General features: G+C 33.5%; 1 protein-coding gene across 2 annotated transcripts; it reads right to left on the bottom strand.

The window, feature by feature from the left end:
• Positions 1-23,732: 23,732 nt before the first annotated feature.
• Positions 23,733-43,247, bottom strand: LRRTM4 (leucine rich repeat transmembrane neuronal 4). 2 transcript variants are annotated; one of them, XM_043468838.1, is made up of 3 exons: positions 42,563-43,234; positions 39,212-40,758; positions 23,733-24,807 (listed from the first exon to the last, which is right to left on the bottom strand). In XM_043468838.1, the coding sequence occupies exons 1-3, from the start codon at positions 42,564-42,566 to the stop codon at positions 24,778-24,780; spliced, it is 1,581 nt and encodes a 526-aa protein (XP_043324773.1). In that variant the 5' UTR covers positions 42,567-43,234; the 3' UTR covers positions 23,733-24,777. The 2 variants fall into 2 exon arrangements, with proteins under 2 accessions (XP_043324773.1, XP_043324774.1); XM_043468839.1 differs by lacking the exon at positions 23,733-24,807 and having other exon boundaries at positions 38,118-40,758; positions 42,563-42,712; positions 42,980-43,247.
• Positions 43,248-72,089: the final 28,842 nt, after the last annotated feature.

Raw genomic sequence — 72,089 nt, 5'->3', positions numbered from 1 at the left:
CAAGGCATTGGATTTTAAATCAAATACCCTACATGAGGTTTTTGAGACTTCATGAAGTAAATGAAAAGGCAAAAAAAGAAAAAAAAATGAAATATGAATTACTGGAAAACAATGTAGTTTTTGAATATAAAAATCCTATAGAAATATTTCTGAAAGACAAAATAGGACGTATCATTAACTTTTCATTCTATTTGAAAATATTAGAGAATAAAACTTGACAAAGATTCCAGAGAGGTATTGCTCCACAGGAGAAAATAATAATTATATGACAAATTCAAAAGAAATTTAAAATCATTTTATAATATGTTGCCTGGTGTATTTTTAGATGTAAGATGACATGGGAAAATATCTTTCATCCTTCTATAATTTCATGCTAGTAACTATATGTATCACTTTCAAAATCAGGTTTTATTTATTTTTTTTAATTTAAAATTTTTTTTTTTGTTGTTAGTTGGAGGCTAATTACTTTACAACATTTCAGTGGGTTTTGTCATACATTGATATGAATCAGCCATAGAGTTACACGTATTCCTCATTTACTACTCATTTATTTATTTGGAATGTATTTCATTTAATAGAATGAATTAGTATTAACTCATGAACAATAAATCTGTTTGTTCCACCTCTCAAGATATGTTTTATCTAATCTAAATTTTCAAGTTATGGGTTAAATGCCATGAGATTCTAAGTTATAATGCATATCTGTACATTTGTCTATCATCTAATCATTTGTATTTGATAAGTGAATTCTGTGTCTTGGGTGAAGCCTGGAAGACTCCATAAGGACATTTTTTTAATTCAAATGGGTGATAGATGAGTAGATAACAAAGGATGTCAAAGTCTGAGAAAGACTTGAGTGAAATTTCCTCTTTGGTGAGAAGCTCTATGTAGCTAGAGAACAAAAATTACCTTGAGTGTGAATTGAAATCTAAATGAGTGAACTGCAAAAAACTTAGGGGTAGATTTCTGGGACAGCTCTTCTCATGAAAGTTATTGGTGTGAAAAAAAATTTGTCTACCAAAAAATTTTAGTAACATTATTTTTGGTTGATGAAGCAAGCTGACCATCTGTATAGATGAGATGGTATCTTTAACAATAGCTTGAATGTATTGATTGTTATAAGTCAGAGATTTTATCTATTTTATGTAGACTTTTTAAAAATACTTCTAAGTAAGGTTCTCCTTTGTTTTTACATCATTGTAAGGCAGTCTTAGGAGGCTTGTCTAATACTAATAGAAACAATATGTGTTGTTGTGTTACCGTTAAACCACAGCATAGTGAAATACAGTTGGGTTGCATTTATTTGACTGGTTTGAGTGTAACTGAAAAGCGCCTAGGCACAAACATTTTAAGAAGCAAGTAGTAGCATCCATAAGTAGGCAGTAGGCAATGTCTCAGACACCAAGTTAGGTGTTTTGGCTACTGGGTAACTGAGCACTTCAGTTAGCAGCAGGAGATTCCTTGGGCAGAAAGATTGAGTTATTTTTTTACAGCCCAATGACAATTTTTTCTGGTATTTTCAATATATATTATTTTCTCTAGCACATTTAAGTGACCTGTCCCTTTGTGATATCTTGTACTGTATTAGATCATGAATCATTCACATATTTTGGCTAGGTTAGTTTTCTGTGTCTGAAGGGATGTCTCTGTTCTCAAGTCTGACATGAAATGGCAAAGGGGCCATGGATTCAAGATTGGTCTAGAATATGAGGACTTTTTCTTAAATTTACAGTTGTCTTTTAAGAATCTTTCTCAAGGTCAAGAACACTACACAGAGACTTAAGAATTTTAATAAAGTTTTCTTAAACATATATTTTAATAGTTTAAGTAGAAACACATCTTAGACATCCTCAAAATAATCTTGATGCTAGAAAGTATAACTGTAATTTTAAAATTAGTTTATTTGATTAAATGCAAATGCTAAAAAGTTAAATGGTGGGCCTTCCTAGTGGCTCAGATGGTAAAGAAACTGCCTTCAGTACAGAAGCCGCAGGTTTGATCCCTGGGTTGGGAAGATCCCCTGGAGAAGGGAATGGCAACCCACTCCAGTATTCTTGCCTGGAGAATTCCATGGATAGAGGAGCCTGGCTAGCTATAGTCCATGGGGCTGCAGTGAGTTGGACACACACAGGTAAAAAACATATTCTCAGGGTTTTTTCTTTGTATTAGTAAACTCACTCTTCCTTTTATGTTTTAAGTTAATTAAGATCAATCTTGAAATTACTGGTTTAAATTATTATAACTTGAATTTACCTAAGAACAAATGGAAATCAATGACATGTTTATCAATAGAGAACACTGAGGAACATCTAGGCATAGAATTGTTACAGAAAGATGAGGAAAACTCAGGTTAAAAACAAAATTTCTCAATGAATCAGAATCTCAAGTAGGATTATAATAAGTTACACAATTGGTTTCTGCTCATTCAGTTATTTACGATATTTAATGTGTTCTTCAGACTATGCTTACTTTTAAAATTTATTTTTGAGAATATTTTATGTGTCAGACAATTTACAAGACTCCTAGATAGTAAAGATAAATACAATATAGAAGCTCAAATTCATCAGTGGAGTATGATATGTAAACAAGGAGTTTTGCTTTGTTTTTCTTAAAGTGGGTCACATAATCTAAATTTGGGAGAAAGAGAGAGTATGCAAAGCTTGAGAGTGTACCATTAAGCCACTTGGAGAACTGAAGAGAAAATTTGAACTGGATCTTAAATAAGGGTGATTTTCCAAGTACATAAAATAGTGCAAATAACAATTGACATCAAGAGAAAAAATGTGGTGCTTCTTTATAGAACCAAAGGGTTCCTGCTGGGGGACAAAAAATGAAAACAAAAACAACAACTGTATTATGGGAATTAACAGTTTTAATTCAAATAGAAGGTTTGAAATCAGGTCATAAAGATTATAAAGAGGTTAAGAGTTTGGATGTTATCAGGAAGAGGAAAGAAGTCAAGGAGATTTTCATATCAGGAGTGTGACCCAAGATTTGTTGAGAAGACAGCCCTTGGAGGCACTCAACAAAAACAGGATTGTCAACTTCATCCTTGTACTTCCTCAAAGAAAAGGCTGAATTTTTAAAATAAATTTTAAACTTCTATTACACTTTATCAAAGCACAATCAATATTCTGAGATTGTTACAAAGTTACCACTTCCAAAATTAAGTCATGAAGACTGTTTTAATTAGCTATTGCTTCACAATATATACATTTCCTTACAACTCAGAACAGGTTCATCAGAAAAAATAGTAATGGCAGTTATTCTCATAGAAATTAAAAATACATTAACTAATGGATGTTGGAAACAAGTGAAAAATTGATTATTGTGTCCTTCTTTTCTCTTCCTGTTTAGAGAACGAGAGGTGAACAGGAGGGGGATGGGGGGATATTTTTTGTCTTAAAAAAAAAAAATCTTCTCTCAATAAAATTACCCTTTAGAGATATTTGTGTAAGAAACTATATTTATTTTGTGTTTAACCTTAAAAAAGGACATGGTATAATACTTTGGATTCTAGGTTACAAGGACAAAATCACTATAATCAAATTTAATTGCATACTTCTTATGAAAAAAGATATTATTTAGCAAGTTAAAAAAATATTTTAAAGTTTACATATATGGCATGATTACTCACTAACCTATGTATACTTTTAAATTAGTCCACTGAGATGAAGAAATAAATAACACCAAAGAGATGATAATGCCCGTTTCCAACTCTTGTGATAAACATCTAAAAATGACATATTTATATTCTGAAAGTTCTGATCTCATTTGAATGGAAAGAGACATCAGAAATAACATAGCATGCAGTAAGAATGCAAAATTAAATAGCTAAATATTTCTGTTCTCACAAATAATTTACAACACATCGAAGAACTGTGTGAATACCATTTAAATACTGAAAATTTAAAAATTAGGTGGAAAGAGCAGAATGTTGAAAATTTAAAGGAATCTTAAAATGACATTTTCAGATCTATCAAGGAAAATAACAAGTTGCTCTTTAATACAAGTACAAAGCAAATATGAATCAATTTATGGAATTGATAAACTTATTTGCAACCTCTCTTTTTATCCATCACTTATTGTCTTTGCCATGTTTGAACCTGGTACTAGAACAAGTTTTACACAATACACTTATATGATTGATACATGTACAAAGGGCTTTAATAATCCATACCTATTTGTGACTCCAATAAATGTTACAAAATATTACCCAAAGTATACTAGTATATCTAACAGGTATACATATTAGTAATATTAATACATGTGAAGTGAAGTGAAAAATCACTCAGCTGTGTTCAACTCTTTACGAGTCCCTATGGACTATAGCCCACCAAGTTCCTCTGTCCATGGAATTCTCCAGGCAAGAATATTGGAGTGGGTTGCCATTTCCTTCTCCAGCAGGTATTCCCAACCCAAGGACTGAACGTGAGTCTCCTGCATCACAGGCAGATTCATTACCCTTTGAGCCTCCAGGGAATGTAACGATGGTCAAATGGTCTCTATATATCTTGATTTTTCAATACTGCTATATGATGTTTACTTCTGATCTCTTCAAATTGCCTCTAGTGCAGAAGACTATAATCTGTCTGAACCTGTGCAAATATCACCCTTTGCAGAGAACACGTGAGTTATATCCACAGGTGATCCCTCAAGTTTACATTTACACAGAACTGCGATTTATCTACAATTTACCAGTCTTTCTTATAAGTCTGCTTTTACTGTGATTTGGAGAACTAGGGAATGGTACTCAAAATATTTAAGCAACTATCTATAACATAAGCTCTGATTTATGATTGCACAAATCAACAAGCCAAAGAACCAAGAATAGCTAGTTCACAGAAATAAACTATTTTAAATAATCCTGTTATTGGAAACATTCAACATTTAGAACAGCATGCATCTTTACAAGTTTTCATTATTTCAAAATCATGACCTACAGATTCTGAAGAGTAATTTTCATAGTCTTGGAAGATATTAAACAATTTAGTATTAAAACAAAACAAAACAAAAACAATAATTACCACTTATAGCATGCAGAGTTGTAGCTGTACTACACTAGATGTCAAAACCTATACTAGATTTCTAACTGCTAAAGACTCTCATGTATGCTTCTCATCATTTACCTTCCTTAGTATTATCAGTATAATACTCCAAGCAGATTTAAAGTATGATAGGAGATAGACATTTGTATAGTGGAAGTAACAAGCCTCTTGCAAGAGGACATACTACCTTGACTGTTAAATGTGTTCATATTTTGAGAAATGCTATTGAAATTATTCAACTGCTATATAAAGATATATTATATTTTGTCTCTATTATAATTAGTCCTTCAGTCATGTCCAATTCTCTGGGACCCCATGGACTGTAGCCCACTAGGCTCCTCTGTCCTTGGAATTCTCCAAGCAAGAATACTGGAGTGGGTAGTCATTCCCTTCTCCAGAGGATCTTCCCAACCAAGGGGTTGAACCTGCATCTCCTATGTCTCCTGCACTGCAGGTAGATTCTTTACCATCTGAGCCACCAGGAAACCCGTATTAGAATAGATGTATTTAATCAATTTCTTTTAAAATTTGGTCAGTTAAGCCTACACAGTTTAAGAGAACTAATAATAATTAACTATTATATTTTCAGATATGAAAATCACATACTTTTTTTTCTTAAATATAAAATGACATACAGGCAGTAGATTCTAATTCATATTTTCTGACCTCAACATTATGGTCCCAGTATGCTCCCATGGTGCCACTCTGTCTCCCAACTCATCATTACTTTGTATACAGATAAAACATGAGGACTATTAAAATAGGACTGAAAACTAAGACAGAAAGCTAATCATTTTGCAGCTACTGAATGACCCTTCCAAATAACTAGAAAAATAGATTCCAACTGAGACATTGCTATAAGGAACAGATACACACACTATGGTGAAATAATGGTCCCTGAAAACAGGCAAAAGTTTAATCCCTTTCTTGTTGTCCACCATTATTTTCAAAGATATAGAAACCGCATGCACCACAGAGAATTGACCACCCAAATTTCATTTATAATTCTCAAACATATTTCTTATATTCAATCCTAAATGTCAGAAATATAGCAGCATGTGCTCCATAATAACTTAAGGCTCAGTCTAGCTAGATTATAAGTATGGAGAAAACAGAGAGACACATCCATATATGGAAAGACCCAGAATATATACCACTTTTACCTGCTTATCCTATAAGCAATTGTTTGAAGACTGAGTCTATTTGATGAGACATAAAGCAAAATAGGGCTTCCCAGGTGGCGCTAGTGGTAAAGAACCCAACTACCATTGCAGGAGACATAAGAGATGGGGTTTCGATCCCTGGGTGAGGAAGATCCCCTGGAGGAGGGCTTGACAACCCTCTCCAGTATTCTTGCCTGGAGAATCCAATAGACAGTGGAGCCTGGTGGGCTACAGCCTGTAGGGTGGCAGAATCGGACATGACTGAAGTGACTTAGCACACATGCACAGCAAAGCAAAATAAACTGAAAACAAAAGAGAAATTATCTTATAAAGATGTCTGGGAATATTGACAATACAGTACATATTTTACTAAAGTCTATTTTTTCATAAATTTGGAATAAAGTTGAAACTCAGTGTAAAAAAGTAATATGGGAAAATACAATATCTCCACAGAGATTCATATTCCTCTATTATAAGGGTATATCTAGTAGTAAGAAAAGCAGAAGTACATTATGGGAGGTGTAGTCCCCAGAAGAAAAGTCCTTACAAGAAGAGGCTATTTTTGTCAGTATAACTTTTTCTTTTACTATCCTGTCTTGCTGCAAAGTATTAATACAAGCATACCTAGATGATATTGGGGATTCAGTCCCAGATCACTCTAATAAAAGTGAATATAGTAAAAAAGTGAGTCACACAAATTCTTTGGTTTTCCAGCACATATAAAGGATATGTTTACACTATACTGTAGCCTATTGTGTGCAATAGCATTACATCTAAAGAAAAACTAGGTACAACTATAATTTAAAAAAAAAAACAACTTTCTTGCTAAACAAAGCTAACCATCAGCTGAACCTTCAGCAATTGTTTTTTTCTTATTTTTTAAAATTTATTTATTTTCAGTTGGAGGATGATTGTTTTACAAATCCTTTTGCTAGTGCAGATCTTCCCCTGATGTTGATAGCTGCTGACTGAACAGAGTGGGTAAACGACTACCCATTAAAGACTGCATGACTGCGGTAATTTCTTAAAATAAGAAATGAGTTTGCTACATGATGGCAATTTCTTAAAATAAGGAATAAGTTTGCTACATGACTGACCATTCTTTCCACTAATGATTTTTCTGAGCATGCAATGCCCTCAGGTAGCATTTTTTACCTAAAATTTTTTCTTTTCAAAGTAAAAGATAATTGTTGTTGTTTTACTGACTATGCTATTATTATATTCTAAGTCCTTTCTTGCCATTTAACTAATCCTTAAAGCATTTTCACCAGGAATAGATTCTGTCTTAAGAGTCTACTTTCTTTACTCATCTATAAGAAACAAATTCTCATCCTTTCATGTTTTATCACAAGACTGCATCAATTCAGTTATGTTTTTAGGTTCTATTTCTAGTTTTAGTTCTCTTACTATTTCTATCACATCCGCAGTTACTTTCTCCACTGAAAATTTGAACACTTCAACGTCATTCATGAGGGTTGGAATCAACTAATTTCAAACTCCACTTAATGTTGATATATTAGCCTCTATCCATGAATCAGAAATGGTCTCCATGGCATCTAGAATACTGAATCCTTTCAAAAAGCTTGTAGACTGACTTTGCACAGATGTAAGCCAAGCTCCTGGGAGGTGGTGATGGACAGGGAAGCCTGGTGTGCTGTGGTCCATGGGGTCGCAAAGAGTCAGACGCGACTAAGTGACTGAACTGAACTGAAGTCAAGCTCAGTTTATCTATGGCAGCTAATAAATGTATAATTATTTAACAACAAGACTTGAAAGTCAAAATTACTCCTTGATCCATGAACTACATAATGAATGTTATGTTAGCAGACATAAAAACAGCATCATTCTCATTGCACATAGCCATCAGAGGTCTTAGGTGACCAGATGTTTGATAAATCATTGATCACATTTTGACAGGAGGGATCTTTTTCTAAGTAGCAGGTCTCAAGAGTGGGTTTAAAATATTTGTATACTTGTAAATAAATGTGCTATCATCCAGAGTTTGTTGTTTAACTTACAGAGTACAGGCTGAGTAAATTTAGCGTATTTTGTAAAGGCTCTATAATTTTTGAAATAAGTGAATACTGGATTCAATTTAAAGTCACCAGCTGCATTAGACCCTGACAAGAGAATCAACCTATACTTTGAAGCTTTCAAGTCAAGCAATAACTTCTGCTCTAGCTTTGAAAGACCTAGATGGAATGCTCTTTCAATATAAGTTGTCTAATCATTGCTGGAAAATCTATTGTCTAGAGTAGGAAATTTTGTTATTTCATTTTGGCTGGATCTTCTGTATAAACTTGCTGCAGTTTCTGCATCAGTCTTTACTGCTTCCCCTTGCACTTTCATGTTATAGAGATGGCTTTTTTCCTTAAACTTCGTGACTCAACCTCTGCTAACTTCAGACTTTTCACTGTAGCTTCCTTACCTCCCTCAGCCTCCATAGAATGGAATAGAATCAAGGCCTTTCTCTGGAACAGATAGGCTTTAGCTTAAAGGGTAATTGTTGCTAATTTGATCTTCTCTGCAGACTACTTTCTCCATATAAGCAGTAAGGCTGTTTCACGTTCTTTTCTTATCATTTGTGTGTTTATAGGAGTAGCACTTTTAATTCCTTCAAGAACTTTTTCTTTGTATTTAAAGAGGCCTATGTTTTGTCCCAACTTGGCCTTCAAGATGCTTTCCTCACTAACCTTTGATTTAAAGGTAGAGACATGGAAATTTTTTTTTTTTTTAATTTGGGTAATTAGAGCCCCTTGAGAGGTTACTAATTGTCCTAAATTTCAGCATTATTGTGTGCTAGGGCACAGGAAGAGAGATAGGGAAACAGTCAGTGAAGGAGTCAGAACACATTGCATTTATTAAGTATGCCTTCTTATATGAATATATTTCCATACAAGTAAAAGATATAACATTTTCTAAAATATATGCAACTAATATAGTAGCAATTAAATATATAAAGCAAATGTTAGCATACATAAAGGGAAAAATAGACAATAACACAATAATAGCAGGGGACTTTAACAACCTGCTTACATCAAAGAAAAATCATCCAGACAGAAAATCAGTGAGAGATATATCCTTATATGACAGGTTAGATCAGTTGGATTTAACAGATGTGATAGTTTGGGCTTCCCTGGTGCCTCAGATTGTAAAGAATATGCCTGGAATGTGGGAGACCTGAGTTTGTCCTTGGGTTGGGAAGATCCCTTGGAGGAGGGCATGGCAATCCACTCCAGTATTCTTGCCTGGAGAATTCCCATGAACAGAGGAGCCTAGCAGGTTACAATCCATAGGGTTGCAAAGAGTCAGACATGACTGTGTGACTTAAAAAAAAAAAAAAGTGGTATATCGCTGATTTTGGAAGCACAGCACAGTTCATCCAAAACCAGTGATATACCTTTTTTTTTTTTTTCCAAGTGCACATGAAATGTTCTCCACGCTAGGCCACAAAACAAGTTCCAAAAATTTAGAAGGATAAAAATTCTATCAAGCAAATTTTGCAATCACAACAGCATGAAACTAGAATTCAACTATCAGAAGAAAGATGGGACAAATGCAAACACTTATAGACCAAACAGCATGCCACTGAAACACAAAAGATCATGAAGAAACCAAAAAGAAAATCATAAATTACCTTGAGGCAAATGAAAACAAAAACACAGTTTTCCAAAAATCTATGGGATGCCGCAATTGCACCAAAAGGAAAGCGTCCAAGAGGGAATACAGGCAATACAAGGCTACCCTAAGAAGCAAGAAAAATATCAACTGAACAACTTAAACTCATATCTAAAGAAATTTGAAAAGAAGAATAAACAAAGTCCAAAGTCACCAGAAGAAAGAAAATCATAAGTATCAGAAAATGAATAAAAGAGACAGAAAAAAAGAAAAAACACACAAAATAATAGATCAATAAAACCAAGAACTGGTGTTTTGAAAGGATACACAAAATTAATAAACCTTTAACCAGGATTATTAAGAAAAAGAGAGAGAGCATAAATAAACAAAATGAAAGAGGAGCATCTGATATCAGAGATAGAAAAAATCATAAAAGAATATTATGAAGTTAAATGCCAACGTATTGGACAACCTACAGAAAATTTCTAGATTCATCCAATCTTCCAAGACTGAATTACAAGGGAATAGGAATGTGAACAGGCCTATCACTACTAGGGAAATAAAAGGAAACAAAAGGAAGAATAAAGATCACATGATCATCTCAATAGATGCAGAAAAATCACTTGACAAAATTCAACATTCATTCATGTTAAAAACCCTCATCGAAGTGAGTATAGAGGGAACACATCTTCTTATTAAAAACGTCATTTATGACAAACCCATAGCCTACGTTATACTCAACAATGGAAAGCTGAAAGCTTTTTCTCTAAAATCAGGAATATGACAAGAATCCCTACTCTTGCCAATTCTATACCATAGTATTGGAAGTCCTAGACACATGAGTCAGACCTGAAAAAAATAAAAAGCATCCAAATTGGAAGGAAAGAATGAAAACATGCCATGATACTATATTAAGGAAACCCTAGTCACCACAAAAAAAATCTATGAAAACTAATAAATGAATTCAGTAAGTAGAAAGATATAAGATTAATATGCAGAAATCAATTGCTTTTATATAAACTAATATTGAACTATCAAAAAGAGAAAATAATTCTGTTTAAAATCACATCAGAAAGAATAAAATATCTTGGAATAAACAACCAAGGAAGTGAATGGTCTATACACTGAAAAATATAAAACTGTAATGAAGGAAATTGAAGATAGTACAAAGAAATAATAAATATAATTTAAAGATAGCTAGCATTCATTGACTGGATAAATTAACATTGTTAAAATGCCCACAATACACAAAGCAATATGCAGATTTAATTCCATCCCTATCAAAATGCCTATTTTTTCACTGAACTAGAACAAACAATCCTAAAATATATATTGAAACACAAAATATCTCAAATATCCAAAGTGATCTTGGAAAAAAACAAAAAACAAAAACTGGAGGTATCACACTCCCTGACTTTAAACTGCACTAGAAAGCTACAGTCATCAAAATAGTATTGTACAAAAACAGAAACATAGATCAATGGAAGAGAATAGAGAGCCCAGAAATAAGCTCACACACTTATGGCTTATTATTCTATGACAAAGAAGACAAGAATATACAATGGAGAAAAGACAGTCTCTTTAATAAGTGGTACTGGGAAAACTGGACTGCTATATGCAAGAGAATGAAGGTAGAATATATTCTCATATCACACAGAAAAATAAACTCAAAGTGGGTTAAAGACCTAAATATAAGACCATAAGCCATAAGACTCCTACAAGAAAACATAGAGATAATACTTTGACATATAGTGCAGTAATATTTTTCTTTGTTACTGTCTCCTAATGTAAAGGAAATGAAAGCAAGAATAAATGCATGGTACCTAGTTAAACTTATAAACTTTTACATAGCAAATGAGACAACTAGTAAAATAAAAAGACCACTCACTGAATGGGAGAAAATATCTGCAAATAATATGACACAAACAGGTTAAGATCCAAAATATATAAATAGTGCATACAAATCAATATCAAAAAACAAACAACTTGACTAAAATATATAGAAGATGTGGGTAGACATTTTGCAAAGAAGACATACAGATGGCCAACAGGCACATGAAAGGATTTTCAACATTGCTAACCATCAGATAATTGCAAATCAAAATCACAATGACATGTCACCTTACACCTATCAAAATTAAAATCCTTAAAAAGACCACAAACAACAAATTTTGCTGAGTATGTGGAGAAAAGGGAATATTTTGGGTAGGAATGCACATTGGTGCAGTCACTGCACTGGAAGACACTGTGGAGATTCCTTGGAAAACAAACGATAGAACTATGATATTATCCAGCAATTCCACCCCCGAGTATGTAATCAAAGAAAATGAAAATTCTAGTTTGAAAAGATACACTCACCCCAATGTTCATAGCAACATTATTTACAATAGCCAATACATGGAAGCAACTTAAGTGTTCATCGACAGACTAATGGATAAAGAAGCAGCAGTATATATTTAATGGGATGTTACTTAGCCACAAAAAGAGTGAAATATTGCCATTTGCATCAATATCATAGATGAACCTGGAGGGTATTATTTCTAGTAAAATAAGTCAGACGGGAAAGACAAATACTGTATGCTATCACTTGTTTGTGGAATCTATAAACATTAAGACAAACGAATATGACAAAACATAAATAGACTCACAGATATAGAGAAAAAACTAGTGATTACTAGGGGTGACAGCATGAGAGAAGGGGCAAGATATGAGTAGGTGATTAAGAGGTATAGCGTGCTGTATAAAATAAGTATGCTGCAAGTATATACTGCACTGCACAAGGAATATAAAGAATATTTTATAATAACTTTAAATGGAGCCTAATTTATAAAAATATTGATGTATTATGCTGTACACTCAAAACTAAAATGATAGTAAATCAACTATACTTCAATTTAAACACACACACACACACACAATCTGTAAAGCTCAATAAAACATTCTGTACCTACATATTAAAGTCAGGCAGCCTAGAGAAAGATAGTAACTCATTACAGTAAAAAATTGGGTAAAAACTTGCTAGACTTTGAAATTAAGCTTTTAAGCATCTCAGGTTGACTTCCAGTGTTGCTGTATATTTGAGAAGGACTTTCCACAACCTCAGCTTTGGACACTATAGTCAGCCCTGCCCCATTGTGTCTTTGCAATACTGTATCTGAACCAATATTTCTTTCATTCATGACGAAAATATGAGACTGGTAACAATATATGACAGAACAAAAGGAAATGAAAGAAAAATCAATATCATTAAAAACTTTGAAAAAGATTAGAGAAACAGTTCACAAAATGGTTCTTTTTCTTTGACATGATAAGTTACAGTGATATCTGACAGTCATCAAAGAGGATAGAGTATCAAAACTGGAAAGAAAGTTGGTATGAAAAAGTAACAGAATGAGAAAACAGAAGAGAGAATGTAAGAAAGGGAGAAAAAAATTAAAAAAAAAAAAAAAAAAAGCGGATGAGCAAATTTCAAAGGAAGTGCAAATTTCAGAGAAAAACTCTGGATTACAGGACATAAAGATCTAAATAGCTTGATGAAAATTAAAGGTACAGAAGAAATATTTGAAAATAATACTCTGAATGTGAAAGTAAATTAAAAAGCTAGGAGATACTGAGAGATTACAGAATAGATGAAGAGGAAAGTGAAACAGAAGCAAATTATTGACAAATACAGAAGTAAACAAGAGATAAAGCAAGTAAAACAGAAAAATGATTGGATGGAAATTAGCAATGTTGCTGAGATGAAAAATGCCATATACATATTTAAATGGCTTATCATATCTCAAACAATATCATTCCAACAGCTTAGCACATTCTAGATAAATGCAAGAATCATTGCATTCTTATTGCAATTGTTGCTTTAATTATTGCAAGGTGCAGCAACGTTCCACTTTGCCAAGCAGGTTTTAATGGTGCAACATAAGGATTCAATGATATAAAACAGAAGTCGAAAAAACCTAAAATACCATTGTTCAATCCATACAAACTAAATAAACTTTAAAACATTAAGTATTTATGTAAATATATATGTGTAAATTATATAATGGATTATAATTGTGTAATATCTAATTATATATTATACAATAGTAATAAAGTTAGGTCTAAAATAATGATAAGAATATATTGTTAAAAAAAAAGAATATATTGTTGAAGAAAAGGGAAAGAGAAAAAGAATGCTAAATTCTTTGTCTCAGAGAGTGTGCATAAAATTGTATACATTTCTTCATTTTTCAGATAGTGGAACCAGAAATGTAAAAATTTTAAAGAATGAAAAAATGAAGACATCTATTTGAATTATGAAGAAAGGTACATAACTTTTGAAGATAAGAAAGATAAGAAAGTATAAAGTTAGAAGGCGTTCAATCACATTGCAAAATGTGAAGAATGTATCAATTACACATAAGAATTATTTCAAGTGGACCTAAGAAAACTTTAAATTGAAAAAAAAATTCATACTTAAAAATAACATATGACATGTATAGAACCTATACATTAATATGTAGAAAAGTATATCTGAAAAACTTTTTAAATCCAAGATTACAAAATTAATACAAAATTTTAGAGAACTTAGGTGAAAATAATTTTTCTGAACAAAAACATTGGTATATATTTCTAATTGTACTATTCCTAAAGGATATAAAACTCCTGAAACATTCTATGTGGAAATAGTACAGAATAACAATATATAAACACCAACCTATTTATACTAAAAAATAAAATAATCAGGATTTAAGGAGCCACTATAAAACTAAGCTCTCAGTTCTGAGAGATTAATAGATAGGCAAGAAATTAAACATTAAGATAGTTTATATATTTACTGTTATGCCACAGAAAGAAACAATGTATTTTCAAACCCAAGTACTAAAATACTTAAAATATTGTGTGCACTGGTCAACATAGAAACATCTCAATTTGTTTTACAAAGAAAAAGTAATGCAATAAAATTTAAAAAAAAATAGAATTATTTCAAATGTCTCAAAAAAAAAAAAAAAAGCAATTCAGAAACCAACATGTAGCATTCTTTTTAACTAAACTAGGCTGAAAATAGACAACAAAACAGTAATTAACATCTGTTTAAAAATTATGTACAATCAGAACCATACCCATCAGGGCTCTTGGAAGGAAGCCAAAACTCTACTCTGATCAAATGTCATGGGTTGAATTCTTTCATTATGAAATAAAAAACAAAATTTAAAAAACTAAACCACACTTAGTAATACAAATGATAAAAATATATTTAAGGAAAGGTATAAATTAGTAACAATTGAACAGAAAAATGTCCAATGTATCAATAATAAAAATCAGAGGACCATTTTTAAGAATAATAAATAATATATATGCAAACATCTTGAAATCAAGATCAGAGATATATGCATTCAATATGTGTATTTAAGAAAGGGGTGAAGCCCAAAACAATAAGTCACTTATAAAACTACAAATTAAGAGACTTTTTAAATTTAATATTTGAAGTATCTATTTCTACTACTTTGCAAACAAACTTGAGTATCTCTTAGAAATTACTTTCTAAAAAGTATAAATTTTTGAAACTATTTCATGAACACTTTAAATAAATTCTTAAAAATAAAGATATACAAAAATGAGTTAAGAAATATATGTTCTGTAAAAGACCCAGAATCCAGGATCCCAATAATTTAAAATATAACATAAATGAAATACACATCCATTTTTATGTACTTTAAACTACTGCAGAATGATGAAACTACAGAAAGCGTCGCAATTTTTTAACAAACTGAGTCTAATTCTGCTAAAAAAAGGCAAATTTAAAAAGTACTAATTAATTTTTATAGGTATAGATACCTAATCCTTAATATTTTATAATGAATTTATTTCAGCCATCTATTACCATGCTATTCTATGATAAAATAGAGTTTCAAGTAGTAAAGTGATGATGGTTGAAAATTAGGAAGTCTCACAAAATAAGTCAACTTTAGTAATAAGTTAATAGCAATTATTTCCATAGACATGGCTTACTTCTATATTAAACTTCGACATGCATTTCCTAGAAACCCATTATAAACTGAAAGCACAACATTTTATTAACATGTTAAAGAATTTCGAACTAAAAGTAAGTGTCACTACAAAAGACCTGCCAAGTTTTGTCTGTAAGTGTAGAGAATCTATAAAAGGAAAAATAAACAACAAATCCGGGGACAGATTTTCATTTAACAAATGCATTTGTTTGGATTTGGTTTGGTTTTGATTTTTTGGTCACCAGGCAATCCCTCCCTAAATCTCTGTTACCGAATCTTTCTCGATCTTTCTCACGGCTCTCAGCTGTTCTTCACACAGTGGGAGGTGACGGACAGTGACTTGTGCCAGTGTTCCTAGAGCCGCAGTTTCCCAACATTTAGATATAGTTATGCTCTTGGCCGAGTTCTGGGATACATCAGGGAAGGAGATCGGCAGATAACTAAAAGTGAAGCTTCCTTTTCCCGTTACTGCTTCTCTACTCTTAAGAATTTTTCACAGAAAAATCCCCAGATCTGTGTACTGTTTTTTCCCACTTCTTCTTATTTTGCATGGTCCAGGCTATTCTCCTTCAAGACAGGGTTTGCATTGTTTTTTTAACAGCTTTACAGAGTAAAATTAACTTGTGAGATATATATATATATAATATATAGAATGCACAATTTAATGAGTTTTGGAATTTGTATGCATTGCTGAGACCATCAGCACAATCAAGACCATGAGCGTATCCACCACTTCCAGAAATTTCTGTGTGCCCTTTTTTAGCCTTCCTACCAATAATTCTCACCATCTCCAGGAAACCACTGATCTTTTCTTTATCACTATTCATTAGTTTGTGTTCTCTGGAGAGCTACACAAATGGAATCATGTATAACATTCTCTCTTTTGCTTGGCTTGTAGCACTCAGCATAAATACTGAGATTCTTCTATGGTGCATATCATTGCTGTGTCCATTTTTATTTCTGGGTAGTGTCCCTTTTTATGGATAAAACACAATCTGCTCACCTGTTAATCTGTTGATGAGCATTAGGGTGATTTCTAGTTATTGGATATTACAAATATAGCTGCTATGTTCATTCATGTACAAGTCTTTGAATAAGCATGAGCCTTCATATCTCTGATTAAATATGCAGAAATTTTGTAGTAGAAGTATTAGGTCACATGGCTATGATCATGTTTAACATTTTAAAAATCTGCTAAAATGATTTTCCAAAATGATTTTACCACTTTACATTCTCACCAGAATTGAATGAATGTTCTAGTTCTTCCCAGTCTTTGTCACCATTTGGTGTGACCTATCATTTGCATTTTAGTCATTTCTCTCAGTCTGTGGCTCATATTTTCATCCCTTTAACCGTGTTTTTCCAAGAGCAAATTTTTAAAGTCTATTTTGTTCTTTTATGGATCATAGTTTTGTTACCATATCATAAAAAAACATAAAAATTTTATCTTACATATTACTCTAGGAATTTTATAGTTTTAGGTTTCATATGTAGCTCTATGATCCATATTGTTAAATTGATATGAGGTATGAGGCGTTTTGTTATTTTATTTTCTGCATAGGGATATTAAACACCATTTGTTGAAAAGACAATGCTTTCTCCCTTGTACTGCTTTTCCATCTACCAAAACTCAGTTGTCCATATAAGTATGGGTTTACCTTCTGAACTTTATCCTGTTGCATTGACTATCTGTCTTCATGTCAGTTCTACACTGTATTGAATGCTAATGCTTTATAAGTCCTAAAATAAAGTAATTTTCCCTCCAACTTGCTCTTCCTTTACAAATTTGATTTGATTATTCTAGGTCTATCACATTTTAGCATGAAATTTAGTTAGTTGCTCAGTCATATCTGGCTCTGAAACTCCATGGACTATGGCCCACCAGTCTCTTCTGTCCATGGGATTCTCCAGGCTTCAATGTTAAAGTGGCATTTTCCACAAAAATAAGTCTGCTGTGACATTGTTTGTAATTATATTGAATCTTTAGATCAATCTGGGGGCAACTGACATTATAGTATTATATAGTCTTCTGACTCATGAAGAAGATCTCCCTCACTGATTATTTATGTATTCTTTAATTTCTGTCAGCAATATTTTGTAGTTTACAGAGTACAGATTAAATCTTGGGTGTTTTATTTCAGATTTATTTTCTAAGTAATTCATACATTGATATTATCATGAATAGCATTGTTTTTATTTAAATATTTATTAATTATTAATATGGAAGCAAACTGATCTCCTATAATAATATGGCGCACTGTAATTCATGATAAATTTACTTATTCTGGGAGTGGTGTGTTGCTGTTTCATAGATCCCCTTTGACTTTCTATATAGATGATCTGTTTTCTGAATATAGTTTTATATCTTTCTCTCCCATCTGGATGGATTTAGTCTCTAATTTCTGCCTATTGGCTAAAATTTTCACATCATGAACATAGAAGGTGAAAGCAAACACTTTTGTCTTGTTCCTGATATTATGGTGAAAGCCATATTATTATTTTCTACTGATCCTTATCTAGTTGAGGAAGTTCCCTTCTATTCTTAGTTTGCTGAGTTTTTACTAGAAACGTTATGTTGCATATTGTCAAATGCTTTATCCATATGTACTTAGACAATTATATGCTAATTATACCGTATCATAAATTATATTGACTGACATTAGAATACTATGCCAGGTGGCACAGTGGTAAATATCCACCTGCAATGCAGGAGACATAGGAGGCCTGTGTTCGATCTCTGAGTCAGGAAGATCCCCTGGAGAAGGAAATGTTCACCCACTGTAGCATTCTTGCCTGAAAAATTCCATGGACAGAGGAGCCTAGAAGGCTAGAGTTCATGGGATCACAAAGAATCAGACATGATTGAGCAACTGAGCATGCATGCAATATACCAAAAGTGTTCCTGAATTTCTGGGCTAGGCTCTGCTTGGTCACGATTATAAATTTTGAGGTATGTGTAGAACTTTTACACATATATTTATTAAGTGTATTTGCCTGTAGTTTTCTTTTCTTGTAATTTGCCTGCTTCTGGTACTAGTGTAGTGATAATTTTACTGAATGAGTTGGAATGTTTTCTCCTCTTTAATTTTCTCTTCAATCCTCTTCAGTTTGTATATTTCTTTTTTCAACGAATGATACAATTTATCAGTAATGCCACTGACACCTGGAGTTTCATTTGCGGTGCTTATTTTATTTAGTTAATAGACATAAGGATATTCAGGTTATCTTCTTCAGTAAACCTTGGTATCTTTTGTCTTTTGATGAATTTTTTAGTTATGTCTAAGATGTCAAGCTAATTTACAAAAAGAAGTTTTTAATATTTTCTTACTTTGCTTTTAATATATTTGGAAACTGGTATGATCCAATCTCTCCCATTCCTGATACTGATACTCATGTTTGTTGTTGTTGTTGTTGTTGTTTTTTGCAGATCAGTTGGAGTTTAATCAACTGTATTGTTTTTCTTAAAGAATAATTTCCCTTATTATTTTATACTTTTTTATTTGATAGATTTCAACTTCTACCTTCACTAATTATTACTTCTGCTTACTTTATGTTTGATTTGCTCTTTTTTCTAGTTTATTAAAGTAGAAGCTGAGGACATTCACATGAGACCTTCCTTCTTCTATAATATAGGCATTTATCACAGCAGATTTCCCGTAAGTAATGACAGAAGTTTTGAAAAATTTTTTCAGAACCCATAGTCAGGATCTTCCTCCAAATATCCCTTATGTCACACTTTCATACAGCTTTAAAAAGTCAGGAAGACAAAATATTTTAATCCCAGAACTATATCCACATTCATATACTCTCACACACACACACACACACACACACACACAGACACACTCTAATCCTCTCTCTGTCTGTTTCTCTCCCTGTGTATACATATGTATATATTTATATGTGTGTGTGTGTGTGTGTGTGTGTATGTATATATGCATGCATATGTGTGTATAAATATGGATTTATATGGAATTATATATATGAATATAGAGAAATGGTATATATATATAATCATTTTGTTTTATGTAATGGCTTATTCCAAAGTGCTGTTACATATTCCTTAATATGCTTAAATAGTTTATAACAGTAATAAATATAACCAAAAATTAATGCCATCTTAATAAAGAGGGAGGATATTGCATGCATAATATTAATATCACAACAATAGCTACCATTTGTTAAGGACACTCACTTTGTATCAGAGACTATGTTATGTCTTACTATATGACATCTTTATATAAGCTTATAAGGTACAAATGGCATCAGCATTTTATAGATAAGAAAACAGGTTGACATGGGCTTCAAAGTCTGCCCATGATTCCAGAGCTAAAAACATGGCTGGGTTAGTGTTAGATCCTAGGTACTTTTGACTCCAAAGTGCTCCTATGGGAGAAAAAAACAGTCTTTTTAATTCCAGCCTCTCCATGGTACCAATAAGTCTGTGACATGTGTTCAGATTTCATAACCTGTGATCCTCAAACTCAATTGGAAGAAATCTTTCATCAAGAGTTTAACCATACCCCTCCCATTTAATAGGGGGAAATTCTACCATCTGTGAAAATTGCTTCCTCTAATAGAGCAAGTCTTCTGAAAAACTATCTTCTTAGAGATTTTAGAAAATTACAGAAATGCCTCTGCCAGCCCCAGGTTTTTCCTGAGGCTAGTTTCTTCTACACATTTTCATTTGGTGTGTTCAAAACCTTTTATTTGCTTTTCAGTTCCCCCCTTGATTCTTGCTTTGCAGGTCTTCCAACTTTGAAGTGAGAATAGAAAGCCTTTTATTATGGTAGTTCCCCTTTCCATATATATAATAGTCAAAGTCATAGTTTTAAATTCACTGATTCATGCATTAAATATTGTTAGGCCTGATTGGTGCTATTCATGTTTCCCAAACCCAATTACTCAGGAGCTTTGTGGAAAGACGTATTTGAGCTACCACATACATGATTTTGCCAGCATGGCCTCTCTTCATGCAAAATTCTCTAGACCTATACTACTACCACGGGGGCAGCAAAATCATTCATTTCTTCTTATTCTTCCCTGGAACAGGACTGACCATTTTATCTGTAGGCACTTGTTAGTCCTTTAACTTTGGATAACAGTTATAGTAAAGCATCTCATTCCTGTCATCAACAATAACCTGATGTTAGTTAAAAGCTTGACATATAAGTCTCTAAATTTTGATGTGAGTCTGAGTTTAGAGTTACCTATCCATCTCTGCTTCAAAAACCCCTTGTTCCATACATATGACATCAAGATTTTGAAGACTGAGAATCACTAGTGACCTTTTCTTGGCTATAGAAATGTATTCTTATCTCTCCAATATCAAATTCTATGTGCTACTTCAGTGGTTTTCAATCACAGTCAATATTACTTCCATTTTCCCAGGGGGTCATTTAGCAATATCTTGAAACACAGTCAGTTGTCACATGGAAGGGTGGGTGTTGCTGCTGGTTTCTAACAGATCAGGTCAGGCATATTTTCCATGATGCTCAAGTCAGATCGGCCACATCCCCCACCACCAAATATGTGACCCCAAATGTCAATGGTGCTGAGGTTGGAAAACCTTCTACTAGATCATTTCCTACTTTAGGAGTTTTTTACAAGTTGGAGTATGAAAAATCCATACTTCAGCAAGTACAAGGCCTTGAGGAAAGCTTTTCTATTCCTAGTTCTCTACACACTTACCTGAACTTGCCCAGTTGTTAACTGTGTCTCATTATTTTATAGATAAGAAAACAAGTTGACATATGCTGCGTGGTCTGCTCATGTCACTGTAAGTTTCCAAAGTTGCACCAATTCTTAATTCTTATATTTATACTATTGCTTCATATAATCTCTCTTGCTGTGGAAGACATTGGAGTTTGCCTAGGTTTCATTAAATGCAACTCATTTAATGAAAATTTAAACAAAGAAGATTCCTAATATTTTGGCCTAAACTTATAGGCTTATTTTGGCTCCCATGGCAGCTACAATCAAATCAAAAGACTACAAGTGCTAGAAGAAGCCTAATAGAAGATACTAAGGAAGAAGGTGGTATCACTCAGCAACCTGTCTAAGTCTACTTCATCCAAGGGGAAACATTCTCATTTAAGAATTGCTTTCAGGTCACCTAGTGCATCCTTTTCATGCAGAAGAGTTTTAATATCCACTGTAAACACTGCTCTGTCACTTTGAACAATGTAGGTTTTGGCCCAAATCATACACAGTAATGATTTTCCTCCTCAGAACTATTGTGAAAATGAGAGAGAGGGAAGTTGTTGACCAACCTAATTGGTCAATATCATTTCGGACATTTAACTAAAATAAATGATGCAAATTTTAACAGTTGGGAGAGCTAAGAGATAATGGATACATGAAGAATGTCCTATTTATTAAATCAAAGAAAATGTACTGAAACACAATTAGAATTAACATTTCAAATAGTGTTGCTTTTAGTTGCAATAAGCACATAAAAAATAAAACTTCCCCACTCCCATATACACACACAAATAAAGATTAGGTGGATGATAGCAAAAAAACAGGTAGAAAATACCAAAAAAAGAAAAATTCATCATGTACATATTAGGAACAAAGGTAAAATACAGTTGACTTTGAACAATGCAGAGATTAATCTGTTTATAATTTAGTTGGCTTTAGGTATTTGCAGTTCCTCAGCATCCTTAGATTCAACCAAAGATGGACCATGTAATACTGTATTATTTACTATTGAAAAACATCCATGTATAAGTGGACCCAAGCAGTTCAAATTTGCCTTCAGAGGTCAACTGTAATTGTAACATATGTAATATAAATTTTTCTCACATGAAGAATATTTTAGTGTTTAAAAAGTAGAGCTTTGTCATATCTAAGATGAAAGATTTAGAATTTGTTATTAATTCAATACAAATTATTCTTTAAAAATAACACAATTCCAATAAAAGCATCAAAAAATTTTATTAGAGTATTGATATAATAATTCTAAAGTTTGTCTCTATATTTTCAAACATCTCACTTGTCCACCACTAGAGAATCATTTTAGTAAACTAAAAACAAAGAGGTAGATCTTTATTTGCCATCATGGATATATGTCCAAGATATATTACAAGATGCAAAGCCAAAAGCATACAAATAGAATTTAGATCAGTACATGTAGTATAATATTGTATGAGAAGAAAACATATTCATTTGTAAATGCACAGAAAATATCCAGAAAAATACAGAGTAAAGTGTTAACAGTGATTTATTTCTAGAACATGATTTTAGAGAGGTTAAAGGCAATAGGAAGCAAGATAGTTGAAAGAACTACATACACACTTAATATAATGTATATTATAAATGATATATATATGCATATATAAGGTATATTATATATGTTAATGTATGCTCTACTATATATAGTGCCTCTTATAATTAATATAGAAACTCAAAATTAAACCCCAAATATTGTAAAAATATGAACAATGAAATGTAATTCTACTGATTATGTTAAATAAAAAGTAGGAGGAAATTAAAAGTTTAATAGAAGAGCATGTGTATTCATATATATTTATATAATATAGAAACATATATGTGAAAACATAATCCATACATATAACACATAAACATATATGCATACAACTTTAATATATGTATCTGTAAGTATTTAACACTTTGAGGTTAACAAATCAAATATTAATAACTGTGAGTAAATAACTAATAAGATTGTGGAACTAGGCAAAATTTTGACAACAAAAGTTAGTTGAATTAATGATTTGCATGCAAAAAATAAAACCACGAAACTATTAGAAGATCACAAAGGAATATTTATTTAATATTTCTGGAGATAATTTTGTACCATATAATAAAGGCAGAAACCATAAAATAAAACATACAATAACATAATTATGTGAAATTAATTTTCTAATTATATAATCAAAATCCCACATAAAATAATTAAAAGATGAATAAAAATTGCTGAGGAAAACATCTGTGATATTTATAAAAGCTGAAAGATGAATAAATTAATTTAAAACCTATAGAAGTCAATAAAAATTGGCAAAGCAAGTGAACATAAAATACAGAAAGTAAAATATAGAAATGTCAAACAAATGTAAGGTATTACAGCATGTCATTAGTAATGAAAATGATGAATCTTAAAAAAAACAACAGAATGTCTTTGATCTAAATTGCAACAGATCACCATCATTTTTTTTTTAAATTTTGGATAAGATGGATGGGAATATTAATATAAAATTATAAATATTAAATATATTTAGAAAGATATAAGTTCAAAAGTGGTCATCTTAAGTTTGTTTATTCCAAACATTTTGCAAAAGTCACTGGAATAAAACTATAACCCACATATATAGTAAATCAATATATAGTACTATGCACCAACTAAAACTATGCTGCAGGTGGATGCTTAATATGCTCAACTGGCAGATTATAAACAGTTTGCTTTTATTAACTTCATGTTTGTTACAAAAATATACAAAAATGCTAGGAAAATAGTAAACCAAGTTATACATGTGTATTTTTCTTGTTTTTGTCCTTATGTATTTTGTCATTTTGAACATAGACATAATAAGATGATATATTAATAAAAAGTCAATTAGAAAAATTATTACAAATGAGCTACATCAAATCTATATTATATAGTTTGAACTTTAAATTATGAAAGAAACTTGCTAATTTTTCAAGACAAAAATTTATAGAGACTTTTCGAAGAAGAGACCCAATTTTTGAAGGCAGAAAGTAGAAGTAAAATTTGGGAATGCACTTATTTATTCTTCCAGTAAACTTTTATGCCATTCCTCTTCTATACAAAGTATGGAATAAGGCATTGAGATATAAGGTCAAACAGAAACAGTCATATGGTACCTTTGCACGGATATGGGAGATTCAAATAGAACTTGAAGATGTTAATCAAATCACAATTAAAAAGAAGTGGTAGTGATGAAGAATTAAATCTTGTGGCTTGACAATATAAGAATTTTAGCAATGGCTTCCGGAGGAGATGTTAAACTGGAATAAATTGAATGAGTAGCATTCTAGTGCTGGCTTACATAGTAATATTATCAAAGGATAGAGCATGACAAGTAAAAGGAAAAGAAAAGAAAGTCGGTATAGTATGTGGCGACTTCCTTGAATGGAGATTTGAAAGCAAGAGGAGTATGGGTGAAAAGGATCTATAAAGAAAGGACCAGATTATTCAGGGTTTTTAAGTTTATGCTAAGGGTCTTAGCTTTTATCCAAAAACAACAGGACTCCTCTAAATCCTCTAAATAAAGGAGAACGGTATCATGATCAGCTCTTGTGTTGAAAGATCCACCTTGTATGCAGTGTAAATACAAAGAATAAATCCAATGCAGCAAGAGCTGAGCCTGGGAGAACTAATAGGACAAAAGGTGACAATAGAAGAATGATGAGTGATGAGTGAATAGAAGGTGATAGAGAAGAATGGATGAGTTTGAGACATACTCAAAAAGGAATTTGTTTACGGGATGTAAGAGAGTGCAGAGAGTCAAGGATGATTCCTGATTCTGACTTACAGAAATGGATAACTTCATTGACAAGACATGAACCCCCAGAAGGAAAATAGGCTTAAAAAGAAAGGCCATGATTTAGTTTGGAAATGGGCTTGATGTACTCTTGGATATTTGCATGTAGATGTCAAATAGGAAATTGGTATACATATGGAGAACTCAGGGAAGAGTGCAAGCAATAGAGAAGTAACATTTACTGTTAGTAAATAAATGATAATGCATGCTGTGTATGTAAATGCTATCATTGAGAGAGAGGGAGGGAGAATATAGTGATACAGGAGGAAGTGCAAGGTAAGAGCCTTAAGGAAAACATAATATTCAAGTAGAGAAAGTTGAACTTATAAAGGATATGAAAAAGAAACATGTTGGAATGAAGAGGAAATAGTTTGACTACGGAATTCTGGAAAGGAAAACATTTAAAGAAGGAGGAAAAGACTCAGTTTTAGATGTCACAGTGAAGCAAAGAATTTGAAATAAGGGCATAGCATTTAGTGACAATGAAGTCAGGGGCAAATTAAGCAAGACCTCTTTCGATAGTTTAATAGGCTCTAATTACAGATTGTAGTGGATTGAAGAATTCTGGGGTAGAATATTATGACCAGACTCTCTATTAATGGGAAGCCTAAGATAGGGCAGTAGTAGAAGAAAGTATCAGGTTAGGAGAAAATTCTATGTTGTTCACTCTTGAGTGGTAAGACCCACGCATGTTTAAAATGATCTAGGTTAGGAGTCAGCAAACTATAAAACCTTAACCAAATCCACCCACTGCCTGCTTTTGCAAATGAGGTTTTATTGGGACACAGATGCGCTCTTCTACATATTTTCTATGGTTGCTTTCATGCTGTAATGGCAGGGTTAGGTAGTTGTAACAGACCATATAGCTCAGAAAGTCTAAAATATTTACCATCTGGTCCTTTCCGGAAATATTTTGCCAATCTCTTATAGATCAAAGAAATAATTTCGCTATATAAGGCAGTGAAATGTAAGTAACGATAAGATAAAATAACTTAGAATGTCTGAGAGTATTGGTGGAGGAATTCATTCAGACATAGATGATATTATGCCATGGGAAGTAGCACATTGATATAATTTCCTGTAGTTTGAAGGTAATTCTCCTCAAGTTCTTTTAAAAAATAATAAATCTGCAAACTTTCAAGAATTATGAATAAGAATAAATTAACAAAACTAAAATACAAAAAAAGTACAACTAGAGAAATTTTACACATCATTAAGGAATTTTAAACCTTAAGATGAAAGTACATCTAATACTTTAATGACTTTTGTTCTGGATTATCAGAATATAGATTGAAGAAATTCACCTGCCTGATTTACAATTTCTAGTATAGTGGTCCACAGAGATTGAATGAACAACTATATGGCTGGAGAAGATGTTTAAGAAAATGTAATTATCACATAAATCATTAAATATGCTACATTTTCAATGAAATGGGTGTTTTTCTAGGAAATCTATTTCAACTTTCTGATTCAAAGACACAAAAAGGCAAAAAAAAATCTGGATAAAATTTACACCATTTTCTCAATACTATACCCAAAAAGACACCACAAAGGCAGTTTATGATAAATATTTTGTAAATTTAAAGGAAAAGATCATGTCCATGTTATTTAACCATTTAAGAGACAGAAAAAGATAAATAATAAATGTAACAACTGATAAAGAGAGTATAATTTTGAGTTACCTTACTAAGAGAGGTTTAAAAAAATTGCAGACAAAATAAAAGTAAACACAATGAGGGCTGATCTAGGAAAAATATTGTGAAAAACAATCATAATATATTCCAGAAAGGCAAATAAATTTTAACATTAGGAAATAAAAATATATAATTCACATAATCAATAACTGAAAGGTGGGAAAAATACAGGACTCACAAAAAGAGAAAAATGAAGTGCCCAAACGTCATTAAGTAATACTTAATGTCCATCCTAGTAATTGTGTATTTTATAAATGGAACTTAAGTTGTACAAATGTGATAAATAAAATTTTACCTAAAACAAAGTATTTTATCCACTATTGTAAACACAGCACTGAACCCAGTGTTAACAGACATAATGAAGGTATATAATACATTTTTGTTGAATAAATAAGTAAATGAATAAATAGAATGATAAAATGTATAAAAATACAGGAGACAGTCTGTGTTAAAATTAGAAACAAAAGAACTTTGTTACAGATCACCATAATCATGTAACATTATTCTAGAAGGTTTAAGAAATACAATATAGAAATATAAGTCAAAAGAAATGTAACTATTATAAAGCTAACATGTTTTTTTCTTTACAAAATTATTTTTGAACTAGAAATTTCAAAAAAATTAACAAATTAAGAATTTGGTCAAAATATAATCATATTATATATATACATATATGTTTTAATATACATACTAGAATCATAATAAAAAGCAAGTCAGCTCATGTTTACTAAGAATATAAGAAATAAAAAACATAAATGGAGCTCTCTGCCATTTTTATTCCATAACATTTCTTTGTGACAGCTTTAGATATTTCAATTATTTACAAATGAATTAAATGACCCACAAATTCCCAGTCGAAATAGTGTGTGTGTGTTCTAGAATAAAAAAAGAAACAGAGAGAGAAAGATGCAAAATTTTATTTCAAATGAAGATATTGATGAATAAACAAAGCAAAAAAGTATGTGGAATTTAGTATTAGAAATAAGGACACGTTTATTAAAGAAATATTTAAAAACTGTAAAAATATAATTTTGATATAAAATAGAGAATAAACCAATAGGAAAAGTATAGAAAACAAAAACTTGTGTGGATATATGAAAATTCTACATTACAATGGTAAAATACACTGAAAAAAATATAATTCTTTAGTGAAAAAGTAAAAATTAAGTCCATATTTCACATGATAAACTAAAGAATATTTTAGCTATACTACAGAAAAAATATAAAAATTAAATTATTGAGAAGTGATCAAAACATAGCAAATCTTTCCTTGCAAGATGGAAAGGCCTTTCTAAAAATACAAGCAATGTACAAAAGGTAACAAAAACTAGTCCTACTGTCAATACCATGGACTATTTATATGCCATATTTCAAAATAAGAAATCCAATAACACAAAATACACAGAAAAAAATTTCCATAGCCTAAAGCCAAAAACATGTTTATTAAACACTAAAAAACTGTCAACATTTTGAAAAAAAAAAGATAAATAATGCTGATATATATGTGGGAAAATAGCTCATGCAATTCATGTGGTAATACAAATAAGTATATATTTTTGAGAGTAATTTGGTGACATAAGCTAGGTTTAACATTTTCATTCTTTTGGCTATGTGTTTTATCTTCTAAGAATCTATCTAGATAATGAAGTCATGAAGAAATATTAGTAATAGTAAAACAAAGCATCATAAATGTTCAACTAAAAGGAAGAAGCAAATAGAATATGACATGTTATTAATGTGACTTCAAAAACTAGTATTTTAAAAAGTGACTCTATTCATCATCTATTCAACTTTAAAGAAAGTTAACTTTAAAGTAACAGTATGTATATAAATCTATACAACAGTTTTCAGTGCTAAATTAATTTTATAAACACTCACATACACATATTTGTGTATATTATTAGATGTAAATGTAGCAGAATCTCTGCATACTGGTATTTTTTGATCATCTTTTTGTTTATTTTTATAGCTAATCTCATATTTTCAACATTTTCTAAACAAAGAATTCATTTATATTCAGAAAATAAAAAATAAAAATATTTCAGGTTAATCCACAGAATTATACTTGTTCATATTTCAGAATAGGATTATCTTTGTTCACTATCAATAGAATAGCAATAGTTGGACAACATTAATAAAAATGTATATTTGTTTACACAGTTGATCATCATATTGCAATAAACTTTCACTAAGAAATGCAATGAGAAAGAGAGTAGATGCTATCTTCTTTCTTGGCCAACAATCCTTGCCAATCTTCATGTTTTGGAGGAAATCTATGCACATTCTCAAGGAAGGTGTTATGCCAAAATTAAAGGGAAAATAATTGGAATCTTGATTTAAAGTCATCAGTTATCCTCTAATCATTTGAGAAAAGGTACACTATGAGGAGATGGAAAGCTCAGATAATTATGAACTGCAAAAAGCTAGAATTTTATATTTATATTTTATATCATCTTTTCTTTTAAGTTTATCTAGATTAGAATCTAAGCAGTAATTCTTCAAAGAAAATCTGGTTAGAATACTGTGGACCATATTCCAAGATGATAAAACTGATTGACAGCTTGGTGACTGTAGTGGGGAAAGAGACTGAGAAAGGAATTCAAGATTAATGTCTCTGTTGTCACTCTACACTCCAGGACAGAAATTATAGTGGGGACAGCTACCACTGAACTGACATTCTTAAATGTTACATGAAAAATGAGATCCTTATTTGGCACAGGCCTAGTGCCAAAGACATAATGGACAGTGGTACCATATGGAACTGTAGAGTCAAAGAAGTAATCAATACAGTCTGATTCAAAATAGACTTATGATATTGTCAATTTAATCATGATGTCCTCAGAAAAAAAAGTACACTGGCAGTTTACTAAATTCTTACTTGATCTGTATAAGTAGAAGAGTACTAGGTCAAGTGAACAGAAGTCTAATGTGAATCAACACATGTACATACAGCTATTTACCAAGGTGATGGTACATTTGGGAGAGTGAAGTAATCAGACTTTTGGGAATTACTGGGGATGTCAACTCCAAAGGACACTAACCTGGAGATCCCAAACATCACTGTGGTCCTCCAGTCAAAGTAGGGGTCATGAAAGCAATGGAATTGTAGCTCAGGGACATTTCAGAGCTGGATCAGTGGGTCTGTGACCCCATTATGTAGTTACTTCCCTCATTCTAGAATATATAATTGGAAGAAACAATAATTGACTGGAAGAATCTCCAACTTGTAATAATTCCACCTTCCCAATTACAGAGAAGACAACTTACTGTCTTTTCTAATAATGCTAGCATTTTTCTTTTGTCTGCAGGTTTCCAGTTTTTGCTAAGTGGTACCCTTTATTTTACAGCACACAATAGTATTTCATGTGAAAATTTAAAAGTTTTTCATTTTAAAATATATCATAAATAATGGGAAATATGTAACCATATATTTATGCAAAAATAAGAGCTCATACTTTATTCAACCAAAATAAAGGCTTACTATTCACATCAAAGCATTAAGCATGTTTGTGTGTATATGTACATACATGTATACAACTAGAAAAATATAGGGTTCATAAAATCACATATTAACTTATTCAAAAAGAATACACATATTATTTGAAGAGTCCTACTTGTCATTGATAAAAACTTTGGGGTGAAGTAATTAGCCTCCAACTAATAAAAAAATAAATAAAAAATTAAAAAAAACTTTGGGGAAATTAAAATTACCTCTATTTGTTATGAAAATGAATTAATGGGCAACACCTGATTAGATTGGAAATTTATAAGTTGTTTCTATAACCCATTTCTTCTTTAGAGTTAATACTAAAAAACGAATTGTGAATGCTGCTTTCTTTGAAAGGTGAAAAATGTTCAGTCAAGAGAGTATTTACAAATCCTGAGTATTATTCAAATATTAGCATGTTTGGTACCCAAACTAAATTACAGCTCAGAAAAGGGACTGAAAATTCAGGTTTATTATTCACTTTATTAAAATATAACCATAACACTTATTTCTATAAAAGGCTATATTATAGCCATCATTATAACTAATAATAACAATGAAAATAATATAGCCACATTATATTTTAAATTTTTCAGTAGATACTAGGGCTTATGGCTAATAATCATTTATATTTACACTGAAAATTTTTTCATGGAATAGTTCAGAGTGGTTTTCAAATAGTAGCTCATTAATCACTTCAACAAGTTAGTTGGAAAGTTATCATCCCAATTCAATAGATGGAAAAATTATATCACAGAAAGGTCAGATATATATTTGCTTGTCCAGTATTATAGAAGTAAACCAAATTTCTGAGACCTCTTTTTCACCCCTTGATCTAACCACTGGATCAATGTAATTTTGGTCCATGTTGTGGTTTGACCATCAGCCTAAAGTATTTTAAGGCTGACCTCCCTGCTATTACTTTTATAGAACTATAAACACAGAAGAAAGTAACAATTTTTCATCTACAGGTACCGTACCAAAAAAGAACATAATTACTTTATATTTCTAGAATTTTCTTATTTTAGTCTTATTAGGAATATTTAACAATGGTTGGCATTAATTTAAAATAACAAATATCCAATACCTAATAGCAGTGAAATGCATCACGATCAAATTTATGCTGAAATAAACAAGCAATATTTTCAGGGTTTCATTTGCACGTATATGTATTTAATAGGAGTCAGTTAAAGGAAATAAGAAATCAACTTTTAATAATTCCCAGCACAGCAAATTAGATAGCCAGTAGAAAATGAAAAAAGAAATGTTTCAGTAAACGTGACTTAAGGGAGGAAGGAGAAATTGAAAACCAAGCATATAATTTATATCCAAAGACGTTTTCTTGTTTATTTTAATAAAATCAATATAATTTCAAACATTTATCTGATGGTATTTAACTTTAAAAGGCAGAAAACAGCAATTGTCATCTTTTCAAATGAAAACATACTGTGAATATGAATTAAGCAAACTCCAGGAGATGAAGGATCAGGAAACCTGGCGTGCTGCAGTCCATGGGGTCGCAAAGAGCTGGACACACCTGGGCCACTGAACAATGATAAATTAAGTACCATTGATTTTCCAAAATAAAACAATTTCAGGAATTTTCCCTCTTTGTCTGGTATCATTTGGTGTGCCAAGATTAGGGTCTATATGGTTTTGCTCTAACTGTAAAAGTGATCTCAAGAATGGCATCAATTCATAATACTATATATTTCTATTTTGGAATACATTTGGTTACTGAAAGTGACTCTTTGCACCCCCATGGACTTTATAGTCCATGGAACTCTCCAGACCAGAATACTGGAGTGGGTAGCTGTTCCCTTCTCCAGGGGGTCTTCCCAACCCAGGGATTGGACCTAGGTCTCCCACATTGCAGGCAGATTCTTTACCAGCTGAGCCACCAAGGAAGCCCTGTTTGGTTACCGAGATTCTAAAAAAAAGTGAGTTTTCTTAAACAAATCCATCTCTACTCATTTTAGTTTGTCTGTTTTAAATATTCAAATATATTGTAAAAACTAATACAATTTTTAGTTTTTAGAATTCAATGAAATTTGAAGATGTTAACCACTAAAATAGTAGGTAAAATGGTAATCATAAATTTGTTTAGGAAGTTTCATTTTGAAGTTATATTTTCTTTATCTTAAAATGCTCTTTTAAAATCAAAGTGTCAAAATGTTTACTGTACCTTACTTTTTGTATACTAGAAGACTTTAAAAAAAAAGAAAAGAAAAACCAAAGAAATTACCCTTCTCACTAAGTTCAGTTATTACATCTTTACCCCTAACTCTAAAGTCTGAGAATTCAGTGAATATATAAATGACTGAGGCAAAGGAGAGACATGCTCTATGGATGTCCAAAAATTCAGAAAACCATCATGATGCATTAAGGCACTGAGAGAAGAAACATGAAATTATTTTGATGCCATTATATTTTTTTAATATCTCCTCCAAATAACTATTTTTGAGGCAATTCAGGTGTTAGTTACTGGACATGTTAGTAAAGAACGAGGCTCATTCAAAAGTATAATATAAATTAATCTGCAATCTATTTGCAATATACATTTCAGTATTTTAGAAATATATATATATATATATGTGGGATATATGGGTATTTAATGTCATATGGTTGTTTAAAAGCAATTATACTTCAAAGTTATTTTTCTTTATGTTTAAGAACTTTATATAATATTAAAAGATATCATTTTCATATACAAACAATAATGCTTAATGTCATAATCTTATTTAGTCACACACATGTTCATTATCTGATATCCAGGCATCAGTTTTGTTTAGTTTTTGCCTTTTTGTCAAGCTTGTTCATCATTTTTGGAGATGGATTTTTTCAGAATTTTTTATATTCTCACTCTTACTTAAACCTTTTATCAATGTTTATTATTTTTGCCATCATTTCATTTTCAAACCTTACAAGTATTAAAATATGTAAGATCTGTCTTAAGGTCAAACATCTTACTTTTAAAGGACCTTAATTTCTCTTGGTGGTTTAAGCATTATTTTTAAACTACTCAGGGGGAGTATAAATCATATCCTTTGTACATATCGAGCAGTTTCATGTATATTAAAGCAGTTTATTAAAAAGTCAATGATTCTGATATCGAGGAAATACTGTGCTTTTTACCAACCTTCCTAACTGTTAAAAATTTAATTGGCTTATGGAGTGCATGAGAAAAATACCCTCACAATTTCTCTTTCATTTTAAGAATATTGAGATTTTATTAAACTGACCCAATGAATAATGGTTCTTTTGGTACTATAAAAAGCACTTTTAATTTTTAAAACATATTCAACATCTCTTTTATGCTTTCCACTGATCAAAAGACAGAGTGATTTTTCAAAACTTTCAAAAGTGTATATCAGTGTCTGGTGATATATACTGGTGAGTGTCTGGTCTCATTTTGAATTAGTGATTCATGAAACTCTAGAGACATGAAAGTTCTGATGAGTCACCACGTACCCAATGCTAATATTTCTGAACAACTTCCAAAACATAAAGCTATCTATAAATGTAATTCTTAAGAACTAGGATGACTAGATTTTGCTGAATATAGGAAAGTCACAAGAAGAAAAATTCTGGAGTCATCTAAAGAATACTGGGGTGTATCAAAAGCTATACATTCCTAAGACCAGAGTCAGACTTCTCAACTTGGATTCTTAAAGAGAAACCATTTATCAAAGCCTTGTTCATGAGATGATAATACAAGCTAATTCTAGAAAAAAGAATTGAACCTTTTATTATCAGCTTAAAAACCATTCCTAAATTAGCCATGTCAGGCCTTCCTGGCAGCTGTCATTCTTCACCAATACTATTTGCAGACTTTAATAAAAAATGTATTCATGAATGAAATTTAGTTGGATCAAATTTAGAGAGTATATTTTTTAAAGTCATATTTAAATGCTTTCAAAATAACTGGTTACTTGGAAGAAATTAAAATACATATAAATTTGTGTGTGTGTGCTCACATGTGTGCACATGTGTTATATGTGCTCCCTTAAAGCATAAAGAAATTGTATGGCTGCTCACCTAAGCATGCCACTTTTTAGTTAACTCAAGATGTTCTCTCTTTTCTCATTGACGATGATTATAAATAGCTCAGTTTTTCTTCCACATCCCTTCTTGCTCTTGTAAGCCTGGGAATGATCACGAAGATTTTACAAAGTTGATTATTCTGAGGAATAATCTGAATTGAGAAATACTGGACTAGGTGAATACACTCGTTCAGTGATGGTTCACAGAGAAATGAAATGACTAGCCCAAAGTCACAGCAAAATTGATAATGTATAGTTTAAACTCTGCTTTTTCAAAAAAGAACATTAGAATATCTGGACATAAGACACGTGTAATTTTAGAGAGGATGAAACATTTATCTTAAGAAGTATTTTCCTAACTAACAAATTCCAGTAATTATGACCCAAATTTTTGTTATTTGTATTTCACGGGTTCAGAATGGACACGATATACTTATATATTCTGCTCTCTATTTCCGTCTCTGAGCGCATGTACTTAATTACATAATACAAACACACACACACACACACACACACACACAGAGATTCTTTAAATATACAAAGTACAGTTTCAATTGCAACTTTTTAATATGACACAGTAGTAGTCAGCCAACAAAACTAACTGTTTTCTATAGCTTCATAGAAAGGGTATTAAACTCAGTGATTCTGAGCCTGCTTCACTTAGAATCCGCTTTGATATGTTATGAATTTTAGCTCCTGGAAATTCATTCAATATACTTCAAAATGTCAATTTCTACAGTGCAGAAAGAAGTTAATATTCCCCTTTAAATCAGTAGTTTGGACCTGACAATACAGTCAATAAATAAAAATTATTAGAAATGGTCTACACTACCCACTGCACAGCAGTGAAAGAAATAATATAAGCCCAAATGACAATCAATACAATTTTATTTTAAAGAGTATAACCAAAATACTAAATATTTGGAAAATATATACCTAATGTCACCTATACTGCCATTTTTCTAATGGCAGCACTGTTAGCATTATGGGATCATTAAACTTTATATATCAATTACTTCTCTTTTAAAACATTCTGAAATGTAGGATCTCTTTAGAGACCACTTTTATTCATGTTAAGGTTTTACTAATTTTAGCTATTTTAATTCAAAAGGCAAACTCTCTTGGCTTATATTCATGAAGATTAATTGTATAAAAGTCTTTGCTATTTTCTGTTGATAAAACATATCCTAGAAGAACCAGGTATTCAAAATTTTGTTTTGTATAACCTTTAAATAAAATTTTGTTATGTGGAATGAAGTAACTTTATAATTTTGTAATCTTTTTATGCAATAAGGCTATCCAAAGATTCACAAGCTATTTTCAAAAGTAAGTATTTGCAATTTTCTCTGTCAAAGACACTAAGCTTTAGACAAAGCTGTATCTTTTTGGTTTTAAGTTCCCTTCTTTGAACACATATTGAGAACAAATTAAATGATTCAGTTCAACCAAGCACACTGATCCACTCAAGGTATGATTGAGATGAATCTATCAGAGTTTTGCCATTTATCTTTAATTATTCATTTCTATCTACTCTATTCTTTTAGAGAAATAAGAAAGTTTAACTGTTTAAATTATTATAATATTCTCTTCAGATTCTTATCATATAATGTGCACTTGGACCTTTAAAATTCATAAAGAACAGAACCAAAATTATTTAATTATTTACTTTATAGATCACATGCCATATATGTGTGGTGGGTCACAGATATTATTCTAAGGAGGAATGTTAATATTTTTATTTCCTTCTTAAAGAGAATAGACAAAATGAATATTTTAACCATATTTAGACTATGATAGATGGTAGCATCAACTATGCAAGTAAAATTTTCAATTTAATGCAATTTTTTCAAGGCACTATCTTAGAAATTAGCATTTAGTGCTAAGTTTTCTAGTTAAATATTTATGGCTTTATTAAGTAATTCAATGTTTTGAATAACAAAGCCTACCTCAAAAAAAATATACCATAAATGTTAAGGGTTCTCTATTTTTCAAAGCTATTGATATGTGAGGTTTGTCAAAACACCACCACACCTAAACTCAAGGTACATCCACTGTCCTAAAATGCCATAAACTTGGGCAAATCACATCTCTCTCTTGGCTTCATTTTGTAGAGAAGTTTTCTCAACAACAGAAATTTTACTCTGGGTTGACATAGAAGTACGTTGAAAATTACTGTTTTCATAACACTTTCTGAGAATCTACTTGTCCTCGTTTCTTACTTCCATCTGTAACTATAATAAACTGGAAAAGGAGGAGTGGCAGGTGCTCTGTTTGTTTCTGTGTGTTTGTGTTTCAAAATAAGTTAATGTTCATTTCAGTGTAGCTTTATTGAACCCCACGCACTCAAAAGTGCAGTTAATGATCTCAGATGTATAGCTTACCATTTTCTACTTTGAGAGTTTGATCTATTTCAGTAGGGCTACCATTTCAATTGAACATCTTCATTACAATCTTTGGTTAAATTTTTCATTACTTACTGCTGTTTAACACCACACCCATCCCCAACAATGTCACCACGATTTCATGACCATAAACACAACTCTACGGGACACATATAGTATCAAAATGTGTTTTGAAACACATTTCTATGGAGTGAAATAACGTTTTTATTTCGTTTCAATCATGGTAATGCCTGTGGTCTTTAAGGGATGGTCTCTGGGATTTAAGACCTCTGGAAAAGTTTTAGAACCACTGTTTTGAAATGCTAGCTCTTTAAGAATCTTTCCTGGTGATTCTTTTAAATAAAAATCACCATGCTAATACAAATTCAAAGAGAAAATGAAAGAATGGAACTGGATTTTAATTTTCTTTTTACATTACTAGCCTTTAGGAGGGTCTCAAAATAGAAGCCAAATCTAGAATAAAACAGAATGAATTTTCTTTACTAATATTCACAAATATTGTATAAACACTACCTTGAAATAAAAACATCAAGACTTGCTAGATTTTTATATAAAATTTTGTATTCTCTTTAACTTTTAAGGACAATTTCTTATACAGATTTCTCTTAGGGATTCATTATCAGGGAGTACTTTTCTTATTTACAATCATATATAAGAGGAGAAAATCAACTTTGTGAAGAATAGCTCAATATTTCAAATTACACTGAGTTGGAGATAATTTCAAACTCAGTGCTTTGTCTGAAAACATTTTCATTAGCTCTTAATTTTGGGTTATGGAAAGATTTGGAATATATATCATAAAAGAGCAAATTATATTTTTCAACACTCACACTGCTGCTGCTGCTAAGTCGCTTCATAACTAGTATTAAAAAGGGCAAAATCTTCAAATGCTTGTTAAAACTTTCTTTTGAGAAAATAATCATGTAAAATTGGATATTAAGATGACACAGAGCCAGAACTTTACCTCTCTTTACTAATTTATTCTAGTAACAAGGCCTTGGCAGTCTCACAATCTTTGCACTTTTTAATTAATTTTACCAAATAAAGAATAATTGGCATCCACCATTACTTATTAACAAGTTGGAAATTTGTGACTATTTTTCTTCTCATAAATGCATTCCTATCTGTGATCTTTAAAATACACTGACTCCAAACTTATTCTCATGAAAATAGTATAACACGAAACACCTTCATTTGAGATGATTGTTACAGAAAGGGAAAATACTCAGAACCCAAATCTCTCTCTTTTTATTTATAAATATTTGCATCACTTAGTTTTGGATTAGTGTAACAAGAAAACACATTATGTCTTTGGGGATGACAACAACACTGACAAACAGTCCCTGTATGCTTGTCATCATGTTATTGCTAAATCACCCACAACATCATGACCTGATTTTAGTTACCAGGGAAAAGCCAAAACATGGAATTTAAATTTCATTCTGATTACATACATACAGCCAGCACTTAAAAAACCTTTGAAAATGATCTATGTCCAGTAATTGAAAAAAAAAAAAAAAGGAAAGGAAAGGAAGAAGTAAGGAAGGAAAGGAGAAAGGAGGGAAGAAAGGCAGGAAGGAAGGAAAGAAGGGAAAAAAGACATCTTTAAATGCCTTAATACAATTACACAATAGGCCTGACATTCTCTATGCTGGTATAATAACCAAGTGGCAAATAACATAGAAACAGTTATCCCTGTGAGATCCCTGTTGCATGCTTTAATTAAAAGTAAAAAATATACAACAAAATCAACCCTTGGGTAAATTGCTCTTTGGTTTAAATCGTCATTACCTCCTGGAATTTTGGTAAAATCACTTTGTTTTTAAATTAAGCCAGCCCCTCCTTTACTAGATTACAAAGTCAAACAACAAAAACCAGACATAAATTTTTAGGATGAAAAGAGTTTTGTTTGTGTGTATGTGTGTCTGTAAGTCCAACCCCTATATACAACCTGTTTAAAAAAAAAAAAAAAAAAAACAGATGCTTTAACATAGTGCTTTATTCCAACTTAATCTCATCCTTGAATGAACTTCCTTCAAGTTTCAACCATTTAAGGAAAAATAAAAAGAGCAGTCAATTTCCTCGTGGTTGTAATTTAATTAAGTAACCTTTCACACTGAGCAAAACCCAAAAGCAAAAGGGTCATTAATCTTTCTAGTGATTAGAGACACCTCTAGAGCTTCAAACATTTACCTCTCCTTCCCCGCAGTGGAAATGCTTTTAGGAGGATCATGGTTCATACCTCACATTCCCTGGAGCCAGAGATGGTATATGTGCAGGGCCCAGATCCATTAACCGATATATCCATGGTCTCAGAGTTTGTAGGCTTGTAGTCCACATAATACTCCTGTAAAGGGGAATTCATTTGTCTCTCAGACTCTCTGGTCTTTTTCCGCCGCCTCTTCATAAGAGAGTGTTGCTGAAGTTGTTTCATGCTGGCTGGGTAGCGTTTCCAAGACACATAGATTACCAAGAGGATCATAGCCACCGAAAGAAAGAGAGCCACGCTCCCTGCAATAATTTTGTGGAATGAAACATGCTCATACTCTTGCTCTGTGCCAGGAATCTGAAACCCCGGGGAAGGGCTTGGTGTTTCAAGGGTGGACCGGCTAGGGTCAGATTTCAAGGTTGTAGGTTTAGGGATAATCAGAGGCTTCTGGGGAGTTTGGGGGACCAAGTGTGATTTTTCTGTGTTGACCACCTGGACTTCAGAGCAGATATTATATGTTTCCACTGCATCACTGACCTTTTCACCTTGGATGTGCTTAGGTCCTGCACATATCATGGTGCTTTCCTTAGTTCCTTTGAAATTCTTAAGCCAATAAAATAGGGGACAAATACTCCGACTGCATTCCCACATATTCCCAGACAAAGTGATGGATATTAATGATATCCATGCATTGACAGTTTCCTGTGAGATGTTGGTAAGCTTGTTGGAATCCAAATTCAATTTTTGCAAATTGGGCAAACATTTAAATGTGCCCGGCTCAATTCCTTGGATATCATTCCCTGATAAATCCAAGTTGTGTAAGGAACTCCAAGTCCATGTCAAGCCTTGGCTAATGGAGCGAATTCTGTTCCATTGTAAGTAAATTGAACGGAGGTTGAAGAGACGTGGAAAATGAGCAAAGTTGATCTTGGAAAACTGATTGTGCTCCAAGTGGAGCTCTTTTAACTTCAAAAGGCCAGCAAAAGCATTTCGCGACAAACTTCGAAGACGATTATAACCCAAATCCAGAAAGTCAAGATTTCGACAGTCTTGAAAAACTCTGATTGGTACAGTCTTTAATGAGTTAGATCTCAAGTGCAAAATGATGAGTTTCCGAAGGCCTTTAAATTGTTCAGATTGCAATGTCTGAAGCTTATTGTAAGAAAGGTCCAGACTGCGGAGATTGGGAACTGGGTGAAATGTTTTATTGTGCAGATAGGTAATTTTGTTGGAGCTTAGAATTAATTCTTTCAGTCTACGGATGCCTTGAAATGCATCTTCATCCACTGAGCTAATGTAATTATGGTCAAGATAAAGCCATATAAGCTGGTTAAGGCTGGCAAACTGATTGGATTTGAGTTTCTGAATGCTGTTGAACCTTAATGATAAGCCTTGTGACCCTCCAGAAATGTTCTCAGGAATATCTGCAAAAGCATGAGACTCACAGTACACAATTTTGCCATCACATCTGCAGTTCTTTGGGCAAGCTCTCTGAGCCCCCGTGAGCATAACAAGCAGCAGTGTAGGAAGTAGCACTAGCACCACACGCATGCTTCTCAGCTGCGTAATTAAATGGAAACCTACAATATTAAAAAGAAGACAAATGCACATTGTAAAGCTATTAATGTAAATCACCACCAGCTTACCGATATCAGGGGCATCTCATCTAGTGTAGTAATGGAACAGTTGATTTAAGAACAATGTATTTGACACTTAAAGCCTTATTTTCTTCAGTATTACATGCTTACTATTTAGGTTTCATGCTTGCTTTCTTGATTTCCAAATTGCCACAGTGTCATAGAACTAAGAACAGCTTCCTGAGTTTCAGGAGTTCATATGCATATCAACACTGGAAAACATCCACCCTATCTTATCACATAATGACATTTAATAACATCTATGTTTGGCTAGTCACTCTGTTGGATACCAGTACCAAAAGGAAGAATATTAAGTCTTCTGGTAATGGGGAAAATGTGACTTACTAAGCCCTATGCTTGTACATCTTTCTTAGTTGAGCAAAGAGGCTGTGTTTTGGCAAAGGAGCTTCAGTAAACTGTCAAGGTAACCCAAGTTTGCCCAGCTTGAAATTGCATCCCTATTGCATAATGAGGTAACCACATAGGAGCTCTGATAAAACAGCACTGGGACCAGTATACACAATCAATGGAGCATGGTATGCAGACTAGTAACAGCGGGGAGTACTGTCAATGTATTAATAAGCATATAAGCTCTCAACATTCAGGAAGAGATTCGTACTAAGGTTCTACCCAGTGATCACCAGCTGAGAGTCCTAACTACTGATAGCACAGAACGCTCCAAAGTTATGCTTATTAGATTTCTATTAAATATTTGCACAAAATACAAAATAATCTTGTGAAGTATTAGTTTTTTTCCTTATATATTTAACATAGTTGCTTTTCCAAATTTGGGGGATAAACAGAGAAACAGCAGACTACTAACCTCTCCCATCCCAAACTGCTCAAATTTCTCACTGACTTTTTTTCTCCCCTACCTACATTAACTTCAGAAAATCTGCAAAGTTGCAATCTATTGGCACTGATGCTGCATTTCCAAGTCATAGCATGTTAAGGGACTTCTTTCCTCTGTCAACAGTAGATTTATTATTTTTTAGTGGTGAGAAGAGAAAAAAAAGTACCTTGTGCTGCAGTATTAATCTTAAATATTCATGTTTTTAAACAACAGGCAATCAGCCAAATTCTTAATTTAAGAAAAGAAACTCTCCTTTTACTCAAAGAATTAATTTTTTTTTTTTTTTAATCTGAAACCCCATCCTTCTCTCTGTCCTCTTGCCAGCTACAGACTCATTGAAATACATTCCAGCTCTCCCAGACAGGAGAAAGGGGTGGAGGGGGGGAAGCCAGTCACACTTGAAAAAATAAGACTGGCAAATGACTGCTGGATATTTGGAAGCTGTGTTGAGTATTCATCCTCAAAGATAAAACAAGCCCTTGTGCGACCTCTGATAAAGTAATGACCCCACCCCTACACACACGCAGTAAAGTGTTGACAATCTTCCTGACAGCAACCAGAAATACAAGCATGGTTAATATTATCAAGAAATAGAAACAAATATATCATTTATCTCATGCTCAATTCCCAAGCAAGGATATGCATACGGAAGAGACAGTCATAAAGATATTTCTCCAGAGTCTGTTTAAGTCCGTGTTATGCATTTACAGTTTACAAAAAAATAAAGGAAAATGATCTAAAAATATAATAGCAACTATAGTGAGTCAACTGGCAAACTCCAAGGCTGCCGCTTTTTGCCTGTTTTGATGTTTTTTACCAGCTAATGCCACGACTGAGAATAAGAAGCCGAGAGGATCAGCTTTGCTAAGAAGGAAACAACAAAAGTTCACTTACCCATCCTTTGTCATCCAAAACGGTTCCCCCCTCTCTCAGCGTTCTTCTTATTTGGTCTCTCTTGCTGAAACCACCACCACCTTCATGACACAGTGCGGCTGTCATTCACATAATTCTGATCCCGCATGTGAGCTAGTAGCCCCACACAAACTTCCCCGGAGAGGACAGACAAAAAAAATATATATATGTACATGAAAAAAAAATTCAGCCTGGGGTGGGATGGGGGGCAGGGAGGTGGAAGCAGTAGGGGGGTGGGGGAGGGCCTCTAGGCTCTGAGCATCATTGTGTAATTCACCAGAGATCCATCAGCAGTAATTGGCAATCTGTGCAAAAGAGCTACAGCCCATCTCGAAGGTAACCAACTTCTCTGTAAAAAGAGAGGAGAAAAAAAAAAAAAAAAGAAAATCTTCAGAATACCTGGCATTCCTTATTGTGCTGGCTTTTGCCATTCCCAGATAAAGCAATTCATCCTCTGGATTTTCAGTTCTTCCAGCAAGGAGGCCTCCTGTGCTGTATGAGACCCCAGTTTAAAAGCTATGCAGGCTAGGTTTATCCATTTAGCTGGTCAGGTTTAAAGTGTTTTGTAGCTGTGCTGAGAGGCAGCCCTTGTCTAATTCAGAAGGCTTTCCAGAGACTGATGATGCTCAGAGCTTGTTGGTGCTAATGCTTGAGTTTGTGATACACTGAGTGCCCTCCGCTGGAGAAAACAGATTGCACATTAAAGACGGGAACAAGTGAGCCTGTCAGTGGTGTGCAGCCTTGCCTCTCTCAGAAAGGGAAATTAAAGGCACAGGATCACTTTTTTTTTCCCTCTGATAATATATATTATGAAAGGTTTATGCCAAAGAGCTTTATTCAGTGATATCAAATATTGAGTAAAATACTGCCTCTCTAAATATTAAGCAATTAGTAGTTTTTAAAGTTACTTTGACATGATTTTCTTCCTATATGTATCACAGGGGATATATATTTTTTAACAGTAGAAATAATTTCTTTTTTATTTTTGTTGATGTTGCTTTGTTTTATTTACACAGTTTTTGAGCAAACCACAAAAAGAAATAGTCTTTTTTTTTTTAGTTGAATTACATTTATTTTTATTCAATACCTTCATTCAGCCTGTTGTTCAGTATCCATATTTCCATTACTTTCTTGGTTTGTCATATAGACAGAGAGGTCAACAGAAATAAACAGCCTAAACTGAATCTCATTAGCCATATATGCAGAATTCTAATGCATAAGGCCTGAAATTAATAGAGACCTTTCCCTTAAGAATCATTCATACTCAAGGAAAAATATCACTTTCAAAGACAGTTACATTAAAAAAATTAGATCTAACTTTTAAATTTCCAATTTTTGGTAATAAAATATATTCTTAATTTTGCACATTTATTAAAGAGGCTAGATCATTACTTTCAAAAGTGTAAATTTTTAGTCTTAAAACAGTCTTTTTAAAAAACTATATTACCAAATGTGCAGATAACTAAGAGAGACTAAATTTTAGAAAAGAGAAGAATTCCAGCTTGACATTGTTATTGCAATTACTTTCTTTAAAACTTATCTGTAATGCAAATTTCCCTAAGAATGAGTTATAATGGACAACACCAGAAAAACCAAACTATGTGAGTTCATTGCTGTAGTTCTCTAAAATTTGCACAGTATTCTCAGAATTATGGGGATAAATTATATAATACATGAAATATGTATTTTTTAAACTACACACTTTCCTTAACTTGTACTAAACTTTGAAAAAAAATAGCATAACTCATCACTTCCATTTTGTTTCTGTTCTTGTTTATTCCATAATCTTCTTGCAGGTAATAATTTTAAGAAGAATCTAGAATATTGACCCAACACAAAATAGAGAGAGACTGCTAGATAACATTGCTAAACTAATTTAGCAGGTATGGGAAGTTTAAATGAATTTTATGTAAGTATCTAGAATTGCTATAGATCATTGAAAATGGATAGCTTTAGAAATAGTTTTTAAGTTGTCTGCCAAAATATTAATGAGGGATGCTTATTATATGAATGATATATATTATTTAATCCAGATTTATGAGCAAGCAATATCAGACCATTGCCTAATTACAAAGATTTCTCAAGGAACAAATAAATCCTTTTTTCATTAACTAAAACTTAAATTTCTATTTTAGAAATGTATACCTTTGGTTTAAAGCTTACTACTTATTAAAATGCAAATGAACACTGAAAGAGAGATTAATGAAAATATATACCTTTCTAAGAAAATCAACATAGATGATACACATATAATTTGTTTATAGTAGTGTGGTTTACATAGGAATACAACTTCACCTAAATACTCAATGATAGAGGATTAGTTCAGGAAAGTTAACATATTCATGAATTAGAACACATGCTGCCATTGAAATTGAAACAATTTGTATCTGCTAAGAGGAAATGATGATCACAATGTATGAAATAAGAAGAGGAGGGGCAGAGAACACAAGCGCTGAAGGATAATCTTAGGGATTTTATTTCTGTACCCATTTTTATTTGTATAGGCACAAAATAAAGCAGATTTTCCTGGGAAACTAATTTTTTACTGTGTTTTATTGTTTATGATTTTTCATCTATTTGTATTTTCTATATTTTTAATGTAATGAATATGTTGTACCTGAGATGTGTAGATATGTGTATGTGTGTATAAATTTTTCTTTGTTTGAAAGATATGAGAACAGTTTTGATAGTAGACTGGAAAAAAATCTTATGATGTTACCCACATTTATGATGTAATAATCAGCCAAAATGTAAGTTTTGTTTGAAGTACTAAGATCTAATAAGTGTATATTCCAAAGGCGATACTAGACTATAGGCAGAATTTATAAACAACATTGTCAAATTCAGTCATAGTTCTCTTGAACACACTGTGAGGACATTAAAGGGCAGAGAGAGATGAGAGTAAAAAAAAGGATATTACATAGAAGATTTCTTTGGAAAGAGCTTCCCTGTATTACCACCTCTACATGTTCAAAGACACACACACACAAACACACACACACATCCCCTCACCCAAAACAAGGTGGGAGGGCTTGCCCTCAGCTTAACTGTAGGGCAAGGGGCCTCTCCAGGCTACTTGAGGAGCTGATATGTCTTTCTCTCAGTGAATCCAGCACTATAAAATGGAATCTGACTCTGGTCTGAGAAATCCAGAAGATAAGAAGTGGGTTTTCCAAAGCAAAGAAGAGCTAAATTAGTGTTGGGATTGACTTTCCCTTTCAGAGTTTGTCTAGATAAAAATATGTACAAATACTTTCCATGGAAGAGAGGTGGGTTGTGAGAGAGAGGAGAAAGACTATTACAAGCCATTTAAAATCCTGGTAATAACCCCAACAGAATGAAACTATGTAAGTGCATTATCCAAAAGTGAAAGTGAAAGTCACTCAGTCACGTGCGACTCCTTGCGACCCCGTGGACTATGTAGTCCATGGGATTCTTCAGGCCAGAATACTGGAGTGGGTAGTTGTTCCCTTCTCCAGGGGATCTTTCCAACCCAGGGATTGAACCTAAGTCTCCTGAACTACAGGCAGATTCTTAACCAGCTGAACCACCAGGGATTCTTTATCAGCTGAGCTACCAGGGAAGCCCACATTATCCAAACAATGGGCAAATAAACAAGAAAAATCAATCAAGTTTGAAAAGGCACCAAAGACATGAAGAAAAAAATGTCATCCTTATCATGGGAAATTTTACCCATTATTCTTAATGAAGCTATTAAAGATCTGTCGATGTGTCCATGAAAAAGATTAGTATTTTTGACCTCTGCTAGGCCCAAAGATCAAACAACTTTTTCACAATTGTACCAGCCAACTAGAAGGTTTCCTGGGAAGATTAGAAACAGCAGTAAGTAAGAGAGAAGTGGGAAGAGGTAAGCAAGAGTGAGCAAAGCTGACTTCACTTCCTCTTTTTTTGGGTAGCAGATGGCTCATCTGCAAGTGGTCCTCCAGGGGAACAGGAAAAAAATGCTTAAGCTTTATGTGAAATATGAGGTATTAATTAGTATGATGGACAATATTTTAATTTACTGAATTGAGACATTATGAACTCAGCATATAATAGGAAATTTTGCTACCATGTAGAGAATTCAGTCACTTCATTTTGATAATTTGAAATTGACATTTGCACAAAGGAAATCAGCAAAAACTAAAATTTAAGGCATGATCTTTTGTTTTATTGAATGTCTAGAAAATAATGGAAAAAAATTAGTATTACAGATTAAACTTAAAAGCACACTGTATCTATAGTCATTTAATTACAAATAGCACACAAATTGAGACACATATTTCCAGTACTTGAAAAGTTGATTGTGCAAAGAAATTACTTATGCTATTGACAAGCGAAATTTCAATATATGTCCAATAAGTCCAATATGTGTTATTTCACTTTTGTCTTACTCATTAGTGTATCAGACAGTATACATGTTGAATACATTTCTTACACACACACAATGCGCACAAATATTGAAAATGTTTAGAAATAATTTACTCATCAAGTCAAATTTTTATTATGTATATAATTCAATTTCAACCTGATGAAGAACCTTGAGTCATCTTTTTCAAATTGAATACCTTTTCTCCTTTTTCAATTTACTCATCCTAATTTGGAGAAGGAAATAGCAACCCACTCCAGTACTCTTGCCTGGAAAAACCCATGGACGGAGGAGCCTGGTGAGCTGCAGTCCATGGGGTCGCGAAGAGTCCCATATGACTGAGCGACTTCACTTTCACTTTTCACTTTCATGCATTGGAGAAGGAAATGGCAACCCACTCCAGTGTTCTTGCCTGGAGAATCCCAGGGACGGGGGACCCTGGTGGGCTGCCATCTATGGGGTCGCACAGAGTCGGACACGACTGATGTGATTTAGCAGCAGCAGCAGCAGCATCCTAATTTAATAGTATCTCTTTCTTAATAGTAGTGATAATTATTTACTTGTTAAAAATTTTAAGAAAAATAACATCTTATTACATGTGTTTAGCTGAATTTGGGAATCTTAATGTCCATACTCAAAGCCTTTAATCTCAGTGTGTAAATTAAGATAATGTTCACATTGTTAATATAGTCACAGCAAAAATTGAACTAAAATATAGACACATAAAATGGACTACTTTCTATGTCTTATTTTATTAACCAGTAAGTTAACTTATCAAAAGAGAAAAATAAGTTGATAATCTATGATAGGATATTAGCTAGATAATGATAATAAAATGAGGTTTGAGGTGCATGGAAATTGGATTTGAAGTCAATAAAAGCTAAAGTGAGTATATAATTTATGGGCTTGCCTGGTGGCTCAGATGGTAAAGAATCTGCATGCAATGCAGGAGATCTGGGTTCAATCCCTGGGTTGGGAGGATCCCCTGGAGAAGAGAATGACAATCCACTCCAGTATCCTTGCCTGGAGAACTCAATGGACAGAAAAGTCTGGTGATTATAGATTATGATACCTGTTAGTAAATGAAAAAAGCTGTAAAGGATCTGCTTGCAATGCAGGAGAAGCTGGTTCGATCCCCAGGTCGGGAAGATGCCCTGGAGAAGGAAATGGCAACCATTCCAATATTCTTGCCTGGGAAATCTGATGGACAGGAAAGCCTGACAGACTACAGTCCATGGGGTCACAAAAGAGTCAGACATGACTTAGCAATTAAACAACAAATGCAAAAAGAAGTTATGAAGCATAATAGTGGAAAAACTGGGAAAGGAATCTTTATAAAATTTATTTTAATGGACTTTCAAGTATTATACTCTCATATATTTTACAGGATAAATAGATTTGTAGGACTAAATGAATGAGAGGGCTGAACTAGGCAAAAATTAAGGACAGCAGAGAAAACAACAAGAAAATAGTTTGGGGAGAGGTAAATGCTTGGCATTATTTGAATAAATAATAAGAAAAAACAAGCAAACAACAGAAACAGACTAAGAGATAATTCAATAGTAAAATTATCAGACACAGACTTAAAAATAATTGTTATGATCTGAAAAAATAAATAACAAGATGGAGGATTTCAGCAGCCAAATGAAATTTGTAAATAAGACTCAAATCAAAAATTTTAAAACTAAAAATAGAATATCTGAAAATAATTAAAATTAATAACTCTGTATATTTAAATGGAAATTGTGCAGAGAAGAATGGAAGATTATGTAGACAACTAGTTTAAACAATAGAATGGGATATTTATTTTAGAGAGTTTCAAATATATATGAATTTTTTTTTCTCCATCACCCATAGAAAATGATATATTTTACTGAATTAAAAACACTTTTTATTAAACAATTTTTCTGACTTTTTAAAATTTTGTTCTACAATATAATGATAGCATACTTAATTGACTTCTCTGTCTATAGTTTAAACAACACTGATTTGAACCTATTGACACATAAACTAAAGTTAAGCTTTGTAGCCTTTTCAAAATTTCACAGATAGTTAACATTAGAGCTCTGAATAGAGCTCAATGCAAGTGAAATAACTTTTTTTTTCAACCTAACATGAGCATTTTATCAGTTACAGGAGTAGTGTTACAGGATTAGTGGCAAAATTCATTGGAAGTTGCACCTCAAAGGGATAACTGTGGCTCAATTTGCCTCCAAGTTCTGTTTTTTTAATAAAATTTGAGGTGGTAAAAGAAATCACTCAAAAATTGCTGACAGATTCTTATGTAAAAACTCACAATTTTTAGCTTCAGTGAAAATTTTAAGAAAAAAATATAAACAATACATCAAAACTTTTCCCATAAGATATTTAAAGCTATTTATATTATAGATGATATAACAAGATATCAGAAATTCAGAAAATCAGGTAGGAAAAAATGTAAAATATATAGCCCTACTAGGAAAAGAAATTTAAATTAAGCCACACATCAAATACATTATCAGATATTATATTTTAAATTATATTTGTACATATTTTATATTTATTGTCAAACCTGTATCTATAGTTGTTGTTTAGTTGTTGTGTAACATCTGAGTTTTTTGTGACCCCATGGATTACAGTCTCCTCTGTCTGTGGTATTATCAGGCAAGAATACTGGCTTAGGTTGCCATTTCTTTCTGCAGGGGATCTTCCCCACCCAGAGATCAAATACCTCGTCTCCTTGCATTAGCAGGTGAATTCTTTACCACTGAACCACCAGTGAAGCCCATATAGTAGATCTATAAATTAGAATAATTTTTCATGTACTTAGCAGTAAGTATCAAGATATATAGAAACAAATGTTCCAAGCCTTTAACTAATATTTCCATTCTAAGATGTCTTAAGATAATAGGACACAGTAGTCAAGCATATTCATTGTAATATTATTAGAAAGAAAAGGGGAAAAAATCACAAAGTAAACTTTATAAAAGAGATAATTTTTACTGAATGTGTCACATTAATCAATAAAATGTTTGCACTCAATAAGTATGAAAAAAATTTTATCATTAAAGTGAAATTGTATTCATCTTATTGATAACAGTCATGCAGAAAACTACACTAATGCTCAAAAATAGAATGAAGGTAATACAGAAAAGAATGAATTGATGAATATAAAACTTTTTGAAAATTTCTTTATGGCTATAATTCTCTTTTTGCAATACATATGAATCAAAAGATAAAAGATGATTTCAAACATGTGATGAATTCATCCTAAACTATGCCAAATTAATTTCAGGTATCAGTCAAGTTTCTGAATTTATTACTGAAAGACCTGGGATACTTTGTAAATTATTTTGCTCTATCTTTCCTGTCTACAAAAACACATCCAATCAGACATCCATTACAGGATATTGATTGGAGTTGGTATTTTGCACCCTAATAACCTTTCTATCTGAATCTTGCTGATAAATCTGTTCCCCCTTTGCATTTTGTGTTTATCTTCTGTAAGGAAGAGGATGATAACACAAATTTGGAAAGCAGAGGTATTTTGAAAGTTGAGTAATTGATGATAGAAAACACTGAAAGACCTATAAAATGTTTAGTTCTGCTATAGTGTTGCTGGTAGAATTCATTCCTATATGCCTGGTAAAAATTATATTTACAAGTACTAGTGTTTATTTGTTTCTGCACATTGTCCTGACATATCTATCAATTATATTTTGGTATTTGTCATGGTATTGCTGTTGTTGATTTGGTCTTGGCCTTCTACAAAGTGTGATTTATCCTTTCCTAGGATAAATTGATGTTAAGAGAGATTGAAGGCAGGAGAAGGGGGCGACAGAGAATGAGATCATCAGGTGACATCACCAACTAAATGGACATGAGCAAACTCCAGGAGATAGAGAAAACCCTGGTGCGGTGCAGGCCGGGTTTAGAAGGACATGCACTCATCTTCTCCTGTGAGAACTCCAAAATTGTAACTTGCTGCTGATCAGCCATCCACAGGAGAATGTTGGATCCCACCAAAAAAAGGTACCTCACATCCAAGGGCAAAGGAGAAGTCCCAACAAGATGGTTGGTGGCAAAATTGCTTTTAGAATCAAACCCCATACCTGCCAGAGCTGCTTGGAGGGCTCAATCAAAACCTTTTGTGCACCAAGACCCAGAGATCCCACAGAGACTGAGCCAGACCTGCCTTGGAGTGTTTGAATGTCTCCTGCAGCAGCACGGTCAGCAGTGGCCTGCCACAGGGATAGGGGCTCTGGCTGCAGAAGACTTCAGACACCCAGCATGTAGCCTAAGCCCTCTTAGAGGAGGTCGCCATTAGCACCGCCATAGAGCCGCTGAGTTGTTGGATCATAGAAAAAGCAAGAGAGTTCCAGAAACATCTACTTCTGCTTTATTGACTATGCAAAACCCTTTGACTGTATGGATCGCCACAAATTGTGGAAAATTCTTAAAGAGATAGGAATACCAGACTACCTTACCTGCCTCCTGAGAAATCAAGAAGCAACAGTTAGAACCAGTCATGAAACAATGGACTGGTTCCAAATTGGGAAAGGAGTACATAAAGGATATATATTATCAGCCTGCTTATTTAACTTATATGCAGAGTACATCATGTGAAATGCTGGACTGGATGAAGAACAGCTGGAATCAAGATTGTCGGGAGAAATAGCAATAACCTCAGATACGCAGAGGACAAGACCCTTATAGCAGAGAGTGAAGAGGAACTAAAGAGCCTCTTGATACACATGAAAGAGGAGAGTGAAAAACTTGGTTAAAACTCAACATTCAAGAAACTAAGATCATGGCATCTGGTCCTATCACTTCATGGCAAATAGATGGGGGAAACAATGGAAACAGTGACAGACTTTATTTTCTTGGGCTCCAAAATCACTGCAGATGGTGACTGAAGCCATGAAATTAAAAGATGCTTGCTTCTTGGAAGAAATGCTGTTGACAACCTAGACAGCATTTTATTTATTTATTTATTTATTTATTTATTTATTTTTTATAGACAGCATTTTAAAAAGCAGAGACATTACTTTTCCAGCAAAGGTCTGTCTAGTCAAAGCTATGGTTTTTTCAGTAGTTATGTATGAATGTGAGAGTTGGACCATAAAGAAAGCTGAGTGTCAAAGAATAGATGCTTTTGAACTGTGGTGCTGGAGAAGACTCTCGAGAGTCCCTTGTACTTCAAGAAGATCAAACCAGTCAATCCTAAAGGAATTCAGTCCTGAATATTCATTGGAAGAACTGATGCTGAAGCTGAAGCTCCAATCAGGTGGCTTTGGCCACCTGACATGAAGAACTGACTCATTGGTAAAGACAATGATGCTGGGAAAGATTGAGGGCAGGAGAAGGAGATAACAGAGGATGAGATGGTTGGATGGCATCACTGACCCAATGTGCATGACTTTGTGCAAGTTCCGGGAGTTGGTGATGGACAGGGAAGCCTGGCAGGGTGCAGCCCACGGGGTCACAAAGAGTCGGACACAACTGAGCAACTGACCCGAACTATATTTTATACTGGGGCTTTCCAGGTGGTGTTAGTAGTAAAGAACCTGTCTGCCAATGCAGAAGACATAAGAGACGCGGGTTTGATCCCTGGGTTGGGAAGATCCCCTGGAGGAGGGTATGCAACCCACTCCAGTACTGTTGCCTGGAGAATCCCATGGACAGAGGAGCCTGGTGGGCTACAGTGCATAAAGTTGCAAAGAGTCAAACACAACTGAAGTGATTGAACATGCATGCACATATTTTGTATCAACTATTTCATGAAGTTTTAAATGATACCACCAGTCAACATTATTTTTCTTTCTGCCACACTGGGACATTTTTTTTTTTTTTCGATTGAAAACAAACACTGTATTAGGAAGAACATGATTATTGAAGTAAAAATGATTTGCATTCCAATGCGGCACTCTTAACTGTTTCTCCATTTATCAAGTAGAGCATGCACTATATCAGTGAGCAAAAAGAGAGCTCTGTCTCTATGTACTGGATTAGAGAAAAAGTAAGTTAATAAATTAACCAGTCCTACTCTAGCTACTTATCTGTAAAATGGAAATAATAGGATAATAGTATATAACTGCTAAGGATATTTTGGGGCATTAAGTATATACAAATCATATCAATCTCCATATATTGATAGGCATAACAATACATTTGCATTTAATTAATGCATGCTTGGTGTTTTCGTGGATAGATTTAAAAATATTCAAAAAAAAAAAAAATAAAAAATAAAAATATTCAGCTTAGCCCGTCTACGCATTTTGTGTTTTTCCCTATCAAATTTTCTCTTGAAAGGGAAAATAGGCTTTATACTATTGTTTTTTACTAGCTGTCATTGTCAGTACATTAACAGACTGCTCAAGTCTTCATTCAAACATATCTGATTGCACTGCACTAACACCAAGGGGGCTTGTGTTTTGGCATAGATTCAACTACAAAACAGCAAAATAACCTTAGCACTATTACAATCTGGCTAAATATTTCCCCCCATAATCTCTAATGAAAAGTATCAGAGTGCTTTAGGTGCTAACAGTCTCTGATTAATTTCATACTAACTGAATTAAAGCAAACAAACAAACAGTAAATTATAAATATGAAGAAAATACAAGAGACTATTTGATCATCTTGTTTGTAAACCCTAACATTAGAGCTATTCTGGACTATTCTATAGTCACTAACATTCCCTTCATCCATATCATGTATTATATAAAATAAAAAGAAAATGCCCCAGAATTGGATGAGAAGACATTAAACTGCCACCTGCCCAGATTAAAGTCTCCTGTAAATCAATTTATGACTTCACAAGTAAGCCCTTCATTTCTAAACAGGAAATTTTGCAACTGAAAAAAATGTCTGAAGTATATCCCAAACATAAACTCCCCTTATCTGTAGTAGCTGTAGAGAGCCCAACTGGGGGAAAAATGCAAAAAATTGAGTTTATATGTAACAGTTTACAGCAAGAGTTAGTATTACATTTATACAGGAGAGTGAGATACATGTTTATGCTCAAGGACCCCAAATGACCCTGAGTCACTCACATCTGAAGCAGGCAGTTTGAAGAATAATGACAATATCAATTGAACAGAATGAACATGCTTCAGAAACTTAGAATAGATTTCACTCCATTCTGTAGGAGCCTAAGTAATGAGGCAACAGGAACTTAGATGTTTATCACTGCAATTCCTATACCCTCTGAGTATAATTATAATGTAAGTAAAAAGTATCTAAACAGTACTCTAAAATACACATCCCTCAGAAAACACTCTGTAGTAGGAACATTGATTTCTCATATACATATATACAGGAGCCTCTCATGGCTCAGACCATGAAGAGTCTGCCTGTAATATGGGAGACCCGGGTTCGATCCCTGGGTCAGGAAGATCCCCTGGAGAAGGAAATGGCAACCCACTTCAAAATTCTTGCCTGGAGAATCCCATGGGTGGTGGAGCCTGGCAGGTTACAGTCAATGGGGTCACAAAGAGTCAGACATGACTGAGCAACTTCACATACATATATATGTGAGTATGTACACACACACTGTTCTGTGCATGACTTTCCCTTCAAATTACCTCTGATGAAGATATAGTTGTATTTAAAACAATTTTCCAATAGAAAATTCTCATGTCTAATTTATAACTGGCCATTGCAGTAATGAAAAACCCCAAAGAAAACTGGATGTCACTAGAAATTAACAGAGGAAAATGCAAGGGTCTGCCAGTTTGGCAGGAGTCTGGGTTATAGTGTGTTCCAGATACCAGTTATGAAAATATGACTTGGTCTAGTTATTTCAAAATTCAGGACCTTAATTTTCACATCTGTATATAGTCTTACAAAACTGAATATATTTGATACAGATAATGGCAATAATAAATAGGTATTCATAGGTTAAAAATGTAGACCTAAAAACATCCACAGGATAACTAAAGCATATTTCTAGGGGATCATAAACTGAATTTAAATTTAGAAGAGCGGTTTTATTTCATGGGATGGTGTTTCTTAATTATAGTGGAAACAAAATAGACTGCCCACTATAAGGAGACAAGTACCGAACTTTAGCATGAGACAAGAGAAATGAGACATGTAAGATATAAGAGCTTGTTTCAAAGGACAAATGGACTGGGGAGACACAACATGCTCTATACCTCAATACAGATGCTGGAACCCCAAAGATGCCTTGCTCCATCCATTCAGATATGTGACCCTGGGACTCAGCTGAAGCGCAGCTGGCAGAGGAAGGATGTAGAAGGGCAGCCTTCAACTCCCTGTGATAAACTCCATAGTCATATATCAGAGTTGATAGCAATCATCATAATGATAACAATAATTAACATCTCTTGAACGCTTGGAGTTATATCCACACCCTCCGCCTCTGGGCTGGCCCACTGCAAGCTGTTATAGACAATTGCTCCTGAGAATATCAGGAAAACAATCAAGACCTGTAAATCCCCACAGTCCTGGTGGAAGTCTTAGTCCTAACCAGATCTGAGTTTTACTCTAAATTTGTATGGACAATGACTAATCTGCAGAGCTAACTTGGGCAACAAACTCGCTCTGAGTCAAGAAAAATGCGAGAGCTGTAATCTCTGGGCATCTCCCCTGTGATAACACGTGTGTGTGGGCTAAGATCTCCTGTAAGGGGATGATGGAGAACACAGAACTTTTTCAAAGAATGGCTGACTGCATTTCCAAGTCATTCAGAGAATGGTATTGTTCACATACCCAAACTGAACTGAGGAGGTCATACTAATGGAAAGCTGATGGGGTAAGGACAACTGGAATCTTACAATTATTTTTAATCAACCAATTAGCCTAAAGGAAAAATTAAAATACCTGGAAGAAATTGCTTTTTTTTTTTTTTGTTCTCAAGTTTTATAATTCCCTCTCCAGCCACGTATTTTACAAATGCAATTCACTGATTACAATATGGTATTCCATGATGTATTATTTAGTATGACTTGCTTAGCCTGGTGGTATTAGAATTTAGAGTACAAATAAGTATGATGTATATCCAATTTAAAGGCATTTTCTGACTTTCTAAAGGAAATAATGCCCATATTTTAAAAGATAGATTAAAATAATACTTAAATAATGCTTCAAGTTTACAGATGTTAAGGCAATTAGACAAAGAGGTGGCTCTGTTGCCTTAGCAGCAAACTGAAACGAAGCCAGAATCAATGCAGTCGAATTCAAGAATATGAAACTTAAGAAGGACCAATCACAAACAGCCAGCCAGCTTTCCCAAGTAAGGCAGCCTTAAACTGCAGTCAGTCAAATAATTTCCTTGTTTTTCTTCCATGTCTTCTCTGTAAAAATCTCTCCCCTAGCTCCAGCCAGTAGAGTACCTCTGAGTGAGTCAAAGTTGCTGAATCGTGTCTAACTCTTTGTGACCACATGGACTATACTGTCTATGGAATTCTCCAAGTCAGAATACTGGAGTGGGTAGCCTTTCTCTTCTCCAGGGAATCTTCCCAACCCAGGGATCTAACCCAGGTCTCCCGCATTGCAGGCAGATTCTTTACCAGCTGAGCCACAAAGGAAGCCCAGAGTACCCCTAAGCACTCCTGGTTTGCTGTTGCCTGATTTGAATTGACATATGTTCAAATAAACTCCTGAAAATGTTAATGTGCCTCAGTTTATTTTTTAACACAGTGCATGATAAAGAAGTATGAAAAAACTAAGCACTGAAAGTGTAGAAAATGAATGTGGTGAATTACTCCTGTGACCCTTGCAGCTTTTGACAGAGAACAATTTTGTAAGGCTGGAAGTCATTTGTCTGTTAACAGGAGTGTCAGCAAAAACTTTTGTAATTCAAGTCTTCTTAGGCTGTATAACAATTCAGTCCTTACTTATACTATCCTTTTAGGTCAAACTGTCTGTGAGTTAATCATGGCACTGAGAACATCTATGAGCTTTGTTAAATTTTCATCCAATATTAACTTGTAATTTGAGTTATGAGGTTATTGCATCATACTGATTTTCACTTCTGTATAGACATATATAGTCATATGTGACTGCTTATTGCATGATACATAAAGAGATGTATACCATTATGACTCTACAAAAACATGAGTATTATTTAAAAATTCATACTATGCACTGACTGTAATTTTCAAAACCCCACAGCTATGAGAAGCTTGCTGAATTAAGCAATATTTGGTGTCTTAATGCCATAGCTGTTTTTCATAGAAGTAACCAATATGTAAAACCCATGCATAAATTTTAGACTAAAGGAGTTCTTAATAATAAAGAAACACTGTGTTCGATATGTCCATTACATCATAAAATTGCATATTATCAGGATTCAGTTTTTACTTTTTAATACTTGCACACACATGCATTATTTCTACTTGCAAACCTTACCAAACTGTTCCTTGGAGAAAATGTTGGTGCTAATGAAGCTTATTTTATTATTGATTTGTGACTTGTGGTTGATTGACTTCTTAACTTAATAAGTGACTTGACTAAATACAACACTTAAACACTCTCTCTTGAAGTAGTCTTTACCAATGATGTCAAAAGTACTGGAGTTACTTTCTAAGGAAATGCTTGGTTCAGTGTTTAAGGATATGATTTTTGCATGGTGATTAATATTTTTGTACAAGACTTTTCAAGGACAGCTTTTTTGGTGTTTTGGATGGGATAATTCTTTTTCTGGGAGCTGTTCTGTGCATCGTATGGTAATTAGCAACATCCTTGCTCTCTACTCATTGGATTTCAGTAACAAATTCCCACCTTTAGTTGTTATGGTCTCAAATGTCATCAGATATTACTAAATGGCCCCTGGACCAAAATATACTCTCTCTGCCTTTGAGAAATACTTAAGTAGAAGAGAAAGGCGAAGGAAGTCCAGAGAGCACAAATCAAGGGCAGAATCTAAGCAGAGGAATTTTTCTAGAAAGGTCTTTGAGGTACAGAAAACACGGTTTAGTATAAATTTAATTGAAGAATTAGAATCAATATATTTTATGTTAAAATTATTACAGGCAAATTGATTATTAATGCACATATTTTTGAAAGTCAATTAGCTTCAGGACCAAAATAATATACAATCCACTCCATTTAATATCACCTGAATTTCCAAATTAAGAAAATATAGTATTTGAAGGCACTGCTCTCTTTTTTTAATTTTTTTTGACTGCACTGTGAGGCATGTGGGATTTTAGATCCCCAACCAGGGATCAACCCAGGCCCCCTGCTGTGGAAGTGCAGAGTCTTGACCACTGGACCATGAAAGTCCCTAGGCACTGCAGTCTTTGACAGATTCTTTTGGTCTGAAAATATTAGGCCTTAAAAGTCTATCTTCCAGAATCTTCAAAGTGGAAGACCAATACTTTTGTTTTTGAAAATGACTGACATTTTCAAAATGAGGTATTTCTTACATGACCTTCCCAACTTAGGGACTTAACCTGGGTCTCAAACATCCAGGCAGATTCTTTATCATCTAAGTCACTAGGGAAGCCCTGAGCAATGATAAAATTTTCCAATTATTAATAATTTTAAACATAAGAATTAGGAAAAACTGTATCTTAAGAGAGACATTATTTAACTATCTCAAATATGTAAAAATATAATTTAAAAGATGGGTGGACACTAAGTTATTTATTAGAACAGTCCATCCTTTTTTTTCTGATATTTGGAAAACATAATTATGACAAATAAATTATAATTATAGTAGTTTCATTAATATACCTTTTAATTAACATTATCCTCAAATAATAATGATATTAATAAGACTTGAATTTACTAGCACCAGTTCCAAATCTTTCCTTAGACAGTAAAAATTATCATTTATATTAAAGATCAGCCTAGAGTTAGTTAATTGTGCTGGAGTGCCATAAAAATAATTCAAACTTGGCAATTCTTAATAAATTTAGAGTCTATAATTTGTGTCAGCCTCAGAACAATTCAACAGACTAAGAAGTCACTGTCCTCATTCTTAATGCTATTAAGAAAGAAACTTACCAGATATGCAATATTCAATAACTACATTAACATGTGTTCATTTATACTTTGGATTAGAAAATTAAACTTCTGGCATTCTCGCAAGCCAAGACATCTCAGTTTTTAAATCAAGACAAGATTAATAAATATGTCTGTAATGTATCATAGACCCTCATGCAAGCTTCACACTGTTTTTCTGTGGTGGTGATGCCTTAATTTCTATAAATAAAACTACTTTGAAAAACAATGGATATTCCAACCACATCAAGCAATTCAAGGGATTTTAGAGACAAACTATTCACACACAGCTGGTGAGTTTTCTTTTGTGAAAGTGTTAGACACTCGGCCATGTCCAGCTCTTTGTGACCCCATGGACTGTATGTAGCCTGCCAGATTCCTTTGTCCATGGGATTCTCTAGGTAAGAATACTAATGTGGGTAACCATTCCCTTCTCCAGGGGATCTTCCTGCCCCAGGGATCAAACTCAGGTCTCTTGCATTACGCGCAGATTCTTTTACCATCTGAGCAACCAGGGAAGTTGTGAGGCTCTGACAAATGGTCTCATTCACTCTATGTGAAGCTAACCCTAAGGCTGCCTGTAAATAGACAAACCCAAGTTGACATTGGCATGTGGAAAATAATTAATATAATATGGTGGCTAGATTTCTACAGGAAAATGTTGCCTGCTAAAACTTTTTGTATTCATGCTCTTGAAAGCTTTGTTCTATACTTCTACGTAAGAGTGAGTTAAAGACAAGTTATTTCTAGGAAAATGGAAAACTCCAATGTGTAATACTACTGTTGAGGCTCTATCAGGCACTTCTTTGCGAATATTATGGTTGTAGTTATGGCTAAAATATATACATATACTGCTTCTTTCACCAATATTGGATTTAGACTGCTCTACGTCTGAAACTTACTGCTTGTTTTGGGAGGAATTCTTTCCACGTGGTTAACCAGAGGGAATTTGATCCAGAGTCTAGAGGCTCCAGGAAGAATATCTTAATTTCACATTGACAGAGCAACTCTAAAGGGTAAAATGTTGAGAGAGGCAGAGATCAATCTGGATCATTTTGCGAATACTTCCCATGCAGTATTTCAAAATGAATAACTGAGTATTTGGACCTGGCCTGATAGAGATTGTCATTTTCTGACAATGATTTTTGTCAGACTTTCAGACTTTCCTCAAAGTCTCAGGCTCAAGACATTCAGCAACTGTTGCAGATAATGGAAAACAAAGGCAAGGACTCTAGGGGAGTAGCTGGCTGGACTTGGAGAGTGGACAGCTACTGTGCTGGAAGTTACTCTCAGTTACTGAGGTGAGCTGGTTTCTGTATGGTAGTGGTTTTTACTTTTAAAGCTCATTTACAAAGTTTTGCCAATATTATACATTAAATTTTATTAAATCAGACACCTTTGTCTACAGTGATTATCAATTCTCTTTGCATTTTTTAATGAAACTGCTTCTTTTATTTTTACAGCATTTAAATTTATTTCAAGTAATAGATAATAAAAATGGCTTAAAATTTTTAAATATATATTTTGTATAATACTTTCTCCTAGAGATAACTACTTTTCATATCTTTAGTAGAAATCCAAATCATATTATGATTCAGTTCAGTTCAGCTCAGTCTCTCAGTCGTGTCTGACACTTTGTGACCCCATGAATCACAGCACGCCAGGCCTCCCTGTCCATCACCAACTCCCGGAGTTTACTCAAACCCATGTTCATCGAGTCAGTGATGCCATCCAACCATCTCATCCTCTGTCGTCCCCTTCTCCTCCTGCCCCCAACCCCTCCCAGCACCAGGGTCTTTTCCAATGAGTCAACTCTTCGAGTGAGGTGGCCAAAGTATTGGAGTTTCAGCTTCAGCGTCAGTACTTCCAATGAACACCCAGGACTGATCTCCTTTAGGATGGACTGGTTGGATCTCCTTGCAGTCCAAACCTAAGTAATACACATGCCTATATAATTTCCAAAAACACAAAATTATAAGTTTTCCTCATGGCATAATTTTACTGAGAAATTTATACATATAAATGTCAACAAGTATTTTTCTGAAGTGTTTCTTTAGCAGAAAACAGCAAAATCTATATAAATGTATTAAATCATCTAGCTTTAAATTTTTGTGTTTCATGAAAGCATCATGCTTTCCAATACCTCTATTCTACCTCTGATTTTTTCACTTTAATAATCAAAAATTACAGAATGATAAGAACAATTGTGAGTAAATGTCAGGAAACATTTAACAGGAGGCTTCCTGTGTGCTGTTTTGGATCTGTCAGGAATCCTCTGGGCCTTATTAATTCCTGAATATTCAGGAGAGGCATGCCTTTCTCAGGGCTGAGGAATCCAGGCATTTCCTTCTGTAGTTTTTCAATACAGTGATAAGTACCCTCTTCCTTTTTATGAACCATACGGTAAAAAGTGATTGTTTACAACTCACTCTCTTTAATAGGGATCGCCTTATGTTTTGAATTTAATTTAATTTTACTTAATTCCTTAAGTCTGGAATTTTACTCTTTATCTTTGCTGAGAATAACTACCTTGTAAGACAGAATATATGTCCACACCATGTTGATTAAAACACCTTTGCTCCATCAAAGCTTGGGTCCCCATGTCTTCCCCCCTCCCTTTCTTCCTTCCTTCCTCTCTCCTTCCCTCCCTCTTTCTGGCTGATTCCCTGGAGCATGAAAACTGGCTGCATAACCCAGGGAGTACTAGCCTCTTTCCTTCTTCCCCTCTCTCATTGTTGACTCCGGACCACCAGGTTCCAGTCCAATAAAGGACCAACAAGTAAGCATACAAAAACTGCATCTATCTCTCTGCGTGAATTTTTGTATTGGCTGTGTGCTCAGTTGCTTCATCGTGTCTGACTCTTTGCAACCCTAAGGACTGTAGCCCACCAGGCTCCTCTGACCATGGGAATTTTCAAGCAAGAATACTGGAGTGGGTTGCCATCTCATTCTCCAGGGGCTCTTTCTGACCCAGGGATCAAACCAGTGTATCCTGTGCCTCCTGCATTACAGGTGGATTCTTTACCTTCAGAGCCTTAATAGCTTTAGTTAACATGTTTAGTGATTATACTGTTTATGCATTGCTAAAGAATTTCTGAGAATTAGTGTTTTTAAATGATCTTTTGCTTCAATAGAGATGGTCAAATGATGTTTTTCTTATATGAAATTTTACATAGTGGATTATATTTATAGTTGTGAAATATTAAACTATATTTCCACCAGTGGAATGAGCTATACAATTGATTGTTGTGTTGTCTCTTAATATATTGATCAATTAAATCGTGGCATATATTATTAAAATTGCTTGTCTGTTATTTTCTTTCTTGTACTTTTTTGAAGTTTTTATTTTTCTATTAAATAAAAATTTAAAAGAATTTTCCTCGTAACATAAACTTAAAACATCCTAATTATTTGAAATTAAATATTTTTTTTTATTTTACCTTTTCAGTTTTAGTTATATCAATATAAAGTCTTCCTTGGTGGCTCAGATGGTAAAGAATCCACCTGCAACGCAAGAGACCTGAATTCAGTCCCTGAATTGGGACGATCTCCTGGAGAAGGGAATGGCACGCAACTTTAGTGTTCTTGCATGGAGAATTCCATGAACAGAGGATCCTGGCTGGCCATAGTCCATGGTGTTGCAAGGAGCTCAGACAGGACTGAGTGACTGGCACACACATCAATATAGTTTAAATTGCCTCCTTGCTAAGGCATTACTTGTGATATTTCAATTTTCCCCAAGAAATTTAACATTTTCTTTTATTATTATTTGATAGTTTTCCTTGATTATGATGAAAACTTGTGTGCACATTTAATTTCATGAAAGAGTTTAGAGATTTCTTTGGCCTCTAATATATAAAATATAAGAATATACTATCTTAGCATAAAACATAAAAATATATATAAACATATATACATACATATATGTGTATATCACATTAACATTTTATAATATGTTGTCCTTTAGCATGTCTCTCTCTCTCTGCAATGCATGTATACCCTGTTGTGTCCGACTCTTTGAGACCCCATGGACTGTAGATGGCCAGAGTCCTCTGTCTATGCAATTCTTCAGGCAAAACTACTGGAGTGGATTGCTATTTCCTCCTCCAGGTGATCTTCCCACCCAGGGATTGAACCCACATCTCCTGTTTGGCAGGCAGGTTCTTTACCACTGAGCCACCTGGGAAATCCTGTCCTTTATTATACTTACAAACTGACTTAATGGACATGAATATGAGCAAGGTTTGGGAAATAGTGAAGGACAGGGAAGGCTGTTGTGATGCAGTCCATGGGGTTGCAAAAAGTTGGATATGACTGAGCAACTGAACAACAATGACTTGCTAATTTTTGCTGTCAAAAGTGATAGTGATATTTTTAAAATCTCTCACTTGATTAAAAAAAAATCACATAATAAAAGAGCAGTGAGTTTCAGTTTTACTCATGCACTTTACTGATGACTGTAGTATAGGAGACAGCCTCTCTGTAGCTCACAGGAACTGCTCCAAAGAGGTAGGGGAGGAACTTGCACATATATGAATTGTTTTGCAGGGAAATATATATAAGTAAGCATATATCTTAGTAAAAGATGATTGCTAATCACAGAAAACAGATATCTCAATTTTATGATTTTAGTGTTTTCTAATTCTGGGGTTTAATTGTGAAAGCTGGACTGTAAAAAAGCTGAGCACTGAAGAATTGATACTTTTGAACTGTGGTGTTGGAGAAGACTCTTGAGAGTCCCTTGGACTGGAAGGAGATCCAACCAGTCCATCCTAAAGGAAATCAATCCTGAAGATTCATTGGAAGGACTGATGCTGAAGCTGAAACTCCAATACTTTGGCCACCTGATGTGAAGACCTGACTCCTTGGAAAAGACTCCGATGCTGGGAAAGATAGAAGGCAGGAGGAGAAGGGGACGGCAGAGGATGAGATGGTTGGATGGCATTACCTACTCAATGGACATGAGTTTGAGTAAATTCCAGGAGCTGGCAATGGACAGGGAGTCCTGCTGTGTTGCAGTCCATAGGGTCGCAAAGAGTTGGATATGACTGAGCGACTGAACTGAATTGACTGAACTGAACTGAATTCTGGGGTCACTGAAATTCTACCTTAGGTATGTGTCTTGACTATCTAGGGAAATTTATCCAAAGTACAGAATGCTTCATCTTATTATTCACCATCCTGAATTTCCCTCAAGGCATGTTGTGTGTGACAGCTACGGGTTACTACATGACTCTTTCTATAACTGGATGTTGAGAAACCTTTTGTTATTTTATTTATACACTATTATATTTTAATTTACTATAATATTTATAAAGTTGTGTTTTTAATAAAATAATTATGCTTATAAAACTTGAAAGTTTATCTTAAAGTACACAATATTCCATACAATTTGAGATAGAGAAAAGCACCTTGATTTTTCTGACTTTGAGACTTTATCTTACTTTATGTTTTCCATACTTATTCTATTTTTTGATTGTTAGTTAGACTAGGAAACAGAAGTCCAGAATGGCGGTGGCTAAAAGACAAGGGAAAAGCCTGCAAAAATAGAACAAAGGAAGGTGCGAGGACCAGAATGAGGACCTCAGGTAGAACAAATGGCACTCCTGGCTAGCCCAATTTACATAGGACAGGCCCAGGAGGAGGGAAAAACATATAAAAAGAGGAGCCAAAGGGCCAGAGCTCTCTCTATCCCCCACAGGCTCTCGGTCTCTTTCTCTTTCTCTCTCTTTCTCTTCTCTTCCCATCTTTTGGGTCAGCGTGCCCTTGCACCTCAAGGATGTATTTTCCTGTTATTTTCTAGATAAAACTGAGGGAGCTATAACACTGTCCAAGAGCTGTGATGCGCCGAGGGCTTTAATGTCCGTCGCTTTAAATTTTTGTTGAGATGATACAGAACCGAGGAGATTACACTTCCCTGACACGATTAAGCATGTATTTCAAATCTTCACTTGGGTTCAAATCATTTAGAGGTTATATATTCTTTTTGCTGTCTGTCATTCTTGAAGACATGAGGTAACTTGTGTAAACTCTGCTTAAACAAAATTTCAAATATTTATCATGATAATCCGATTTTCCACAGGCAGAGGTTACTTTCTGTGAAATATTTCATCTCATTACAATTTTAATTTTTTTTCCATACATTAATATGTGATTAAGCAACAGCATGCTTTATTAACACCATTGTTTATAGTCCTTTCTTTTTTTAATCAGTTATCCTTTTTACTGTTATTTAATTTCACATTCATAAATACATTTCCAGAATTTCTATGTAGGTGGCATATTAAATGAGTCTTTGCATGGCAATGAATCTGTGAGGTGATGGTAAAAGAATCATGGTTTAACTGATTCAAATTTCTTTAGTCACAATCTTTTAACATTAAATTCTAATTCTAATCTAAATTAATAACTTTCCCTCATTTACAGAAATTTGAGTCCAACTAGATTTTTTTTTTCACTTAATAGCTAGTATGTCTTTTTTGCATGAATATTTGTATCATTTTTTTCCATCATTAATTTTCATGAATGTTTCTTAAAAGAACATTTTAAATACATGTTCCATATCTCAAACATATAGAAACATTTAAATGTAATAAGATTAATATATGATATTTATAGCCACACACTTATTAGGCAAAAGGGAAAGAGCATAGCTACTTGACAAAGATTAAAAAGTTGGATAGTCAATATCTAGTGACAACAGGAGTTTAGGAAACAAAAATAAACTTAAATCCTGAATGTAATTATTTCAGAATATCTGAAAATATGTATAGACATACATTCTTTCCCATGCAGCATTTCCATTCTAGGTATTTATTGCAAGAAAACAATGAACTAACACAGCAAAGTTACATAGAGTCTATGATTCTTAAGGTTTTAACAATAATTATCAAATAATTATTCCATATATATCCATAGAAAATATGCTATATAAACCAATGAAATAAAATGTTGAAAGCAGAAATGAAACCACACATATATGGTCAAGTTATCTTTGACAAGGATACCAAAACTGTTCTATGTGAAAAAGATAGATGAGTTTCCAGGAATCTTTGTTGAGAAACTGAATGGCCACATGCAAAAGAAAGAATTTGGAACCTTATCTAATATATATAAACTTAACTCCAAATGAATCAAGACCTAAACATAAGACCCAAAATTATAAGACTTTTAAGGAGAAACATAGGGGAAAAATATTCATGGCACTGGATTATACAAAGATTTTTAAAATATGACATTGAAAGCACAGGAGGGAAAAAATAAAAGGAAAGGCAGGTAGTTTAATTACATCAAAATTTAAAACTTCTGTAAATCGAAGAACATAATTAACACGGTCAGAAAGCATCCTGTGGAATGAGAAAATATTTGCAAATCATATACTTGATGACAGATTAATAAACAGAATATATAAAGAATACTCCCAAAGTACCAGAGCAGAATAAAAGTCATATATGAGAAACTCAGAGGTAAAAAGTTAAAACTTTTCTTCTAAGATCAGAAACAAGACAAAGATGTCCACTCAATACCACTTTTTTCCAACATAGTACTGAAAGTCCAAGCAACAACACTAGGGTAAAAATAAATAAAAGGCATCTAAATCAGAAAGAAAAAGTAAAATTATCTCTATTTGTGAGTGTGATCTGATATATATAAAACTTGAAAGACTCTACTTAAAAACTGTTAGACTAAAAAATGTCTTCTGTAAAGTTGCAGGATACAAAAATTAATATATAATAATCTTTTTCTTTTTTTAGCTATTGGAATATAATTGTTTCACAATATTGTCTTAGTTCCTGCTGTATAACATCATGAATGAGGCATATCTGTACATATATCCCCTCCCATTTCACCCATCTAGGTCATCACAGAGCAGTGAGCTGAGCACCCTGTGCTGTACACCAGCTTCCGGCTAAGCTATTTATTTTACTCATGGCAGTGTATATATGTCAATGTTATCCTCTTGTCATGCAGAATGAAGTAAGTTAGAGAAAGAAAAACAAATATCCTATGTTAACACACACATATAGAATCTAGAAAAAAATGGTACTGATGAACTTATTTGTAAGGTAGGAAATCAGTGGATTTTTCATACATTAACAACAAACTATCTGAAAGAAATAATAAGAATGAAATCCCATTCATAATAGCATTAAAATCAGAGATAAAGACCTGTAAACTAGAAGATACTGATAAAAGAAAGTGAAGAAGACACAAATAGATGAAAAGATATCCAATGTTTGTGGTTAAGAGAATTGACCATTTTAAATAACCATACTATTCAAAGAGTTCTACAGACTCAATGCAATCCTTATCACAATTTCAGTGATATTTCTAATATAAATAAAAGAAACAACCCTGAATTTTTTTTTTGTAAAACCACAACATGCTGCAAATATCCAAAGCAATCTTCAGAAAGAACAAATTGGAAGCATCACACTCCATGATTTCAAACTACCTTTCAAAACACTAGTAATCAAAAAGTATGGTACTATAATAATAACAAGCACATACAACAGGGGACTAGACTACTCCAGAAAGAAAACTGCAAATATAAAGCCAACACATTTTTGACAAGAGCACTAAGAACACATAATGATTAAATGATAGTCCTTTCAATAAATCCTGTTGGGAAAACTGGATATCTATCAGCAAAAGAATGAAGTTGGCCTTCTATCTTACACCGCTCTCAAAATTAACTTAAAATTGATTAAAGATTTAAGTTTAAAGTCTGTGACCAAAAATAAATAAATAAATAAAATAAAATCTGTGACCATAAAACATTTAGAAGAAAACATAGAGTCAAAACTTTTTGACATTGGCCTTATCAATGATATCTTGGATAAGATACCAACCAAAGAACAGGAATCATAAGCTAAAATAAGCACAAGGGACTGCAGCAAACAAGACAACTCTGCATAATGAAGGTAATGACAATAAATTGAAAAAGTACTCTACATAATGGAAATAAATATTTGCAAACCATATATCTGATAATAGGGTAATATACAAAATATATAAAGAACTCAAAACCCAATAGCTAAAAACCTCAAATAATCAGTTAAAAATGAGTAAAGGACTTGAAAACACATTATTTTCAAAAAAAGACTTACAAGTGCTTAACATGAAAAGTGCTCAACATCATTAATCATCAGTGAAAAGTAAATAAAAAATACAGTAAGATATTGCCTCACATCTTCCAGGATGGTTATTATCAGGAAGAAAAAAGAATCAAGTGTTGGCAAGAATATAAAGGGAACCATTGTACACTGTTGGTAGGAATTTTAATTGGTATAGCTGTTATGGAAAACAGTATGGTGGTTCCTCAAAAATTAAAAATACACCTAGCAATTAATAGAGGACATAGAGGAAAACAATAGAATGGGAAAGACTAGAGATCTCTTCAAGAAAATGGGAGATACCATGGGAATATTTCATGCAAAGATGGGTACAACAAAGTACGCATCAGAAGCAGAAGATATTAAGAAGAGGTGGCAAGAACACACAGAAGAACCATATAAAAAATATATTAATGACCCAGAAAGCCATGATGGTGTGATCACTCACCTAGAGCCAGATATCTTGTAATGTGAAGTCAAGTGGGCCCTAGTAAATATCACAACAACAAAGCTAGTGGAGGTGATGGAATTCCAGCTAAGCTATTTCAAATCCTAAAAGATGATGCTGTTAAAGTGCTGCAGTCAATATGCCAGCAAATTTAGAAAACTCAGCAGTGGCCACAGGAAGGAAAATAATTTTCATTCCAATCCCAAAGAACAACAATACCAAAGAATGTTCAAACTACTGCACATTTGTACTAATTTCACATGCTAGCAAAGTAATCCTCAAAATCCTCCATGCCAACAGTACATGAACTGAGAACTTCCAGATGTGCAAGCTGTAATTCGCAAAGGTGGAAGAAACAGAGATTAAATTGCCAACATCTGATAGATCGTAAAAAAAGCAATAGAATTAAAAAAAAAAAATCTACTTCTGATTCATGCACTACACTAAAGTCTTTGACTGTGTGGATCACAGCAAACTGTGGGAAATTGTTAAAGAGATGGGAATACCAGACCACCTTACCTACCTCCTGAGAAACCTGTATACAATCAAGAAACACTTAGAACCAGATATGGAACAACAGACTGGTGAAACAAGAGCAAGGAGGACATCAGGGCTGTTTATTGTCACCCTGATTATTTAACTTCTATGCAGAGTACTTCATCCAAAATTCCAGGCTGCATGAGTCACAAGCTAGAATCAAGATTGTCGGGAATAACATCAATAACTTCAGATATGCAGATGACACCACCTTTATGGCAGAAAGAGAAGAGGAACTTAAGTGACTCTTGATGAAAGTCAACAAGGAGAGTGAAAGAACTGGCTTAAAATTCAACATTCAAAAAAACGAAGATCATGGCATCTGGTCCCATCATTTCACGGCAAATAGGGAAACAATTGAAACATTGAAAGACTTAATTTTCTTGGGCTCCAAAATCACTGTGGACAGAGACTGCAGCCATGAAATTAAAAGATGCTTGTTCCTTAGAAGAAAAGCTATGACAAACCTAGACAGTGTATTAAAAAGCAGAGACATTATGTGACCAACAAAGGTCAGTATAGTCAAAGCTATGTTTTTTTCAGTAGTATGTATGGATGTGAGAATTGGACCATAAAGAAGACTGAGCACTGAAGAACTAATGCTTTTGAACTGTGGTTTAGAGAAGACTCTTGAGTGTCCCTGGGACCATGGGGATATCCAACATGTCAAGCCTAAATGAAATCAGTCCTGAATATTCATTGGAAGGACTGATGCTGAAGCTGAAACTCCAATACTTTGACCACTGATGTGAAGAGCAGAATTATTGGCAGATACTCTCATGCTGGGAAAGATAGAAGGCAGAAGGAGAAGGGGATGACAGAGGATGAGATGGCAGATTTTTCCTTTGTTATCTTCAATTTTGTATATTTAAAGATTTTAATTTTGACAAAGGAAGCAAGAATATACAAGCTGGATGGCATCACCAGCTCAATGGACATGAGTTTGAGCCAACTCTGGGAGATGGTGAAGGACAGGGAAGCCTGGTGTGCTGCAGTCCATGGGGTTGCAAAGAGTTGGACATGGCTGAGGGACTGAAAAACAGCAACAAAGTAATTAATAGGCAGCAAAAGATCTTTTTTTAATTAAAAAAAATTTTTTTTTCATTGAATTGTTGTTGTTGATTTACAACATTGCGTTAGTTTCTGGTGTACATAAAGTGATTCAGTAATGTATATGTGTATATACATTACATGCGGTGACAAAGTCAGACTTGATTGAGACATGTTGGGCTGTGCTTAGTTGTTCAGTCATGTCGCCATGTCTGACTCTTTGTCATATATATATACACACAACATATATACAGAGAGTGACTCAGCTGGTAAAGAATCTGCTGCAATGTGAGAGACCTGGGTTCGATCCCTGGGTTGGGAAGATCCCCTGTCAATGGAAAGGCTACCCACTCCAGTATTCTGGCTTGGAGAATTCCTTGGATGGCATAGTCCATGGGTTTGCAAAGAGTTGGACATGACTGAGTGACTCTCACTTTCATGTATACCATATTTTCTTTAACCATATATGTTGAGTGACATTTAGAGTTCTTCTATGTCTCAACTATTTTAAATGGTACTTTATGAAATTTGGAGAGCATGTATATTTTCAAATTATGGTTTTCTCTAAATATATGCCCAGGAGTGGGATTGCTGGATCGTATGTTAACTCTTAGATTTTTAAGGAACTTTCATACTGTTAAGTATAGTGGCTAAACCATTTTACATTCTCACCAACATTATAGGAGCATTCTCTTTCTTCACATCTTTTCCAGAATTTATTAATTGTAGTCTTTTTATTGATGGTCATTCTGACTCACGTGAGCTGAAACTTCATTGTAGTTTTGATTTGCATTTCTCTAATAATGATGTTCTTGCCTGGAGAATCCCATGGATGGAGGAGCCTGGTGGGCTACAGTCCACAGGGTTGCAAAGAGTCGGACACAACTGAGCAACTTAACTAACTAACTAATAATGATGCTGACCATCTTTTCATGCGTCTGCTGGCCATCCATGTCTTATCTGGAGAAATGTCTATTTAAGTCTTCTGTCATTTTTTGATTGCATTATTTGCTTCTTTGTTGTTGTTGTTATTGAGTTGTATGAATTGTTTGTATATTTTGGAAATTAAGACCATGTTGGCCACATCATTTGCATTCTTTTCTCCTAGTCCATAGGTTGTCTTTTATTTTATCTATGTTTTCTTTGCTGTGCAAAAGTTTATACATTAGAGTTGTTCAATTTGTTTAATTTTGCTTTTATTTCTATTGCCTTGGGAAATTGACCAAAGAAAACATTGGTGTGATTTATATCAGATAATGTTTTGCCTATGTTCTTTTCTAAGAATTTTATGTGTCATGACTTGTACTTAAGTCTTTAAGATGTTTTGAATTTATTGTTGTGTATGGTCTGAGGGACATCAACTTCACTGTGGTACATGTGACTATCAGACTTTCCCAATACCACTAGCTGATAACACTGTCTTTTCTCCATTGTATATTCTTGCTTCCTTTGTCAAAATTGAAATCTTTAAATATATAAAATTGAGGACAACAAAGGAAAAATCTTCCTACCTATTAAGCCAAATACAGGTCCTGGTTTTTATACCAGTGGTTCTCAGAATTAGTGTACATCAGAAGCACCTCAAGTGCTTATTAAAACACAGATTAATGAGTTTTGTCTGAGTTTCTAATTCAGCAGGTCTAGAATAGAGTCCAATAATTTGTATTTACAATGGTTACCATGTGATGCTGATGCTGCTGGTCATTGATCTATACTTTGGAAACAACCAATGAATATTTATTTGAAAATGCACATTCTCAACATTTTTACTTTCAGAAAGAAAAAGTATAATTCCATTCACAATGCTACTGTCTGCTGAACCAAAACCTGTGTAGCATGTTCTTGTGTATCTTATACATGATAGCCTGCTTCAATGACAGCCATAAAAGTGTGATTCCCTCTGTGATGAAATGGGCCAGTATAAGCTACTACAAGTTATTTTTTTAAAGACAGAATTACAGATTTTTCTCCTTAGCTGTGTCATATCTGTGGTTTGTGATTATATGAATTTTCTCATTGGATAGGTGAATTCCT

Source organism: Cervus canadensis, chromosome 5 (genome assembly GCF_019320065.1).
Source record: "Cervus canadensis isolate Bull #8, Minnesota chromosome 5, ASM1932006v1, whole genome shotgun sequence".
Lineage (NCBI taxonomy): Eukaryota > Metazoa > Chordata > Mammalia > Artiodactyla > Cervidae > Cervus > Cervus canadensis.
The sequence above is the reverse complement of the archived record's forward strand: the minus strand, read 5'-3'. Positions and strand labels throughout refer to the sequence as shown.

What these genes read in the sequence shown, in the direction of transcription:
- LRRTM4 (XM_043468838.1), bottom strand. An exon ending in CTGGCTCCAGGGAATGTGAG is followed by an intron (nt 24,808 to 39,211) that starts GTATGAACCATG and finishes AATTTATTCCAG; the next exon opens with TTTAACATCTCCTCCGGAAG.